General features: G+C 46.8%; 2 protein-coding genes across 4 annotated transcripts in view; both read left to right on the top strand.

Moving 5' to 3' along the window:
* Positions 1-5,976, top strand: part of LOC148043446 (cytochrome P450 2C8-like) — a 20,011-nt gene extending 14,035 nt beyond the window's left edge. The window contains exons 8-10 of the mRNA XM_087725080.1: positions 4,064-4,251; positions 4,660-4,801; positions 5,652-5,976. Coding sequence (XP_087581206.1) covers positions 4,064-4,251; positions 4,660-4,801; positions 5,652-5,830 — 509 coding nt within the window. The 3' untranslated portion in view covers positions 5,831-5,976. The remainder of the gene's footprint in view (positions 1-4,063; positions 4,252-4,659; positions 4,802-5,651) is intronic.
* Positions 5,977-16,534: 10,558 nt separating this feature from the next.
* EIF4E2 (eukaryotic translation initiation factor 4E family member 2) lies at positions 16,535-61,707 on the top strand. 3 transcript variants are annotated; one of them, XM_087725077.1, is made up of 9 exons: positions 16,535-16,665; positions 21,531-21,569; positions 22,548-22,662; positions 24,860-24,994; positions 34,099-34,203; positions 35,732-35,884; positions 37,051-37,187; positions 52,142-52,221; positions 61,283-61,707. In XM_087725077.1, the coding sequence occupies exons 1-8, from the start codon at positions 16,646-16,648 to the stop codon at positions 52,185-52,187; spliced, it is 750 nt and encodes a 249-aa protein (XP_087581203.1). In that variant the 5' UTR covers positions 16,535-16,645; the 3' UTR covers positions 52,188-52,221; positions 61,283-61,707. The 3 variants fall into 3 exon arrangements, with proteins under 3 accessions (XP_087581203.1, XP_087581204.1, XP_087581205.1); XM_087725078.1 differs by lacking the exon at positions 52,142-52,221; XM_087725079.1 differs by lacking the exon at positions 21,531-21,569 and having other exon boundaries at positions 16,545-16,665.
* Positions 61,708-71,072: the final 9,365 nt, after the last annotated feature.

Raw genomic sequence — 71,072 nt, 5'->3', positions numbered from 1 at the left:
CCGTACCGGAACGGTACCCAGTGCTCCGTGCAGGCTCCAGTATGCCCATACCGGGGCGTTCTGCCTGCAACCCACCACTGATCAGCAATAGCAAATTGCTGGTAAAATTTTCTGCTGATTCAAGGATTGTTCAGCACTTAGTTGAAGGGAACGGCCTTCGGAATATCATGGCTGAGAACTAACTCTTCTTTAGTTTGGTCTAGTGCAGGGGATGGCAATCTTAAACACTCAAAGAGCCACAAAGGTCCTAACCGGAAGCCCCTCATTCAATTCTGGAGCCGACCGGAAGTCCGATTCCCCCACCATAGAGCCTCCTCCTAGTGCAGCATCCTTTTTACTCTACCTGTCCTAACCGAAAGCTCATCAATTGTGGAGCTGACCAGCGACAGGGAGCCACAGCAGAGAGATGAAAGAGCCACATGCGGCTCCAGAGCTGCAGGTTGATGACCCCTAGTCTAGTGGTTAAGACCAAACTAATGAATAGTTCAATGGTTAAAGATGCTGAGCTTGTCAGCTGGAGAGGTTCAACACCTGAGTTCTGTGGGATGGGTGAACTCCCATCCTTTACCTCAGCTCCTGCCCAGCTAGCAGTTCCAAAGCATACAAGTGCGAGTAGATAAATAAGTACCACTTCAATTGGGAAGGTAACCATGTTTTGCGCACCTTCGGCATATAGTCATGCTGGCCACATGGAAATTCTCTCCAGACAATGCTGGCTCCTTTGGCCAAGAAACAGAAGTGAGTAACATGCCCTAAAATCAGATATGACTCACTGGGAATCCCAGGGTTATGGTTGTGGGGAAAATAAAAATAGAATGAATAGAATAGAATAGAATAGAATAGAATAGAATAGAATCAGGGGTGGGTTACGGCAGGTACTGCTACGGGCATAGCAGAATTGTTCTGCGTATGCGCAGTACACTAAAAATGGAGTAAAAACCATGCCAGCAACATCATGGGCGACCGGGGAACCAGTTTGGGGGTGTGGCCAGCCTGCTGTCCCTACCAGTTCAACATTCAGTCACAATTTTCACTACCAGTTCATCCGAACTGGTGCGAACCGTTAGCAACCCACCTCAATAGCATAGGCTAGGGGAAGGCGGGGCTTAGCAGTGAGAAGATGGAGTTTTAGGCTACTCCTGAAATTCCTCTATACCAAAGGACTTTTTGGACGGGTTCTTTGAACCCCAACTGTCCCGAAGACGACAGTGGAGGTGGGGAGGGACCCAGGACCCCAGAGATAATCGCAAATCTCTGGGGGAGGGTATTAACTCCCCGTGCCAATTCCTTTTGGATTAGCCGTGTGCTAACTGAAACTGCAGGTCGCCCCTAAGAATGGAAGAAGTGATATCATCTGGTAAGCTGATTTTATTATCCAAGAGAGATTGTTCCTGTTAAAAATTAAGCTAATTGGAAACCAAACAATAAGAAGATCAGCGGCGAATTAGCTTTTCTAATGGTTTTATGACTGGTGGTTACTTTACCTCTTAAATGCTTCAAGAAACTCCGCGATATCCTCCCCCCTCTGAATCTCCTTAAGTGGATCGTAAAACTTAATTCCTACTAACTAGCCCGTCACGATTCGACATTTTTATTACTTTACTATCCAGCTCTGTTTACAATCAGATAAGATTGACAGCCGGTAAGAGACTATATAAAAAAAAAAGAGTGCTTCGAAGCCTCTGGGGAAAAAAAAAGAGAACTTTTTATTTTAACTACGACACATCATGGCGTCCCAAGATACCCCCAAGACTTCATTTCAGACTCTTTTCTCTGCGTGTAGAGAACTTTTTCATTCTTATCAAAGATTGGAACGAAAACTGGATCAATTTATTCTAAAATATGAAGCTAAAACTGAGAACGTTGAATGCTTAAATGTCCCTGAAACACAAACGGAAAATGTGAGAAATGGTGTCTGGTCTATCTCAGAGGAAGAGAAGAAGGGGGAAGCCATAAAGACGTCTCATTTAAAGAGACAGTGTGCAGAAGGAATGAAGAATCCACCCTTGAGAATTAAAGTTAAATTGGGAAGATTTATAAACCAAGAACAACTTTATTACTTCATCACTGACATTCAGAATCCAAAGGTGCCGAAATATCTTTGTTTGGACTTGCTTATGGAAACATTTGGTAAATCTATTCAACGAATGGCTACTGGACGGAGGAAACCTTGTGGCTGGAGGGACACAGGCTGACAAAAAATTTAAAATTAGCTAGATCGGATTACTTTAATATGTAATAGATATAGCTGAATAATGACTGATATGGATAGCAATATATATAATCTGGAACTGGCTGATAGATTGTTGAATACAATTGAAAACTAGTTAAATTTAATTGCTTTTCTGTGTAACAAATATTGTTGAATAATAATTGATATTGATAGCAATGTATATAATGTGGAGTTGACATGATAATTAACAATTGGATATGAGAAAATACTTTTAGATTACACATAAAGAGTATTAACTATAATAATTAGCACTATTAAAAAACTAAATAGAATCCATACAATCAAAAGTTAATTAATACTGGGAAAATGTTATGATATATGATATAATTGAATATTATGGATGTTTAGCTAAAATATCTAGATCGGATTACTTCAATTTGTAATAGATATAGCTGAACAATGATTGATATAGATAGCAATATATATAATTTGGAATTGGTTGATAGATTGATGAATATAACTGAAAATTAGCTAAATCTAATTGCTTTTTTGTGTAACAGATATAGTTGAATAATAATTGATATTAATAGTAATGTATATAATGTGGAGTCGATAGGATAACTAACAATTGGATATGAGAAAACACCTTTAGGGTATACATAAAGAGTATTAACTATAATAATTAGCACTATTAAAAAATTAAATAAAATCCATATAATTAAATGTTAATCAATATTGGGGAAATGTTAGGATATATGATATAACTGAATATTATGGATGTTTAGTTAAAATAGAATATGAGGATTTGATGATAATAGAGGATTTTACAAATAAGTAAATGAACTGCCAGCATGTGTCATGGACTAATTCCTTAGCATAACTAAGGATGAAGGATGTTTAAATAATTATAATAATTAAAACCGGAGGTATAATGATGTTGATATGGCAAATATTTGAGTTAAGATACTTGAATTATTAGGAGTCAATCGAAGAGAAGCACCAAAACATGTTGTAACCAGTTGATATACTTCTTATTTTTTCATAATAGACACCTGTGTTTTGTTTTGTTTTTCTGATTGTTGTCTTTGTTTTTTTTTCTGTATTATCTGTAATTGATTGATATATTAAGAAAGATGTTGTACCAGTTTTAAACTAAAACTTAAAAAACATTTAATAAAAAAAAAAAAAATAGCATAGGCTAGGCTAGGCTAGGCTAGGCTAGGCTAGGCTAGGCTAGGCTAGGCTAGGCTAGAATAGAATAGAATAGAATAGAATAGAATAGAATAGAATCAGGGGTGGGTTACGGCAGGTGCTGCTACGGGCATAGCAGAATTGTTCTGCGTATGCGCAGTACACTAAAAATGGAGTAAAAACCATGCCAGCAACATCATGGGCGACCGGGGAACCAGTTTGGGGGTGTGGCCAGCCTGCTGTCCCTACCAGTTCAACATTCAGTCACAATTTTCACTACCAGTTCATCCGAACTGGTGCAAACCGTTAGCAACCCACCTCAATAGCATAGCATAGCATAGCATAGACTAGCATAGACTAGACTAGACTAGACTAGACTAGACTAGACTAGACTAGACTAGACTAGACTAGAATAGAATAGAATAGAATAGAATAGAATAGAATAGAAGGTTGGACACCCCTGCCAACTTGTGGAACTCAACTCCCAGAATTCCTTGGCCAACAAGGCTGTCAGGGGAATTCTGGGAGTTGAAGTCCACTAAACGTAAAGTTGCCAAGATTGAATACCCCTGGTCTAGATAATTCCCTCCTGGTAGGTTGAGCTTCTGCTATTAATTGATCATGGACAGCTGGGGCCACCCCTGGACACTTATGAAATCTTAGCTCTAGTTAATGTGAAAAACCTTTCTTTCTCCACAGCCAAAGTCCAGCAGGAAATAGATACAGTTCTACCACCGGGCCACTCGATCTGTTACGAGGATCGCAAGAAACTTCCGTACACCAATGCTGTGGTGCACGAAATCCAGCGCTTTAGCAACATCATTTGTATTGGAGTGCCCAGATTCTGCATAAGAGACACAAAGATCCAGAACTTTCTCGTTAGAAAGGTAACTGCATTTCTCTGTGTTGCCAAACACATGAACCACGATTAGTCCTTCCACTGATTCATTGTTCTAACTATCACAAAATTCCTCCTTAGTTCTAGGTTGCTTCTCTCCTTGATCAGTTTCCACCAATTGTTCCTTGTCCTGCTTTCAGGGGCTGTGGAGGATAGGTGGACCCCCTCTTCTTTGTGGCAGCCCCCCCAAATATTGGAAGACTGCTATCATTAAGAGCTGGGGTGGCACAGTGGTTAGAGTGCAGTACTGCAGGCTACTTCTGCTGACAGGCCCGTTCCAATTGTACCGGTTGGAACTTGATCTGGAACCCACCACTGTTGCTAGGAAATATAACCATTTTTTTCCCTTCCCTCAGGGTGAAAGGCAAAACTGACGTCCTCCTTCTCTTTTTGACAGGGCTCGACCTTTTTCCCGAACATGGCTTCGGCCTTGTATGATGCCAACGAATGGGAGACGCCCCTCACGTTCAACCCAAACCATTTCCTTGACAAGGACGGGAATTTCACCTGCCCAGAAGCATTCATCCCGTTTTCTTTAGGTGCTCTTTCAGCTTCTTAATATTTTCATCTATTCTTTCATGAAGTGCATCAGAGACACAGTGGCGCAGTGGTTAGAATGTAGGCTAATTCTGCCGACTGCCGACTTCCAGCAGTTCGATCCTGACCAGCTCAAAGTTAACTCGGCCTTCCATCCTTCCAAGGCCGATAAAATGAGGAGCCAGATTGTTGCGGGGCGAAATGCTGATTCTGTAAACTGCTTAGAGAGGGCTGTAAAGCGGTATATAAGATTTAAGTCCTAGTGCTATGGACTGCTCCTGTTTTGCCCCTCAGACACTGCTATATATATGTATTTAGCGATGGACATGCCTTCTGATTATGGGGAGTGTGAAAGAAAGAGCTCTTCTCAACATTCCTCAATGAACAGCAATCTGTACCAAGAATGTTTTAAATAAGAAAAAAAGCACTTTGGGGTGGATTATCAACAGGGATGTCTGTAGATTGTGGTAAAAAAAATATCATGGTGGCATCCATGATGATGCAGTCCAAGTACCACCTAGTTTGCATATTCTTCAATCGTACAGCTGTGGTCATCAAGATAGTTGGCCATCCCTGGGGGTTGAAATTATGTAATTCAACTCCCAGAATTCCTGAGACAGCCATGAGGGACTTCAACTCCCAGAATTCATGAGACAGCTGTGAGGGACTTCAACTCCCAGAATTCCTGAGATGGCGGTGAGGGACCTCAGCTCCCAGAATTCCTGAAGCAGCCATCCTGGCTCAGGAATTCTGGGAGTTGAAGTCCACTGGTCATAAAGGGCCATGGGTTCCCATTTCTTCCCTAATAAGTCACTGCCAGCACTGATTTTCTGTTTTCTTCTCCATTCCTAGGTCATCGAGCATGCTTGGGAGAAAATTTAGCAAAGACTGAGATCTTCCTGTTCTTTAGCAAACTTTTACAAATGTTCCATTTGCACTTGGCCGAAGGATCAAAAGATATAAAACTTGAGCCAGTCTTCGGAGCCACTATGAAGCCTCATGACTTCGACATCTGTGCAATTCCTCGATAGGCCCATATGTAAGGTGACCAGACGTCCCGCATCTGGCGGGACAGGCACGTCTTCTCAGGACTTTTCCCGTGTCCCCGGGCCATTCTAGAAAAACCCCGCTTTATTTTGGGGCTCGCTCGCTCATCAGCTGCCGCTAGCTCGCTCGTTCGTTCCCCCATCTATTTCTAAAAATCTAAGCCAGCCCAGCCTGGACTCCAGCCAATCAGTGAGCTGGCTGGGATGGAAAACTTTAAGCACGCACGTGGCGTGCTTAAGTTTTCCATCCCAGCCAGCTCACTGATTGGCTGGAGTCCGCTTAGCACGCCACGTGAGTCGCAGGAGTCTCCATTTCATTTCGCCTTCGTGGCCATTTGCTTTGTTTTGCTGCTTCACTGGTGAGTAACCAGTGGGAATTAGTAACCTGCCCGGGGTTAGTGAAACAGAGTCCACCGCCCTCCTCCCCTTCCCTGTACGCGAGAAAGGCGCCCGCTTGCCAGCCCACCCACCCTTGGGCTCCGGGGGCAGCACCTTCTCAGCGTCACCGCTGCTGCGCTGGTTCCTTCGCGCCCCTCCCACCCCCTGCCCTCCTCAGACCTCCACGCAAGAGCGGTGGAGCGAACGAGCGGCCACGGCCGTCGCTGCTTTTAAACAAGGCTCCACTCGCTGCTCAAACTGTTTAAACTTTAAAGTAAACTTTTAATGTTTTCCAAAAAGGGAGAGAAAAAACACAAAACACTAGAAATGAATATTGGAGCGCGTGTATATATATTGTATTGTATATTTGTGCTGATAAATAAATAAAGTAAAATAAATAAATACATAAATATATATGTATGTATATGTATGTGTGTGTGTGTATATATATATATATATATATATATATATATATATATATATATATATATATATATATATATATGTGAGTGTGTGTGTGTGTGTGTGTGTGTGTGTGTGTGTGTGTGTGCCTATATATACCTGTCAACAACTATTTCAGCTTCAACCGCAAGAATACACAGGCACAAAATAGGTACAAACTTAACGTAAACCGTTCCAAACTTGATTGCAGAAAATGCGACTTCAGTAACAGAATGGGCAACACCTGGAATGCTCTACCTGACTCTGTAGTTTCATCCCCAAACCCCCAAAACTTCAACCTTAGACTGTCAACCTCACCCCGTTCCTAAGAGCTCTGTAAGGGGCATGCATAAGCTCACCAACATGTCTACCATCTCTGCCCTACTGTCCCGATTTATTCATACCCATTTCCTGGGTTCACAATCATGTTTATACTTATATCTGTTATCTTATATGTTGTGGCCCAGCAGGAGCCGTTGGAGCTGCCACCAGACTCTGACAGCGGGTGGCCCTCTGAGTCGGCTCTGGAAGATGTGGGGGACCCTGGACAGGGTTCCGACTCTGAGCAGGGATCAGAGAGGCTGGTTGGTCACCAGGAGGTGCCTGAGGCCTGGAGCCGCGGTGAAAGCCAAAGGGAGCGTGCTCCCGAAGTCAAGCCTTGGAGCAGTGGGGAGGAGACAAGGGAGTGTGATCCTGACGTCATGCATTGGAGCAGTGGGGAGGAGACTAGGGAGTTGGTCCTGGATGCCAGGCAACGGAGGGCTAATAGGTGTAAAGAACAGTTACGCAATTACAGGAGATAATTGAACTCAGATAATTAGGCTCCTCTCAAGACTATAAAACGAATGACTTTCCACACGCTCGTCGCAGGAATCAACATGTTTACTAGAGCTGGAGAAGCTATCGGGGCTGTCTTGGCAGGCTGGATTGCTGCCAAGGTCTGGTCGGTGCTAGATTGCTGCCAAGGTCTCGTCTGTGTATTAATAAATCCTTGCAGTATCTTTGTCTTGGTGTGCTTTGGTGTACGGAGAGGGGGGTCAGAACACTTATACATGCTTGACAAATTAAATTAAATTCCTAATAAACAATTCCGAACAGTAGCAAAATAGCACAACTAATTCTTAACAGAAGCAAATAGCAAAGGTGAGATTGATTCCTGTCACTAGGTCCCTTCAGATGGAAACTAATCAAGCAACCTAGAACTAAGGAGAAATTTCCTAACTGTGAGAACAATTAACCAGTGGAACGCTTTCCTCCAGAAGTTAGGGGTGCTACATCACTGGAGACTTTTAAGGAGAGACTGGACAGCCACTTGTCTGGAATGACATAGGGTCTCCTGCTTGAGCAGGGGGTTGGACTAGAAGACCTCCAAGGTCCCTTTCCAACTCTGTTATGCTGCCCTATCTTGTTTATTTAAATCCAGACTTGAGAGCTTCCTGATGTAATATCCATGCCTAACACCAGATGTCACAACATACTGCTTTTTAAACTTTTCTAAAGTTTAAACTTCTAAAACTTTGTGTTTAGGTACGTTCTCAAATTCTCCTTTACGCAGGTTTTCATACAACAGTTAAGCAACTGAGAAGTTTCTGCTAGGTTTAACGAATGCCTCTTCCCTTCAACCTTCTCCCATCATCTCAGAAATGTGCAGGAATCCTGTAAATACATGGAAAATCTCTCTCTCTCTCCCTCTCCCTCTCTCTCTTTCTCTCTTTCTCTTTCTCTCTCTCTCTCTCTCTCTCTCTCTCTCACACACACACACACACACACACACACACACACACACACACACCCTCTCAGTGGTGAAATTCAAATTTTTTTACTACCAGTTCTGGGTGTGTGGCTTGGTGGGCATGGTATGGCTTGGTGGGTGTGACTTGATAGACATAGCAGGGGAAGGATACTGCAAAATCTCCATTCCACCCCACTCTAGGGCCAGCAGGAGGTGGCATTTGCCAGTTCTCTGAACTACTCAAAATTTCCGCTACCGGTTCTCCATAACCTGTCAGAACCTGCTGGATTTCACCCCTGATATAGGGTGTGTTTATACACACACACACAGGTGGGCTGCTATGGGAGAACATTTACATGAAGCCGCTGGGAGAGATCATCCGACGGCACGGGATAGGATACCACCAATATGCGGACGATACTCAATTGTATCTGTCCGCCCCGTGCCAGCTCAGTGAAGCAGTTGACGTGATGTGTCAGTACCTGGAGGATGTGAGTGTCTGGATGGGGGTGAACAGACTGGCTCTCAATCCTGACAAGACCGAGTGGCTTGTGTTTTTTCCTCCCACAAATTGGCTTAGTATTCCATCTCTTAGGCTGGGGGGTGAAATTATACGCCCCTCAGACAGGGTTCGCAATTTGGGAGTCCTCTTGGACCCACAGCTGACTTTAGATCACCATTTGTCGGCTGTGACCAGGGGGGCGTTTGCCCAGGTTCGCCTGGTGCACCACTTGCGTCCCTACCTGAACCAGGAGGATCTTACAACAGTCACTCATGCCCTCGTGACCTCAAGACTGGACTACTGCAATGCGCTCTACATGGGGCAGCCCTTGAAGAGTATTCGGAGTCTCCAGCTGGTCCAGAATGCAACCGCGCGAGCGATTGTGGGTGCACCCCGGTACACCCACGTTACACCTATCCTCCGCGAGCTGCACTGGCTACCGATTGGTCTCCGGATATGCTTCAGGGTGCTAGTTATTACTTATAAAGCCCTACATGGTATTGGACCTGGGTACTTGAGAGACCGCCTTCTGCCGATTACCTCCCACAGACCCATTCGATCCCACAGATTAGGCCTCCTCCGTATTCCATCTGCCAGCCAATGTCGGCTGGCGACTACTCGGAGGAGGGCCTTCTCTGTGGCTGCCCCGGCCCTTTGGAACGAGCTCCCTGTGGAGATTCGGACCCTCTCCACCCTTCAGGCCTTCCGGACGGCCGTGAAGACCTGGCTGTCCCAGCAAGCCTGGGGTTGAGTTCCCCCCCCCTACTTGAATTTGCTGTGTCTGTTGTGCTTTTAAATTGTTTGTATTGTCTGTTTGTCTTTGTCTTAGTTTTGTAATTTCCCCTCCCTTGGCTTTGTTCAGCCGCCCTGAGTCCCTTTGGGGAATAGGGCGGCCTACAAATTGAATAAAATCCAAATCCAAATCCAATAGCCAAAATTATGGCCAATTTGGAGAACCTCCAAATCCCACCCTGGCTGCCCCACCCCTGAAGAATAGGGACCACCCTTGCCTGGGAATGTAACATCGTTCCATGCACCTTCGCCATTTAATTATGTCAGCCACATGACCACAGAGACGTCTTTGGACAGCGCTGGCTCTTTGGCTTTGAAACGGTGATGAGCGTCACCCCCTAGAGTCGGGAACGACTAACACATATGCATGAGAGGAGCCTTTACCTTTATCAAGTTTACCTAGAAGGCAAGGGCTGGGCAGCCCAAGCAAATGACAGCTGATGACTTAAAAGCCAGCCAACATCTAAAAAGCCACATACACCAGGAACTTTATAAACACAACACACAAAACGGCACGCACTCTGCTAGAGAGATATTCCCTGAAGAGTCCCAGCAGGAAGGAGTCTGAAAACTCGAAAACTCTGGTCCCAGTGACTGGCCCGGATTGGATCCTATAACATTATCCTGGGACATGAGGAATTTCCTGACAGTGAGAATAATTAATCAGTGGAACATAGCAATAGCAATAGCAGTTAGACTTATATACCGCTTCATGGGGCTTTCAGCCCTCTCTAAGCGGTTTACAGAGTCAGCATATCGCCCCCCACACAGTCTGGGTCCTCATTTCACCCACCTCGGAAGGATGGAAGGCTGAGTCAACCCTGAGCCGGTGAGATTTGAACCGCTGACCTGCTGATCTAGCAGTAGCCTGCAGTGCTGCATTTAACCACTGCGCCACCTTGGTAGATAGATAGATAGATAGATAGATAGACAGACAGACAGATGATAGATAGATGATAGATAATTGATTGATTGATCGATCGATAAATGATAGATAGATGAGATAGATAGATAGATAGATAGATAGACAGATGATAGATAGATCGATAGATGATAGATAAATTGATTGATTGATCGATCGATCGATAAATGATAGATAGATGAGATAGATAGATGATAGATGATAGATGATAGATAGATAGATGAGATGATCGATGATCGATAGATCGATAGATAGATTGATTGATCGATAGATAGATTGATGATAGATAGATAGATGATAGATAGATAGATAGATAGATAGATAGATAGATAGATAGATAGATAGATAGATAGATAGATGATAGATAGAGCAATATTCCAGTATTTGCGAGGCTGCCACAAAGAGGAGGAGGTCAATTTATTTTCCAAAGCACATGAAGACAGGACAAGAAACAATGGATGGAAACTAATCAAAGAGAGAAGCAACCTGGAATTAGGGAGGAATTTCCTGATGGTTAACTTGCTCCCGGAAGTTGTGAATGCTCCAACATTGGAGGCCTTTAAAGAAGAGATTGGACTGCCATTTGTCTGGAACGGTAGAGGGCTCCCTGCTTGAGCAGGGGGTTGGACTAGAAGACCTCCAAGGTCCCTTCCAACTCTGTTCTTCTGTTATGGGTGGATTTGTTGCACAACCTCATCCCAGGGAGTAGCCCCCCCCCCCCCGCACGCTTTATTCTTTGATGGATTGTGGGATGTTCTGCCTGAAGGTTTGAAACGGGGACATTCCTTGGGGCAGGAGAACCATCTGCTGCTACTTCTCTTGCTGATGCGGCACTCTTAAATGTCACAAGATTTGCTGACGAATGGTGGATGAGCGTGAGAGTGTGCTGAAACTTGTTTTAGGGGTTCCTTAGCTCCAGATGTATTCATAAGTCTCCTACCGAACGGCAATTCCACTGTAAAGGAATAACCTCTCATCCATGGAAGATATTCCCTGCATGTGTGCTGGTAGTGCTCTGTTGGAAGAAACGTCCTTCTGGGTTCAGTTCCAAGTGTGTGTGGGGGGGGAAGACCCTGGAAAGACGGAGGCTGCTTGGAAAGATGGTTTAATGGTGGACAGAACCACATGGCAGGCAGGCAGAGAGAGGGGGGAGGGGGAGGGAGGGACAAAGAGAGAGAGAGAGAGAAGGGGAGAGGGACAAAGAAAGAGAGCAAGAAAGAAAAAGAGGGAGAAAGAAAGAAAGAGGGAGAAAGAAAAAGAGCGGGAGAAAGAAAGAAAGAAAGAAAGAAAGAAAGAAAGAAAGAAAGAAAGAAAGAGAGGGGGGAGAAAGAGGGAGGGAGGGAGGGAGGGAGGGAGAAAGAAAGAAAGAAAGAAAGAAAGAAAGAAAGAAAGAAAGAAAGAAAGAAAGAGAAGTAAGTCTCATTCTGGGTTCAGTTCCAAGTGGGGAAAAAGACCCTGGAAACACGGAGGCTGCTTGGAAAGATGGTTTAATGGTGGACAGGACCACATGGCAGGCAGGCAGGCAGCGAGAGAGAAGGAGGGAGAGAGAGAGAGAGGGAGGGAGAAAGAAAGAGAGAGAGAAGGGGAGAGGGAGAAAGGAAGAAATAGAGGGAGAAAGAAAAAGAGAAAGGGAGAAAGAAAGAGAGGGGGGAAAGAAAGAAAGAAAGAAAGAAAGAAAGAAAGAAAGAAAGAAAAGTCTCATTCTAGGTTCAGTTCCAAGTGGGGATAAAGACCCCAGAAACACGGAGGCTGCTTGGAAAGATGGTTTAATGGTGGACAGGACCACATGGCAGGCAGGCAGGCAGAGAGGGGGGGGGGAGGGAGGAAGAAAGAAAGAGAGAGAGGGGGGGGGAGAGGGAGAAAGAAAGAAATAGAGGGAGAAAGAAAAAGAGAGAGGGAGAAAGAAAGAGGGGGGAAAGAAAGAGAGAGGGAGAAAGAAAGAAAGAAAGAAAGAAAGAAAGAAAGAAAGAAAGAAAGAAAGAAAGAAAGAAAGAAAGAAAGAAAGAAAGAAAAGTCTCATTCTAGGTTCAGTTCCAAGTGGGGAAAAAGACCCTGGAAACACGGAGGCTGCTTGGAAAGATGGTTTTAATGGTGGACAGGACCACATGGCTTGAACTCCTGAACAGAAAAGGGGGATCCCATCCTTCCAGATGTTGGGTGAAGAAGAAAAAGAGAGCGAGATGCTGAAAGACCCTGGTTTTATACCCTCTCTGGGCTTTGATCTTGAGCTTGCATTCTGATTGGTTGTCAGACTCCCATGGGGCAACTCTCTAGGCTGTGCTTTGAGTCCAAGTTTGGTTGAGGGTTGCTTCTTCCCAAGTGCCCTGTGGGGAGACGGGTAAAGGGCTAAGACTATCATGCCTTAATCTCATCACCCTGGGGCTAAAGGGGGAGACCTTTGTAAATTGTAAATTTAATGAATTTATAAGCAAATATCCAGGTTAAGTAATTGTCTAATTGCACAGGTAATTAAGATAGGCAAGGGTATTGTAGTGGTTAGTGGAGGAATCCAATTATTAAGCCAATCTATTTCCCAAAGGTTGCTGGGATGAATCAAGATAGGGTTAATAATACGCTTTAAAAACTGTTTCCCGAAGGACTCCGGGCGGCTTACATAAAAACAGCTCAAAAAGAATGCAAAGAAGAAAGAATAAGATAGAGAAGAAAGCAGGTTAAAAAACACATCATGCACTCAGTCTTAGTGGGGCTGGACCTCATTCAAGAGGTCAACAGCCCCAGGCCCGCCGGAATAGCCAGGTCTTAGTAGACTTTCGGAAGGCCGAGAGAGTGGGGAGGGTCCGGATCTCTGGGGGTAGATCGTTCCATAGGGCCGGGGCAGCTACAGAGAAGGCCCTCCCCCGAGGGGACGCCAGACGACATTGTCTAGTCGGCGGCACCTGGAGAAGGCCCAGCCTGTGTGATCTTATCGGACGCTGGGAGGTATGTGGCAGAAGACGGTCTGGTAGATATCCGGGTCCTAAGCCATGTAGGGCTTTAAAGGTGATAACTAGCACCTTTGTTATGTAGAATAGACTAGCCCAGGCCTTTTAACGGCCCATTGACAAAGGGGGTGGCTATTAACAGTGAGTCTGCTTCCTGCCTAAAAACATGTTTCTCCATTTCTGATCCAGGGAAAATATAATATTCTGCCTTTTCAATATTTCCCAGGATATTTCATTTTTTTTCTAGGAGAGGGGTGGGTTTTAACCTCGAATTACAACAGTTCATTTAATAACCGTTTTGACAGAATTGTAAGCCACCCAGAGTCATTGACTGAGATGAGTAGCTATGGGAATTGATGGATGAATGGATGGATGGATGGATGGATGGATGGATGGAAACATCCATTCCTAAGAATGGATTCACTTAACAACCCCATGATTTACTTAATGACCACATGATTTGACTTTTGACCATGATGATTCACTTTACAATAGTCACAGAAAGAGTTGTAAAATAGAGTCCAGCCACACGGCACCTCATCTTACGACTATAAGGGTTTACAACAGAAATTCCAGGCTCCACTGTGGCCTTAAATCAAGGACTTCCTGCAGGTGCCTGGGGAATTCTGGGAGCTGAAGTCCACTTACCTTAAAGGTGCCAAAGTTGAGAACGCTGGCTTAGAGATAGCCTAATGCAGATAGTCCTCGACTGACGACAATTCACTTAGTGACCGTTTGAAGTTACGCCGGCACTGAAAAAAGTGACTTACGACTGTTTTTTCCACACTTGCCACTTCAGCATCCACACCGTCACATGGTCAAAATTCAGATGGCTGATTCGTAATAGTTACAGCATCCCGGGGTGACGTGATCCCCTTTTGCGACCTCCTGACAAAGTCAACGAGGAAGCCAGATTCCCTTAACAACCTTGTATCTAACATTAACAATTGCAGTGATTCACTTAACAACCGCATGAAAGGTCATAAAACGGGGCAAAGCTCTCTTTGACAAATGTTTCACTTAACAACAGAAATCTGGGGCTCAAGGACTACTGGTATCTGCCAGCAAGAAAGCTTTATTTGTATTTATTTTCTTTTCTTTTTTAGTTTTTATTTTAAACACATAAACACATCAACAAAAACAAACACATGACTTAAAACAGCATAGGAACAAGAAGTTCCATCGTATATCATACAGCAGTTCCGTATCGGTTTCTTTGCAGTTAGTGTTTTCCCTTCTATACATTTCTATCTTGCATTCATGGTCCCCTTATTCGTTATCCATTTTTATGTACAATTCTTTATTTATTTATACTTAGCTATTTATAACCAAATATTGTTTACCTATATTGTGCTATATATTCTTACTGTCATTTATTCTCTTACATACAATTATAGGTATACATTCACATAGTTATTCTTTTTCTTTGCCATTGTTATACCTTTGTTATTCCATTTAAAAGGTTATAATATACAGTTTGGGTTGCTTTGTTTACCATCCCTAGCGCCTGTTGTAACACCACCTTATTTTCCCTTTCTTTTCTCCCTCCCTTCCTTCTCTACTTCCTTCCTTCCTCCTCTCCTTCCCCTTCCTTCTTCCCTTACCTCTCCCCTACTCCTAGGTATTTATTTTCTAAGTCCCTCAGGGAAAGCCCTGTCAAATGTCCCAAAGAGGCACCAGTGATGCTATCTATCCAGCAAATATCAAAACATCTGCAGGAAGAACACCAAGAATCCAACTAGCAGGTGCATTTGTACAGAATGCCACGCTTGGTTACTCTCTTGTGTGAATTCTGCCCCTCTGATTATCCTCAAGTGTATTCTGTTTGCTCAGGTAAACCTAAAGGTAAAAGTTCCCCTCGCACATCTGTGCTAATCGTTCCCGACTCTAGGGGGCGGTGCTCATCTCCGTTTCAAAGCCGAAGAGCCAGCGCTATCCGAAGATGTCTCCGTGGTCATGTGGCCGACATGACTAAACGCCAAAGGTGCACGGAACGCTGTTACCTTCCCACCAAAGGTGGTTCCTATTTTTCTACTTGCATTTTTTACCTGCTTTCAAACTGCTAGGTCAGCAGAAGCTGGGATAAGTAACGGGAGCTCACTCCATTACGCAGCGCCAGGGATTCGAACCGCTGAGCTGCCGACCTTTCTGATTGGCTTAATTATTGACAAGCTCACTGACAAGCTCAGTGTCTTAGCCATCGCATCCCGTGCTCATTCTGTGCTCAGAATGTGAGTTAATTTCAGGGGTTGGACTAGAACAGTGTTTCTCAACCTTGTCAACTTGAAGATGTCTGGACTTCAACTCCCAGAATTCCCCAGCCAGCATTCGCTGGCTGGGGAATTCTGGGAGTTGAAGTCCAGACATCTTCAAGTTGACAAGGTTGAGAAACACTGGACTAGAAGACCTCCAAAGTCCCTTCCAACTCTGATATTTAATGTTCTATCTATAGTCTAATTCAGGAACCAGATCAACTGGGTGTGTGGTCCAATGCCCGCAAGGACAGGTTAGCTGTCTGAGCCACGTAGAATATAGAATCACAGAGTTCGAAGGTACCTCGGAGGTCATCTAGTCTAACCCCCTGCTCGAACAGTAGATCCTATACCATTTCAAGACAAATGGCCATCCAGTCTCTTTTGGAAAGCCAGCAACTTCTGAAGACACACTTAAGCCTTTTAGGTTTACAAGCCCTTCCCACGTAGCGCAAAACCTGGTTTAAAGAGTTGCGCATTGCCGTGATTCCTATGGGGGGTTCTCAGGTTTTCAAATAACGCGAGCCCGGAAACAGCCTATCCGCTCAACGGAGGCGGCTCCTCTTATTTCTCTGCTCTACGAGACTTCGCAGCCAGAGGGACGACAAGAGGTAGAAGCAAATCATCATAGAGTGCCGCAGTCAAGAAAGTCTTTCGCAGTCAGCCGGAGTGCTACCGCTTTCCTCAGGCCGGGCAGAACCCGCCGCCTTAAGGACAAAGGTTCCGATGGGCCGGAAGTGAGGGGGGGGAGGATGGCGAATGGAAGAGAGGCAGGCCGCTGAACGGAAGTCGTGCGGCTGAGGGGAAACGAAGCGGCTTCGAGTGACGGAGCGAGGAGGATGAACAACAAATTCGACGCGTGAGTGAATCGGGACCGCCGCGGCATTGCGGGACAGGGCCGCGGGGGAGGCTGTCGCGTCGGCCTCCCGGTCGGAGCGGGGGGGGGCACGGCGCGTGCGCAGTTGGTCCCCAGAGCGGGGGGGTGGAGGGGAAAGCGGGGTTCACCGAAATACCTCCGGCCTCCCAAAGACTCTAAAACCCTTTTTTTTCGAGCCGATGACAGGTTTCGGCTTCCTCAAGCCAGAGCCAAGATTCTAGTCCTCATTGTCATAAGTAAAATCCGGAAGCCAGGCAGGAATGTCAAAGCAGCTGTTAACGAAATGTGGGGGAGGGTACAGCTAGTCCTCGACTTACACCCTAAATTTCCGTTGTTGAGGCCTTGCCTCATGTTACGACCTTTTTTGCCACGGTTGTTAAGTGAATCACTGCCGTTGGTAAGTTAGTCACCGGGTTGTTGAGTAAATCTGGCTTCCCCCGTTGACTTTACTTAGCGGAAAGTCACACGTGACACAACATGTGTCATAAATATGACGATGACAACGGTCGTAAGTACGGGGCAGTTGCCAAGGACCTCAATTCTGATCACATGACCGTGGGGATGCTGCAAAGGTCGTAAGTGTGAAAAATCGATCATAAGTCACCTTTTTTCAGTGCTGTTGTAACTTTGAACGGCCGTTAAAGGAACTGATGTAAGGTGAGGACTTACCTGTACGGATGCCAAAGAGGCAGACCTATCCCAGGCAGGGGATGATGGATCGTAGCTCCTCCCCAGGAGCCGTTGAAAGGGAGACCAGCAGGAAATCCTAGCGGGGCACTCGAACCTCACCCCAAGGAAAGGCAGCCGCGGAGGGGGGGTGGGGGGCTTCTCTCTCATTGCTGATGGCTGAAGGCAGCCTTGACTTTCTCCATGAACATACAGGGAATCCTCAACGTATGACCACAATGGAGCTCCAAATTTAGGTTGCTAAGTGAGAAATTTGTTGTAAGAAATGCCCACGACTTTCCTTGCCACGGTTGTTAAGTGAATCGCTGCAATTGTTGCATTTGTCACACGGTTGTTAACTGGAATCTGGCTTTGCTTGTCGGAAGGATCATAATACAGGTAGTCCTCAACTTACAACTGTTCACTTAGTGACCATTCAAAGTCACAACGTCACTGAAATAAGGCACTTATGTTTCACAGTTATGGCCTTTGGGGCCTCCCCAGGGTGATGTGATCAAAATTCAGACGCTTAGCAATTGACTCATATTTATGGCCGTTCCTGTCTCTCAAAGTCACGGGATTCCCCCCTTTGCAACCTTTTGAGAAGCAAAGTCAAGGGGGAAGCCAGATTCACTTAACAACCTTGCTGCTAACTTAATGGCTGTGATTCACTTACCAACCGCTGCAAGAAAGGTCGTACAATGGGGCAAGGTCTCACTTAACAAGAGACATTTTGTGCTCAATTGGGGTCGTACGTTGAGGACTATCTGTATCCCGGGACATTGCAACCCTCATAAACGTGAGTCCCTTGTCAAGCGTCCAAATGTGAATCGCACAACCATGGGGGAATGCTGCAACGGTCATAAGTGTGAAAAATAGTCATTGGTGGCTTTTTTCAGCCCCATGGTAAGTTCAGACAGTCTCTAAGCGAACAGTTTCAAGTCAAGGACTGTGAATGTGGCTGGGGCTCATGGCAGCTTTGGAGTCCCCGGAGGTGGACGGCTGCCAGAGGGTCTGGAGGGATCAATTTTCCCGAGCCTGGGGCAGCTTTTATTCATTTATTTTTTAATCATTAAATTTATATTGCCGCCTATTCGTCCAGGGCGACTCATGGCGGCTTACAGAATATTAAAAAAAACACACATCTAAAAACAGTAAAACTAATAAAACAATCAAATAAATGGATGTAATAAAATCACCTCCTGCCCCAGCGACAGCAGATCGCACGAGGCATTGAGTGGACTCCATCTTGCTCTGGGTTCCCCAGGCTTGCTGGGAGAACCAGATCTTCAGCGCCTTTCGGAAGAGTATTAGTGTGGGGACTGTTCTAATCTCCAGGAAGATGATGTTCCAGAGACAGGGAGCCACCATGGAGAAGGCCCTTCCGCGGGGTCCCACCAGGGGTATCTCCTTTGGAAATGGGACCTGCAGCATTCCCTGCCTCCCCGCTCTGGTGGGTCGGGTAGATGTGACCGGCAAGAGACAGTCCCTCAGATCACCTGGTCCCCAAACCATTTAGGCAGGGAGTGTTGCCAGAAGGCCTGGGTTCAAGTCCTGGATCTCTGCAGCTCCTTCCTGCCCCTGAGCAGCCTTCAAGAGCTCCCTTCAAGGACCTTCCTGTCATTTTCTTGGCCATAAAGAGCGTCTTGGGCAGGGGTGAAATCCAACAGGTTCTGACAGGTTCTGGAGAAGCGGTAGTGGAAATTTTGAGTAGTTTAGAGAACCGGCAAATGCCACCTCTGGCTGGCCTCAGAGTGGGGAGGGAATGAGATTTCACAGTATCCTTCCCCTACCATGCCCACAGAACCTGTAGTAAAAAAAAATTGAATTTTACCACTGACCTGGAGGTCATCTAGTCCAACCCCCATCTCCAGCAAGACATTGTTAAAGTGATTTTCTGTCTTTTGAGCCCCCAGTCACATGACTAGCCATGCCCACCCAGTTATGTGATCCCCACCAAGCCACACACCCACAGAACTGGTGGGAATTATTTTTTAGATTTCACCACTGGTCTTGGGTGAATCTACAGCCCTGCTGTCTATGGGGATTCTCAGACACCCAAATCAGGCTTCTCTCAAAGGTTGCTTTATTTCAAAGTGACTCGCTTAATTAACAATATTTATGTTGGCTGGCATTAACCCAGCTCCTTTCTTCCAGGTCCTTGTTAAATACCTTAAGGCTGGGGTGTGAAACTCAAAGGCCCATGGTGCCTCTGCCAGCAAAAATGGGGCATGGGGGGCTGTGCGTGCCCCCCCCTCTTGCACGCTATTTTTGCTGGCAGAGGGCATGCAAAACAAACTAAAAACAAAACAAATGGAGAATTGTTTTCCCTATTTGCATTTGAGCATACAAGCATGGACAGGAAAGGGAGAAAGGGAAAGAGGGAAGACAAAGAAAAAGAAGGGAAGATGGGAAGAGAGCAAGGAAGGAAAAAGAAGGAAAGGGGAAGGAAGAAGAAAGGAAAAGGAAGAGAAGGAAGGAGAATGAAGAGGGAAGAAAAAAGAAGAGAAGGAAGGAATAAAAGAGAAAGGAAAATGAAGAGGGGAGGAAAAGGAAGAGAAGGGAGAAAGGAGAAGTAAGGGGAGGAAAAAAGAAGGAAGGAAGGAGAAAGGAAAATGAAGAGGGAAGGAAAAAGAAGAGAAGGAAGGAAGGAGAATGAAGAGGGAAAGAAAAAGGAAGAAGAATGAAGAGGGGAGGAAAAAGAAGAGAAGGAAGGGAGAAAGGAGAATGAAGAGGGAACGAAAAAGAAGAGAAGGAAGAGAAGAAAAAAGAGAAGGAAGGAAGGAGAAAGGAAAATGAAGAGGGGAGGAAAAGAGAAGAAGGAAGGAGAAGGAAGGAATAAAAGAGAAAGGAAAATAAAGAGGGGAGGAAAAAGAAGAGAAGGAAAGGAGAAAGGAAAATGAAGAGGGAATGAAAAAGAAGAGAAGGAAGAAATAAAGGAGAAGGAAGGGAAGGAAGGAAGGAGAACGAAGAGGGAAGGAAAAAAGAAGAAAGAAAGAAAGAAAGAAAGAAAGAAAGAATGAAGAGGGAAGGAAAAAGAAGAGGAAGGAAGGACATTATAATGAGAATGAGTGAGGAGCTGAGGGAAGTCCTGCCTTAGCAGTTGGCCACCACAGGTGCCCCCCCCCAATATCCAGTGCCATGACTGCCATAGCCACACCCACCCCTTACCACGCCCATCATGCAGCCCTCAGTGAAATCGAGTTTGACACCCCTGCCTTTAGGGGTAACAGCTGCTAAGGAATCTTTTCTTCTTAATAACTATTGTGCATCAAAGAGATTTTTTATAGCTCTGTCTGTTGAAACTACAACTTCCACATAATAATTAAGCCAACTACGGTATTCTTTGCAGGTGTTGCCCTATTTTAAAGTCCTTTCTATTACTCCCAATTGACTTAAGTCTGAAGGGAGTTTTCTTTCTTTCTTTTCCTGGCAAAGTATATGCCAGGCAAAATATTCAACAGCCATAATGTTGATAGAAACCAGAGGTCTTCAAACTTGGCAACTTTAAGATTTGTGGACTTCAACTCCCAGCTCTAAGTCCATAAGCAAAGCTGGCTGAGGAACTCTGGGAGTTCAAGTCCATAAGAAGCTGGCTGAGGAACTCTGGGAGTTCAAGTCCATAAGCAAAGCTGGCTGAGGAACTCTAGGAGTTCAAGTCCATAAGAAGCTGGCTGAGGAACTCTGGGAGTTGAAGTCCATAAGCAAAGCTGACTGAGGAACTCTGGGAGTTGAAGTCCATAAGCAAAGCTGGCTGAGGAACTCTGGGAGTTGAAGTCCATAAGCAAAGCTGGCTGAGGAACTCTGGGAGTTGAAGTCCACAACTCTTAAAGTTGCCAAGGTTGGAGACCCCTGTTTTAGAATAAAAGGAGAAGCTTGTTGATTAAAAAAAAAACCTAACTTAATCATTATCTTAATAATTTATAATCAGCAGCTAGCCCAGTTTGCATTCTCAGGTCCAGCCATAAGAGTCATGTGAAGAAGAGTGGAGTTGGGGGTTGGGGTGGAAGAGGCTTAGATGGAATATTTTGTCTCCCAATGAAGGCCAATCTCTAAATTTAACTCCACTTGTTAGGATTGTGGGAACAAATTAGTGTACCTCTCGGACAGTGACTGTGAACAAACTCTTCTTTGGCGGAAGTTATTATTGTCATTCACTCTTCTTGTTTTTCTCAATACAGGACATATAGTCCCCCTTGTCATTCTCAAAGTCCTGTTAGGTAAGTTACGAAGGTCAGTGAAAAAAGCTTTCACTGAGTAGAGATTCCACTGAGTAGAGCTGTTCCCCCCCCCCCCCCTTTCACTCCACCGGACTTCCCAGTTGGGCATGTAATTGTCACCTGTGTGAAATTAACATCTTGCAAAGAATGCCTTGGCCCACGCTTTTTTTTTTTTTAAAAAGGAATTATGCTAAAACAATCTCTCCTTCCTCTCCCTTCCACCTCTTCCCTCACGGTGATGGGTATTTTCTTGCCTTGGAGAAACTAAAAATGCTGCTTGATATAACCAGGGGAGAGAAACCATTCGGCTTGGTCCAAGGAAAAAGGTTTCTCAAAAAAACCATGATTGTATCTCTGTGCTTCACATTCATCTCTCTCTTCCGCACTTAAAAATAAATAAATAAAAAGTTTGGATAAAGTTGAGACAGATAGCTAAATTATTACTTAGAGCAGGGGTCTCCAAACTTGGCAGCTTTAAGACTTGTGGATTTCAACTTCCAGAATTCCCCAGCTGGATTCCACAAGTCTTAAAGCTGCCAGGTTTGGAGACCCCCTGGCTTAGAGGCTTGTGAATTTGACTCTCTCTGCCTTGAGAAGAGAACGTTCGCAGTTTCTCCCCGCAGTAGCATTGGCATTTGGGAAATAATTTGACATGAAAGTTTGAAGAAGTTTGAAGGAGAAGCAGGACTTGGTGCTTTCCCTCTTACTCAGGAATCCTGATTTTTTTTAAAAAAAAAATATCTGAGGCCATCAGACAAAATTATTATTTTTTGGCTTCGACTCCGTGTATCACCGGAACACACATATTTATTCAATATTTTTTTTTTAGCCAAATAAGTGACATTGGGTAGCTTATTCAATCATCCCTGATCTGAACTCAAAGTCACAAAGGCTTTTTTTTTTCAACCTCGAAGCAGAAGCAGGACTTCTCTCTTTCAAGCTACTTTTTTTTTTTTCTTTTCTCTTCTCTTTTGGTAGTTTGAAGGATGACGACAGTGGCGATCATGACCAGAATGAAGAGAACAGCACACAGAAAGATGGTGAGAAGGAAAAAAACGATAAGGACAAATCCCAAAACAGCACCAAGAGAAAGGTAGGTCCCTGTCTTTTCTCTAGTCCAGAGACTAGATCAGAGCACCCGCTCCAGTGGTTTTCAGAGTGGATTACAGTGCTCAGGAGGTGATCCTTCTTACCCAAACTGGTGCTCCCCCAAATCATAGGATATTGCAACCCTGAGCCCTTCTAACCAGCTCCCGGATCATAGTCTGATAGATTTGCAGGAGCTTCAGCGAAAGATTAGAAGGGCATGCATCAGAGGTGGGTATTCAGCCGGTTCTGATTGGTTCTCATGAATCGGTAGTGGAAATTTGGAGAATCGGCAAATACCACCTCTGGCTGGCCCCACCCCCATCTATTCTCTGCCTCCTGAGTCCCAGTTGATTGGGAGGAAATGGGGATTTTACAGTATCCTTTCCCTAGAGTGGAGTGGGGAATGGAGATTTTGCAGTATCCTTCCCCTGGGAATGAAGATTTTGCAGTATCCTTCCCTTGGAGTGGGGAGGGAATGGAGATTTTGCAGTATCCTTCTCCTGGAATAGGGTGGGAATAGAGATTTGCAGTATCCTTCCCCTGGGAATGGAGATTTTGCAGTATCCTTCCCCTGGAGTGGGGAGGGAATGGAGATTTTGCAGTATCCTTCCCCTGGAGTGGGGTGGGAATAGAGATTTGCAGTATTCTTCCCCTGGGAATGGAGTGGCTGAGACGCTGAGCATGTCGATCAGAAAGGTCGGCAGTTCGGCGGCTCGAATCCCTAGCGCCATGTAATGGAGTGAGCTCCCATTACTTGTCCCAGCTTCTACCAACCTAACAGTTCGAAAGCACGTAAAAAATGCAAGTAAAAAAATAGGGACCGAACTTTGGTGGGAAGGGAATAGCGTTCCATGTGCCTTCGGCATTTACTCATACCGGCCACATAACCGCGGAGACGTCTTCGGACAGCGCTGACTTTCAGCTTTGAAACGGAGATGACTACCTCCCCCTAGAGTCAGGAACCACTAGCACATATGTGCGAGGGGAACCTTTACATTTACCTTAGTACGCTTTCGAAAAGAATTTAAAGCAGATCTTGAGCCGTGGTGGTGCAGTGGTTAGAATGCAGCAGGGCAAGCTGACTCTGCCCACTGCCAGGAGTTCGATCCTGACTGGCTTAAGGTTGACTCAGCCTTCCTATTCTTCTGAGGTCGGTAAAATGAGGACCCAGATTGTTGGGGACAAGCGGCTGATTCGGCAAACTGCTTAGAGAGAGCTGTAAAAGCACCGGGAAGCGGTATATAAGTCTAAGTCCTATTGCTATTGCAGGGTAACTCTGTTCACTGTCAGAAGTTCAGCCCTGACCAGCTCAGGCTTAACTCAGCCATCCATCCTTTCAAGGTCGGTAAAATGGGGACCCAGATTGTTGGGGTCAGTATGCTGATTCCATAAACCGCTTAGGGCTGTGAAACACTATGAAGCGGTATATAAGTCTTAAGTGCGATTGCATGCTAACTCTGCCCACTGCCAGGAGTTCGATTCTGACCGGCTCAAGGTTGGCTTAGCCTTCCATCCTTCTGAAGTCGGTAAAATGGGGATCCAGATCGTTGGGGTCAGTATGCTGACTCTGTCAACTGCTTAGAGACGGCTGTAAAAGCACTGTGAAGCGGTATATAAATCTTCAGCGCTACTCCTATTGCTATTTGTGATTCCCCATTTATTAGGTGGGAGTTGTACTTCCGACATTCAGGAAATCTAAAAACCGAGCCGCGTGTTTAACCGTGGTTTGCTTAAAAAAAACAAAAACCTGTGGGGTTTGTTAGAGCCACTCACTTCCATCTGCTCCCTGTGCCAAGACAGGGATACAAACTCCTTGCTGCCTCCTCCTCGCAAGGTTGTTTTCATTTAAGAGCTGTTCCCCTCCGACCAGAGGCACATAAAGGCTTGTAAGCAGAGTTCGCGAACTGGCCCTGTGCAACGAGGCACTTTGAAAGAACGCAAAAGACCTCTCAGGAATCCCCGCCTGTTGCCAATTTGGAGAACCTCCAGCAAAGCCCCTAATCTCCGACTTGAAATATAGTCAATTTCTGGCAGACTAATGGCCTGTTTCAAGCTATTAAGAGAGAGAGGGAATTTGAGGAGGAAAATGAAGCTAAAACTGTTGCAGGAGCCAGGCAGGTTGCTAATGCTGCGAAAATGTCTCTCTCTCGAGAGAGAAAAGGCGTCAGGATAAAAATGAGGGTTTGAATTTCACCCCGCAGGCTGCAGTTCCAGGACCGGCTGAGCACCCTCTGCAGTATAACTATACCTTTTGGTACTCCAGACGGACACCGGGGAGACCCACCAGCTCTCAGAGCTACGAACAGAACATCAAGCAAATCGGCACCTTTGCCTCTGTGAGTGCATTTGGGGTCGGGTGGTTCCGGCGAATGGGTGGGATAGCCGCACCAAGGAAAAAAGTAAGGGATATGTTGTGATTGTTTGGGTGGCCACGATGTAGAAAAGATGCGAAGACTCTAGAAAGAGTGCAGAGAAGAGCAACAAAGAGGATTAGGGGACTGGAGGCTAAAACATATGAAGAACAGTTGCAGGAACTGGGTAGGTCTTGTTGAATGAAAAGAAGAACCAAGGGAGACATGATAGCAGTCTTCCAATATCCCAGGGGCTGCCACAAAGAAGAGGGAGTCAAACTATTCTCCAAAGCACCTGAGGGCAGAACAAGAAGCGATGGGTGGAAACTAATCAAGGAGAGAAGCAACTTAGAACTGAGGAGAAATTTCCTGACAGTTAGAACAATCAGTCAGTGGAACAGAAATTGCCTCCAGAAGTTGTGAATGACACAACACTGGAAGTCTTTAAGAAGATGTTGGATAGCCATTTTCCTGAAACGGTATGGGGTTTCCTGCCTAGGCAGGGGGTTGGACTAGAAGACCTCCAAGGTCCCTTCCATCTCTTATTCTATACCAGCCCTAGATATAAAGCATTTTCTTCCAAGATGAGACTCCAGTGAGCCATTACTGGTTAGAAGGGAAAGTCAGACCCTGGAGACAATTTATATATTGTATTCCCAGGCTAGGTCAGATTGCTTATATCTCACAGTCTCCTTTTATGATACAGGCAGTCCTCGACTTACAACTGTTAATTTAGTGAGCATTCTAAGTTACAACAACAGGAGGGAAAGCAACGTATGGCCGTTTTTCATACACACCACCATTGCAGCATCCTCATGGTTGCCCCAAAAGGTCCTTTTTTTCAAGTGGCAACTGGACTGTTTATCTTTGAAGACGTTTCTCTTCTCATCCAAGAAGCTTCTTCCGCTCTGACTGGACGGTGGAGAATAGAAGACAGCAAAGTCCACATTCTGGACACAGAGCGGGTCAAAGAGGCCATCTATCTCCAAATTGGACGGCCCTCTCTCAACCGGGGGCGGGGGGACACACAACATCATCTAGCAGAAGGGACAACACAGTCCTTTCAGCAGTTCCAAGAAGGCCCATTTGCACCACTCTGGTGACCCTGAGGACACAGATAAACCTCCAAGTGGCCTCAATGACTCTCTAAAAAGGATGCAACTGACCAGCTGTCTGCAAGGAATATGAATCCTGAGGGTCACCCGAGGACACAGATAAACCTCCAAGTGGCCTCAAGGACCCTCTAAAAGGATGCAAATGACCAGCTGTCTGCAAGGAATATGAATCCTGAGGGTCACCTGAGGACACAGATAAACCTCCAAGTGGCCTCAACGACCCTCTAAAAGGATGCAAATGACCAGCTGTCTGCAAGGAATATGAATCCTGAGGGTCACCCGAGGAGACAGACAAACCTCCAAGTGGCCTCAACGACCCTCTAAAAGGATGCAAATGACCAGCTGTCTGCAAGGAGTATCAATCCTTCCATTCCCTACTATCCATTCAGAGCAGAAGAAGCTTCTTGGATGAGAAGTGAAACGTCTTCAAAAGAAAAACCAGAAACTCCAGTTGCCTCTTGACAAAAGCACCATTGGGACAACCATGACATGGAGGACCGAGCATCTCCATAGATATTCACCATCTCCTGGTTTCTACACTAGTGTTTTAACCACAAAGCCAAACTGGCTCTCACATATAAAGCACTACATAACCTAACCTAAGGTGGCTCAGTGGCTAAGACGTTGAGCTTGTCGGTCAGAAAGGTCAGCGGTTCGAATCCCTAGCGCTGTGTAGCAGAGTGAGCTCCCGTGACTTGTCCCAGCTTCTGCCAACCTAGCAGTTCGAAAGCAGGTGAAAAATGCAAGTAGAAAAATAGGAACCACCTTTGGTGGGAAGGGAACAGTATTCCATGCGCCTTTGGCGTTGAGTCATGCCGGCCACATGACCATGGAGACATCTTTGGACAGCGCTGTAACTTTGGCTTTGAAATGGAGATGAGCACTGCCCTCTAGAGTCAGGAACAACTAGCACAGATGTTACGAGGGGAACCTTTACCTTTAACCCAACTTACATAGCTGACCAACTTATCTAATTAACCTTGCTTCTAATTGCAAAAGGGGTTCTCTTACAGAGATATAGAAGAGCTCTATTAGTCTGCAATAATAATAATAATAATCAGGAGTCTGGCAGCATCTTTTCAGCCAAACTAATTTTTATTAAAAGGTACTTCTTCAGTGTTTTTCCTTTGTCTGTCATTTTTATGGAGTTTTATCTGTGCAAGATGCTCCATTTTATTTTATAAATGAATGTTAAATTGATGGGTAAAACGTGCTCTCATCCAAGTTCTATTTGTTGCGTTACCATTTTTATTTAAATTGTAAATTTTTATTTTAGCTGACAAAGAAATGTTTCTGCGGCGAGCCCAGGCAATTTGTGCTTTTGTGTTGATCAACTCCACAGCCTCTCAGCCCTAGCTTTATATAATCACCCTATACAGATCCCATCAGACATGATGGGTTCTGTAGTCCAACAACTTTTGTTTCTTTTGATGTGTCGCTAACATGATAATTTTTAGAGGAGATTGGTTTGATCAATTCAGGTTTCTCTTGTGTAGATGTAAGTATAAATATATATTAATGTATTTTGATACACGATACAGATAGTCCTTGACTTACACAAGGGAGCCCAAATTTTCTGTTGTTAAGTGAGACATCCCCCTCCCCCACTTTACAACCTTTCTTCCTGCGGTTGTTAAGTGAATCACTGCAGTTGATGTTAGTAACCCAGTTGTTCAGTGAAGCTGGCTTCCCCATTGACTTTGCTCGTCAAAAAGTCGTAAAAGGGGATCACGCGACCCCCGGGACGCAGTAACGGTCATAAATACGAAGCAGTTGCCAAACATCCGAATTCTGATCACATGAGTTCAAAAGTAGGTCGTAAGTATGAAAATCAGTCCTAAGTCACCTTTGTCCGTGCCGTTGTAACTTTGATCGGTCACTAATCGAACTTGTAATTTGAGGTTGGTAGTTTGTATTATGGGCGAGATGAGAGTTTGAATCAGCAAGATGAGGAAAAAGAAAGAAAAGAAAGAGAGAGAGAGAAAGAAAGAAAGAAAGAAAGAAAGAAAGAAAGAAAGAAAGAAAGAAAGAAAGAAAGAAAGAAAGAAAGAAAGAATCTTGCCAAATCAGTTTGATTCACCGAAATGCCACGTTAGACAGTAGAAGTAGAAGGTTATGTAACTACTTTACAGGTTTAGCTGGCAACCTTCTAAAGATTTAATCAGAAATAAGATTTGGTCCCTAGAGGGCAGCAGGACTCTCCTGGACGGCCAGCAGATACTGACTGTGTCTTTCTGTTCACAAGAGAAAGCTGAATTGATCACATCAATCTCTCCTGAAAATTCACATCCTATTTGTGACACAAAACTCTTCTGGCTATTTCACAAGCCTAAACCTTAAGAAACTCACACTTAGCAACAGGAATTTGGGGCTCAATTGTGATCGTAACTCGAGGACCTATACTTACAACCCAACAATCTCGGTGGGTGGTATTCTGACCCAGCTCCCCAGATATGACAAACCCTCTGTATTTAATTCAAAGAATTCCTTTATTAGGAGCGGCGACAGCCTTGGCAAAAAGTTTCTCTCTCACCGCAGGCTAACAAGTATCTCCAGCCAGGAGATGAATAGTTGCCTGCCACATCTATCCATCTCCGCCCCCTGCCTTTTATCCCCAGAGCTAGGGTGGGGCTAGCAGTGGTGGCTCTTCCATCCCAAGAACCGGCCCATAGATTTCCACTGTTCTCCTCTCCTTTGCCTTCTGCACATCCACACATCAGGCACTGGACCCAGCTGTTCCTCCTCTTCCTGATCAGCCACCTCCAGACCTGGGGGCTGTTGACTCTCTATCTGAGGGCTGATGGACGGCCCAGGTGTCAGGATGCCAAGTAAGATGCCCCTCAACGAAAGAAGACTCCGAGGCTTGAAGTTCCTCTAAGTTCCATTTTATTAGAGATGTCAAATTGGCACACCTGGGAAAACCCGAATCTGAAAGCTTCCAGGTTTTCACCACCCAAACGAAAGTTCAAGCCCCTTCCCGGCACCCTCATATCCATCCCATGGTCCAATCCAAACCAGGAGATGCCTCCCAGTCACCTCATCGCAGCTGTAGGGCAAGGTGGCCTTGACTTTATGAGAAAGAATGTTGTTATGGCTACATGTCAACCACACCCTGAAAAAAAAAACCCTCCCATTTCCCCACAGTAGAAAATGTAGCAGGCCTGAAGTCCAAAAGGTAAAAGATGGCTTCCAGGCCTGACATCAGACTCCCCCCCCCCTTCTCTCCCTCTCTCTCTGCCCCGCTCCATTCCCTCTCCCCCCTCAGAGATCTCAGGTTGCCTTGATGCTGGCCCTGACTCCCACACCTCCTCCCTCTCCTCTGATTCGGCTGCTGAATGTATGTCCTTTTTAGAATGCTCAGGATTGAACAGTGGACACCTTGATGCCCTCGGAGCTTGATTGTTTTCTCAGAGATTGTTTTCTAATAACATTTGCTTATCTCGTTGGGTAATGAAGCCTCTGCAGATGACTCAGTGAATCATCTTGTGGGTCTTTGGAGCCTCGTGTTCCTCTCCTCGTGGCTCCTAAACCTTTTCAAAACGTGACTTCTTTCCACAAGCAAAAGATAGGAAAATGTTGGCATAGCAGATTATTTGGAGAAGGTGCCTGTTAAAATCTGAATTTGCTTCCGTTTCTGTTCGCTGCTGATGTGGAAAAACCACAAAGACAGACAGACTGTTGATTTGATGGACTTCAGTCCCTTGAGTGGAGAGAGTCCACCCCCAAAAATATTGTCCGTTGGATCCCACATGCTCACATGATGGCAAGACACTGCAACTATTCATGAACCAGCTGTCAAGCACCCAAAATACAATAGAATAGCAGTTGGAAGGGACCTTGGAGGTCTTCTAGTCCAACCCCCTGCCTAGGCAGGAAACCCTATATCACTTCAGACAAATGGTTATCCAACATCTTCTTAAAGACTTCCAGTGTTGGGGCATTGACAACTTCTGGAGGCAATTTCTTTTCCACTGATTAACTGTTCTAAGTGTCAGGAAATTTCTCCTTAGTTCTAAATTGCTTCTCTCCTTGATTAGTTTTTCACCCATTGCTTCTTATCGTGCCTTCTGGTGCTTTGGAAAATAGCTGGATTCCCTCTTGTTCGTGGCAGCCCCGGAGATATTGCTATCATGCATGGCACTAGGGATTCTGGGGTTTGAATCCCTAGCACCGTGCAACAGAGTGAGCTCCCGTTACTTGTCCCAGCTTCTGCCAGTTCGAAAGCACGTAAAAAATGCAAGTAGAAAAATAGGAACCATCTTCGGTGGGAAGGGAACAGCATTGAGTCATGCCGGCCATATGACCACGGAGACTTCTTTGGACAGCGCTGGCTCTTCGGCTTTGAAACGGAGAGGAGCACCGCCTCCTAGAGTCGGGAACGACTGGCACATATGTTCAAGGGGAACCTTTATTTTTTACCTTTTACATCTTTCAGGAATGCTCAAAGTTTATTAGAAGTGGTCCTGTGCTTTCCTTCCTTCCCTATTCTGTAATCCATCTGGATATGTTCATTTCAATTAACCCTTATCCTCTCCTCACCGCTCCTACATCTCCTTTCTGAGAGAAGACAGACATAAAATATGATTTAAGCAGTTCTTTCCTTTTCACCGATTTGCCTTTTCTCCTTGCAGTGGATCTACGCAGTCTCTTATCCTGAACATATCCAAAGTAATCTTTTATATTGGTTTTGTATCCCTTGCAAACCTCAGCATTTTTTTAGAGCTTTACCTTTCTTGACGGGATTTCTATACTTTCTGAAGATTTATCTCATAGGTGTTTTTTTTATTATTTTTTATGATGCATATCCTAGTCACGTTTCATTTTTCTCTTCATTTTGGAGAGCTCAGTATATATCCCTTCTGGACTCTTTAGATTCTCCCATTTTTCCTCCTTTGGGGAATTGATTGGGATTCAGACTAATGGAATAACACAGTGGGAAGAGACCTTGGTGGTCTTTCAGTCCAACCCCCTGCACAAGCAGGAAACTCTACCATTTTAGACAAATGGTTGTCCAACATTTTCTTTAAATCTCCAGTGTTGGAGCCCTCACAACTCCTGGAGAGAAACCATTCCACTAGTTTATTGTTCTTGCTATCAGACAATTTCTCCTTAGTTCTAAGTTGCTTCTCTCCTTGAATAGTTTCCACCCATTGCTTCTTGTTCTACCCTCAGGTGCCTTGGAGAATAGTTTGACTCCCTCTTCTTTGTGGCAACCCCTGAGATATTGGAAGGCTGCTATCCTGTCTCCCTGGTCCTTCTTTTCATTAAACGAGACATACCCAGTTCCTGCAACCGTTCTTCATATGTTTTAGTCTCCAGTCCCCTAATCCTCTTTGTTGCTCTTCTCTGCACTCTTTCCAGAGTCTCAACATTTTTTACATTGTGGCGACCAAAACTGGATGTGTGTATTCCAGATGTGGCCTTACTAAAGTTTTATAGAGCAGTAGTAACATGTAGAATGGAATAGAATAGAATAGAAAACAGAATAGAATAGAATAGAATTACAGCATTGGAAGGGACCTTCGAGGTCTTCTAGTCCAACCCTCTCAGGAAACCCTATACCGTTTCAGACAAATGGCTATTCAACATCTGAAAGACTTCCAGTGTTGGGGCATTCAAACTTCTGGAGGCAATTTCTGTTCCACTGGTTAATTGTTCTGTCAGGAAATTTCTCCTCAGTTCTAAGTTGCTTCTCTCCTTGATTAGTTTCCACCCATTGCGTCTTGTTCTGCCCTCAGGTGCCTTGGAGAATAGTTTGACTCCCTCTTCTTTGTGGCAACCCCTGAGATATTGGAAGGCTGCTATCATGTCTCCCCTGGTCCTTCTTTCTGTTAAACTAGACATAACCAGTTCCTGCAACTGTTCTTCATATGTTTTAGCCTCCAGTCCTCTAATTCTCTTTGTGGCTCTTCTTTGCATATGTGCATCTGGAACAGGCCCCAGCTGTTCTTCCTCCTCACTCATAGCTCCAAAGGCAGCTGCCTCTCTGCTGGCTGGGAAATGTTGAATGGCCCTGGCTCTCTTTCTCTCTCTGTGTCCGATGCTGAGCATCCATCAGAACCTTCCCCAGGCCCCGGAAATCCAGTTCCGGAGGGCAGATCCAGGAAGGTTGTGTAGATACTTACAGAACCAAAATCTTGTGGCCCTAAACTGTTCAGTCATTTGCTCCTACCCAGCCGTATTGTGATTTTTATGGAGATTCTAATCATAGATTGATGGTGATGCTTACAAAAACCAGATGAATTCTGCATCTGTTACCGTTTTGCCTGATTGGGGTAACAGAATGGTTGTTTTAATGCAGCCAGATTTTCTGTGATAGTTTGTCGAATGGGACTGCAATTAACAGCTGATTAATTTCCAGTGTTTTATGTGGGTTGTATAATAATAATAATGTTGATTTGTTCCCTTTTTCTTGGGCTGTTTTTAGTCCAAATTATGGAGGAGATTGTACTGTTCCTTGGTGCTTGGTGTAATCTTTAAACTCAGTAAAATAAAATAAAAGATAAAGATAAACTAAGATAAAATCTATCTACATATTAATGGCTCTGTGTGTGTGTATATATATGTTCCAGCATAACTCTGGAACGCCTCCAGCAATTTCAACCAAACTTGGTACACAGATGACTTACTCTCTGGAAAAAAATACTGAGGGGTAAGACACCTCTAACACCCCTCAGTGTGTGTCTTCTGTTAAGATACAGCCTGTTGTGCCTTAAAATGGCTTCTACCGTACTGCCTTAAAATGGTTTCTACTGTGCAGCTCAGTGGAGTTGCCATGGTAACGGCTCCACAAGGGGGCTCCCTCTGGTAAGAGGGAAAATCCAACATTAGAAATTACGTTTGGTCGGGACATTTCCCCCCTATAAATAAATACCCGGATAATCAGCACTAGTAAGATAATAAAATAAAATATAAAATAAAATAAATAGTAATAAACATTTCCTCTTTGATTATCTTAAGTCAGTAACTTATGGTCATGATATGAGTTGTGCATATTGGCTTTTTTAAGTTTCTCCGACCATGGAAACTGATTAGATTTATTTTTTTGAAATCGTTGCTGATGACAAAAGTGAAGACAAATAAATAAGAGCATCATTTGCCCCTACAGTGAACCCAATCCAGGTAGTCCTCAACTTACGACCCACAAATGAACCCAAAATTTCTGTTGCTAAGTGAGACCTTTGTTAAGTGAGCCTTGCCCCAATGTACGACCTTTCTAGCCGCCATTGTTAAGTGAATCATTGCCGTTGCTAAGTTAATAACACAGTTGTTAAGTGAACCTGGCTCTCCCATTGACTTTGATTCTCAGGAGGTCGCAAAAGGGGATCACGGGACCCCAGGACACTGCGACAGTCAGAAATATGAGTCAGTTGCCAAGCGTCTGAATTTGGATCCCATAACCTTAGGATGCTTCAATGGTCGTAAGTGTGAAAAATGGTCACACGTCGCCATTTTTCAGCGCCGTTGTACCTTGGAATGGTCGCTAAACAAAATGTTGTAAGTCAAGAACTACCTGTATTAACTTACCAGCTGCAGCGATTCGCGTAACAACTGTGGCAAGAAAGGTCGTAAAATGGGGCTAAAACCCACTCAACCGCTGTCTCGCTTAGCATTAGAAATCTTGGGCTCAATTGTGGTCGTATGTCGAGGACTTCTTGTATCTATTGCAAGTCCATATGTATACTATCATCATCTTTTAACGATCCCATAATCCCTTGCGGGGTGGAATCTGGGCAACGGAATGGAGCTGGCAGAGTATTTCCTGGCCAGATGCCTTCCTGTCGCCAATGTGGAGTTTTGTTCAGCAGATAGATTCTCATTGTGCCCAGAGAGAGAAATAGCTGCCTCTATTTAGGAAGAAACTCACAGCCTCCTGATTTTGAGGCTAGAGCTCCACCTACAGGCTGCCGCACCACTCCTCCATATCTATGCTATGCCGTGTGCTAAATAAACATATCAATGCATGTCTTTCAGGTGGAACAGTTCTGGCGGTTTTACAGCCACATGGTCCGTCCTGGGGACCTGACAGGCCACAGCGACTTCCATCTTTTCAAAGAAGGAATTAAACCCATGTGGGAGGTAAGCCTGAGGTTTCAAGATTGGCTTAAGTAAGGCCGTCCTGGGACTGACATCTCTACCGGGTTTAAACCCAGCTTTAACATTCTGTAGTCTGTCGGGATGCTCTCGCTGTTCCCGTTGTTCATCCTTTTTTCACCCATTTCTTTGGTGGGAAGGGGGAGCCTTTGGCCTATAAATTGTTTATTTGTTAGATTTTTCATCTACCTTTATTACTTTATCAGGAACTCAAGGTGGCGGACATAGCTAATACTCTTTTCTCCTCCTGTTTTCCCCACACCAGTAAGGGGGGTCGAGCTGAGAGAGAAAGACTGACCCAAAGTCACCCAGCCAGCTTTCATATATCCAAGACAGGACTAGAATTCACCACCTCCTAGTGATTGGCCCAAAGTCACTCAGCCGGTTTTCATTCTGAAGGCGGGACTAGAATTCACCACCTCCTGATGATTGGGCCATAGTCACCCTGCCAGTTTTCGTACTAAAGGCGGGACTAGAATTCACCACCTCCTAGTGATTGGCCCAAAGTCACCCAGCTGGCTTTCATTCTAAAGGCGGGACTAGAATTCACCATCTCCTAGTGATTAGCCCAAAGTCACTCAGCCGGTTTTCATTCTGAAGGCGGGACTAGAATTCACCACCTCCTGATGATTGGGCCATAGTCACCCTGGCAGTTTTCGTACTAAAGTGGGACTAGAATTCACCACCTCCTAGTGATTGGCCCAAAGTCACTCAGTCAGTTTTCATTCTGAAGGCGGGACTAGAATTCACCATCTCCTAGTGATTGGCCCAAAGTCACTCAGACGGCTTTCGTGCTTAAGGCGGGACTAGAACTCACCATCTCCTAGCAACTGGCCCATGGGGATCCCGTCGGCTGTTAGGCTTGAGGTAGGACTAGAACTCACCATCTCCTGGTGATCGGCTCAGTATCACCCAGCTGGGTTTCATACCTAAGGCAGGACTAGAACTCATCCTCTCTGAATGATTGGCCCACAGTCACACCGCTGGTTTTTGTGCCTAAAGCAAGACTAGAACTCATTTCCTGGCTTCTCAGCCAGCACCTTAACCACTACACCAAATTGATGCAACTTATTGGAACTGGCGCCCTCTTTCATGTGTCAAGTTTCCAAATGAGGGAATAGGCACTTCTTCTGCTGAAGAAGTGAATGAGCTGGAAGGGACCTTAGAGGTTTCTAGTCCAGCCCCCTGTTCAAGCAGGAGACCCTCTACAAGTGGACATCCAGTCTCTTCTTAAAACCTCCAGTGACAAAGACCTACAGTTTCCGGTGGCAAGCTGTTCCACTGGTTAATTGTCCTCACTGTTAGGAAGTTTCTCCTTAATTCCAGGTTGCTTCTCTCTTTGATTAGTTTCCAACCATTGTTTCTTGTCCTGCCCCCTGTCAGAAGAATTGTCTTGTTTTGTCACAGACATCCCCCCCCCCCCAAATCAGTGCGGCATCTGGGCTCTCTGCAGCCTTAACTCTCATGTCCGTACTAGGTTGACCCTTAATTTTCTTCCTCCTCCTCTTCCCAGGACGATGCCAACAAGAATGGGGGCAAGTGGATTATCCGCCTGCGGAAGGGCCTGGCGTCTCGGTGCTGGGAGAACCTCATTCTAGCAATGCTGGGAGAACAATTTATGGTGGGGGAAGAAATCTGCGGGGCCGTCGTCTCTGTCCGTTTCCAGGTGAGTCAGTTAACGGGAAGCGGTTGCCAATCTGAGCACAGGGCTGTCCTGTCCCGAAGGTGCTTTTTCAGAGGCAAGTGGACTGTTCTGGTTTTTTCTTTTGAAGACGTTTCTCTTCTCATCCAAGAAGCTTCTTCAGCTCTGACCGGATGGTGGGGAGCGGAAGGATTTATTTTCCTTGCAGACAAAGCAGGTCATTTGCATCCTTTTAGAGTGTCGTTCAGGCCACTTGGAGTCCCAAAAGTGCTTTTTTCAAGAGGCAACTAGATTTTCTGGTTTTTCTTTTGAAGACGTTTCTCTTCTCATCCAAGAAGCTTCTTCCATTCTGACTGGATGGTGGGGAATGGAAGGATTGATACTCCTTGCAGGCAGCTGGTCATTTGCATCCTTTTAGAGAGCGTTGAGGCCACCTGGAGGTTTATCCATGCCCTCAGGGTCACCCGAGTGGTGGTCCTGGTTCCTTGAGTCTGCACTTTCTTTCCTCTGAAAATCCATTCCTACTCCCACACCATTTGAAGGCCGTTCATAGCAATAGCAATAGCAGTAGACTTATATACCGCTTCATAGGGCTTTCAGCCCTCTCTAAGCGGTTTACAGAGAGTCAGCATATCGCCCCCACAGTCTGGGTCCTGGTTTCACCCACCTCGGAAGGATGGAAGGCTGAGTCAACCCTGAGCCGGTGAGATTTGAACCGCTGAACTGCTGATCTAGCAGTAGCCTGCAGTGCTGCATTTAACCACTACGCCACCTTGGTTCATCCCAAAATGTATTAGCTAAACGTCTGTAGAGATCAGTGGTGGGTTGCAGGCAGTACCCCCTGGTACGGGCATACCGGAGGCTGCCCGGAGTACCGGATACCATTCCGGTTTGGTGCTCCGGAGGGCACACGCGAGCTCCTACCGGTCTTTTAAGGCTTCCGTGCTTCTGTGCACGTTCATGGTGCATACAGTGCCTGTGTGACGCTCCGTGGAGCAGCTGGAGAGTCGCAGAGGCGCTAAGACGCATGTGCGTGCGCGCTGGCGTGTTCATGTGGACGCCGCCAGGCCCGTTCCAATGGCTGACACGGCATCCGGAACCCACCACTGGTGGAGATCCTCAGTCATCCAGGGCCCACTTGTCCCAAAGGCAACCGTTTTAATCGTCTCCTGACTGTTTCCCCCCTGCAGGAGGACATCATCTCCATATGGAACAAGACGGCCAGCGACCAAGCCACCACGGCCCGGATCAGGGACACCTTACGACGCGTACTCAACCTTCCCCCCAACACCATCATGGAGTACAAAACGCACACGGACAGCATCAAGTACGTGCCGCGGTGAGGGGAGGGCGAGCGGTTGCTGGAATGCGCTTGTTCTGTGTCCGTACAGGCCAAATGCTGCTTAGATACGAAGACATAATGTGTGCATGTTCTGTTGGGGGGGGGGGGAATCAGGATTGTGAACCCCTTTAGCTGAGCAATTTGCAAGCTCTCCATTCTGGAGAGCAACCCCCCCCCCCACCTCCACCCTCCCCATGAACTGCTACTGCTCCCCTCAGGAATCTGCTCTGCCCCAGAGATCCTACGAGAGGGGTGTCAAACTCAAGGCCCGCGGGGCCAGATCTGGCCTGCTGTAGGGTGCTTAGATCTGGCGCATTGGGACCAGCTTGGAAACCGCTAAAGCCTGGCCCGCGGTGCCTCTGCCAGCAAAAATGGAGCACCGTTTTCGTTGGCAGGCGGTTGCAGGAAGCTGTCGCAGCTGAAAACGGAGCTCATGAGACCGTTTTTGCCGGCAGAGCGCTCGCAGAACTATAGGTGCCACCAACATGAGTGACATTGGTCCACACTGGCCACGCCCATCCCGACACACACACACACACACACACACACACACACACACACACTGTGATATCAAACACAACCCTGATGCGGCCCTCAATGCAATTGAGGTTGACACCCCTTGTCCTAGGACAACTTTCTTTGAGTTCTCCTTCACTTCTTTCCGACCGACAGGCAGGAATCGGGTATGGCCTTGATGCCATCAGGAAGTCAACGTGTATAGCCGGTAGTCCTGGACTTACGACCACAATGGAGGCCAACATTTGTGTTGCTAAGCGAGACAGTTGTTAAATTGCCCCATTTTGCCATCTTCCTTGCCACAGTGGTTAAGTGAATCATTGCAGTTAAGTGAGTAACACGGTTGTTAAGGGAAGCTGGCTTCCCTGTCAACTTGGCTTGTCAGAAGGTCGCAACTCCTGGACACTGTGACCGTCATAAATATGAGCGGCTTGCTAAGGGTCTGGATTTTGACCATGTGACCCTGAGGATGCTGCAGCAGTCGTAAGTGCGAAAAATTGTCATTAGTCACTTTTTTCAGTGTCGTAACTTCAGTCACTAAATGAACTGTTATAGGTCGAGGTCTATCTGCATTAGGCATTATCTCTAAGCCAGCGCCTCCCACTTTAAGTGAGCTCCAATGTTTTAATTTTTTTTCAGTGTGTGCGGAAAGGTATCGTGTTTGAGCGGCACATTTTCATGCCTGAGCACCTGAATTTTTTTCACAGATGTTTCACAGAGTAATTGATTTATAGGATCCGAATTTGAATGGAGAAAAAATGGTTTTGCGTGTGTGTTTGAGTGAGTGAGGGATCCGGTAAGGGAACTGCACTTATTTAGAAAAGGTAAATTATTGCAAACATAATCAGTAGAAGATAAGTATGGGGACAGGTTGGGCGTTAGAGAGAAAGTGATAAAAGAGTGGGAGAGAGGAAGAAAAAAAAGGGAAGAGAGACAGAAAGAGACAGAGAAGGAGAGAGAAAGTGACAGAAGAGTGGGAAAGAAGGAGAGAGAAAGAGAGACAAAGAAAGAGGGTGAGAGACAGAGACAAAGGAGAGAGAAGGGATTGCCTATCAATCTAACTGTATGGCGATTGACAATCTCTTTATATTTCAACTCTAACTCTTTCAGTCTTAAAGGTTTGGTGAGGAGAAATCCCAAAATTATTTTAAAGAGGAAAAAAATGCTTCCACAATTGCATCTATGGATTCATGTATATATACACAACACACAGAGAAACAAACTTAACAAAGTGCTAAGTCTGCCCTCCAACACACACTCACACCCTCCCTCCCTCCCTCTCTCTCTTTTAATGCTAGAGAGAGAGAGAATATCCCTCCTTCCTTCAGCCCTACACTCTCGCTGGCATACTGGCCAGATGAGAGGGACTGCAGAGAGTCTCCTAGAGTCTAGGGCAGCGAGTCATTCAATGGGAAAGTTGCCTCTTGGAAGGAATGACCCTGCTTGGCTCCACCTTCCGGCCAACGACCGAACGGAGAAGCGAAGAGGCAGGAGAGATGAGGCAGGAGAGACGAAGTGGGAGCCAAACCGAGTCATTCCTTCCAAGAGGCAAATTTCCCATCGAATGACTTGCTGCCCTAGACTTGAGGAGACCCTCTGCAGTCCCTCTTGTCTGGCCGGGATGCCAGCGAGAGTATTGGGCTGAAGGAAGGAGGGATACACACGCTCATGCTCTCCCTCCCCCCCCCTCTCAAATGGCAAATCCGAGCAGCCGCTGCTGCGAGCCCGTCCCACGCCTTCTCCAAACCCCCACACCGCTTCTCTCAGCTACTTTCTGCCTTGTGGACTAGAACTGATTGCTGTCTCCAGACTGGCTCTCCTCTCCTATTATTGTGGAAGGCGTCTCACAAAAACCAATGTGCGGCAGTTGGAAACCGCTGCGCGGTGTTTTGTTGCCACCTGCGCGGCCGCGCACCCGTGCAGCTTAGCGGAAACATTGTTCAGCTCCCATAATTCCCCAGCCACCTGAGGGTCGAAGTTGACCTGCATGAAGTCCTCGACTTAAAACCACAACGGAGCCTGGGATTTCAGATGCAAGCTGTTACCGTCATAAATTGAGGTGCCACATCACTGGATTCGGCTTTATGACTGTTTTTAAGACTGGTAAAGCGAGTCAGCACAGTTGAAACTCAAATCATGGGGTCATTAAGCAAATGGAAGGGACCTTGGAGGTCTTCTAGTCCAGCCCCCTGCTCATATCAGACAAGTGATTGTGCGGTCTCTTTTTAACAACCTCCAGTAATTCACTTAACAGCGGCGGTGGCAAGAAAAGGCATACAATGGGGAAAGCTCACTTAGCAAATTTCTCCCTTAGCAACAGAAACTTTGGGCTCGTTTGTGATTATAAATTGAGGACTGTATTTGCTCTCCTTTTTTTTTTAAAAAAAAGGTTTTATTTCTTAGTTTTCTACAAGCATATTGTGGTGTGAACAGTGCGATTACATTTTAGTACAAATAAAACAATACTCTTCATATTTAACACAATTAACGATCTTGTAGATTTTTAGTGGCGCGTTTCCCCGAAAATAAGACAGGGCCTTATTTTCTTTTGAACCCCCCCAAAAATAAGTGCTTGTCCTTATTTTCGGGGAGGTTTAATTATTTTTGAGGTGTAGGAGACGGTGAACGTGGTCACCTCATGGCCTGCTTCCGTGTTGCAATATTTTCAGGGAGGGCTTATTTTAGCGCATGCACACAAAAGCCCGATTGGGCTTATTCTCCGGGGAAGCCTTATTTTCAGGGAAACAAGGTAGTAATACCCATATTTCATTGAATTACAATCTATCTTTAATCATTCAATATTTCAATGTATTATTTTTTATGCCAATCTCCATTTGCTCGATATTGCATCCCAATGTAAACGGAGCAAGGAGCAGCAGCCTGGCCCCCAAACCTGCTTCCCAAACTCAAACGCCCCGTAGTTACCACGGTGGCAACTTTAAAATTGTTTGCGTTTGTGAGACAAAACGGCCAGAGGGACGAAGAAGAAAAAAAAAGGCTGCATTCCTGGGGAAATGAAACACAAACTAGCGAGGATTTATAAGCCCTTTAGATTTATAAATGCTCTCAAGAAGGCACTATGTAAATTGACTTGCGCGGCACAAATGATTTCTGATCGTTATAAATGCCGTATATTAAATTTCCCCCGCTCCTTCAGTTGACGAGGGCTCTTTAAGCCGGACGGAGGATAGTAATATATGGAGGAGACGGGGGTATTTTAGAGAAGCCTGCTCTGCTTTACCAGAGCAGACGGTTTCACGGTGACGTTTATTTTCACGCAAAATGATAAAAGATTGCCACTTATTTAAGAGCGTGGAGTGAAGAATGTGAAAAGGACGTCAGTGTTCTGTAAGCAAAGAGGCCCGTCGGATCATGAGGACTGACATTAAAAAAAAAAAACAACTAATCCAAGTGAAAGAGACAAACAGGACAGAAAACAGAATTCAGCCCTGAGGAGAGTAAAATGGGGTAGAATCTTCTCCCTGCTGTTTCCCACATGCGACCAAAAAGAATTTTCTGGTAGGGTCGGATCAAAAGCCCTCGACTTACCGTAACCGGATTCTTGGTAGTCCTCGGCTTATGGCCACACAGTGGAGGCCAAAATTTACGCTGCTAAGTGGAACATTCGTTAAGGGAGTTCTGCCCCAGTTTACGACTTTTCTTGCCATCGTTGTTAAGTGAATCGCCTTTAAGTTAGTGGTGAAGGGAAGCTGGCTTCCCCGTTGATTTTGCTTGTCAGAAGGTTGCGAAAGGGGATTATGTGACACTGCGACCGTCATAAATATGAACCGGTTGCCCAGAATCTGAATTTTGATCAGGTGATCACGGGGAAGGCTGCGACGGTCGAAAAGGGTGAAAAATGGTCCTTTTTCCCACTGCCGTTGTAACTTTGAATGGTCACTAAATGGTACTACATGTACTAACTTAACTCCGGCAGCAATTTGTATAATAACGGTGGCAAGAAAAGTTGTAAAACGGGTCAAAATTCACTTAACAACGTTCTGGCTTAGCAATGGAAATTTTGGGGCTCAAAATGTCTGTGGAGATTCTCAGTCATGGTTGTCCCCAAAATGCTTTCTTTTCCCCCCAAAAGACAACTGGACTTTGTTTTTTTTTCTTGAAGACATTTCGCTTCTCATCCAAGAAGCTTCTTCAGTTCTGACCGGACTCTGGGGTCGTATGTCGAGGACTACCTGTAATTATATTGATTGAGTGACTAATCACCAAGTCATTTTGGACACTTGGCAACCACATAGATAGATTTCCTCCATGACTCTCTGTCCCTCACCTGATCTACCATCACTGGGTCCATCCACCTTTTCTCTTTCCTTCGACGGGAGAGGAAAACGCCGGAGAAGTCTGGGACATTGGGTTGGATTTCCACCTGGAGGTTTGGCACTCTAGCTGAACCCCCAAACTCCAGTGAGGGGAATTCTTTCCTTCCTTCCTTCCTTCCTTCCTTCCTTCCTTCCTTCCTTCCTTCCTTCCTTCCTTCCTTCATCTCCCTCCCGTCCTTCCTAACGGATGCCTTCCTTCCCCTATCTTCCACCCTTCCCTCCTTCCCTATCCCGCCCTTCCTTCCTTCACCGTCCCACCCTTCCTTCTTAACTCCTTCCCTCCCACCATTCCTTCCATCTCCCTCCCTCCCTTCCTAATTCCTTCCTTCTTTCCTCCATCTCCGTCCCTCCCTCCCTCCTCCATTCCCCCCTTCCTAAGTCTTTCCATCCTTCCCCACTCTCCCTCCCTTCCTAAACTCTTTCCCTCCCTCTCTTTCATCTCCCTCCCTTCCTTCCTAACTCCTTCCCTCCCTTCCTAAGTCCTTCCATCCTTCTTCCATCTCTCTTCCTTCCTAACTCCTTCCCTCCCTTCCATATCCTTCCCTTCCTTCCTAACGCCTTCTCTCCCTCCCTCCTTCCTCTCTCCCTCCCTCCCTCCTTCTCTCTCCCCTCCCTTCTTTCTTTCCCCATCTCCCTTCCTCTTTCCTCCCTCCCTCCCTCCTTTCTTCCTTTCTCCCACCTCCCTCCCTCCCTCTCTTCCATCTCCCTCCCTTCCTAACTCCTTCCTTCTTTCCCCCATCTCCCTCCCTCCCTTCCTTCTCCATCCCCTACTTCCTAAGTCCTTCCATCCTTCTCCCAGCTCCCTTCGTTCCTAACGCCTTCCCTTCCTCTTTCCTTCCTTCCTTCCTTCCCCCTTTCTCCTTCCCTTCTTTCTTTCCCCCATCTCCCTTCCTCCTTCCTTCCTTCCTTCCTTCCTTCCTTCCTTCCTTCCTTCCTTCCTTCCCCCTTTCTCCCTCCCTTCTTTCTTTCCTCCATCTCCCTTCCTCTTTCCTTCCTTCCTTCCTCCCTCCCTCCCTTGCAATAACTCACCAGCAGAGATTAGGTGGAGGAAGGGGTCGGTCCCTCTCGGTTCTCTCCATCCGCTCCACTAGAGATGGTGTTTAAGCCAGCTAATGATGATGACACCCCCCCTCCCCCGGAGGTCGCTTAGAGCAGTTGCAGTGGGGTGTTCCCTCCCCCCCCAGACTGAGGAAGCTTGTGCAGACAAAGCAGGAATCCCGTCAACATTTGGGGTTTTATGGTTTTATACTTTTTACGATTCTCTCTGCTGCAATCCAGCATCCAGTCCCAAATTTTGCAGCCTAGTTTATTCACAGAGAGGGGCATAAGTGTTGCACAAAGGTATTTATTATTTTAGAGGGGGACGTGGTGTTGCAAACTTGGGGTGACCAGCCAAAGGGAGACCGTTGGAAGGGAGGCTCGTCAGAGGCCGAACTGAAGCTTCCTTCGTTTCTTCCCTTCCCTGGGCTTTTTTAGATCAGTGATGAAATGCACGCGCACACACACACACACACACAATATTTCCCGCTTTCAATGCAGCCGCAGGCTCTTTGCAGCCTCCCCTTGCGCCAGGAAAACAGATTGAAAATGGAGCAAATCTTCCCCTCCCCATAATACTTCATAAATAACCTAGGCTTAGCTGCAGGCTTCTGGTTGTCTGAAGGGAGATTTGAGAGGGAGGCTCAAGAAACAGGGAAACTGCCTACTTAACCAGAAAGGAGATTGACGAACGGATCTGCCAGCTCGGTTACTGGCAGCTCAGAACATTTGGGTGCTCGGGCACCCACTCCGCTGGCGCTCACACTGTTCAGGCCTTCCCCAGCCGCGCGCGGTCCTTGAACGCCTGCAGGTGGCTGAAGCCATCCTGCCTGCATAGGCTGCTCATCGCTTTCTAGCACACCCCAGCCGACACGTGTTCCGAAGGCCATCAAGTAAATAACTGGCGCGGAAACAGAGGACACCGGGGAGGCTCACCGCTTGGAAAGCGAATTTGGCGGTGCAGCTGGCTGTGCCAGAGATATCCCCCCCCCCCATGGCTGATTATAATTGTCAGTCTCCTTTGCCCCCCCAAAAAAGGAAACACCAAAGGAATAAAAAGAGCACCAGAACAAGAATGTGGTCAATTGCTTCTTGCTTCGTTTTTTGCTCTGCAGAGTCTCTGGAATTTCCTCAGAAAAAAAAAAACCAATTTCCGTGGTTAATTCGGGAGGAAAAATTGGCTGGATGGGTAGAAAATGCTCCGGAGATCATTTTAATGGGCTCTCCAGCTGCCTGCTTCCCAATCCCCAGCCCTACCGTCATGTCCTGAGTGATGCTTTGAATACAGGGGAGTCCTCGACCTACGACCACAGTGATGAGGCCAACATTTCTCTTGCGAAGCGAGAAATTTTGTGAAGTGAACTTTGCCCCCATTTTACGACCTTTCTTGCCACCGTTGTTAAGCGAATCACCGCAGTAGTTAAGTCAGTCACACGGTCCTTAAGGGAATCTGGCTTCCCCCGTTGACTTTGCTTGTCAGAAGGTCGCAAAAGGGGATCACAGGATCCCTGGACGTTGCCACCGTCATAAATGTGAGCCAAGCGTCTGAATGCAAATTACGTGACCATGGGGATGCTACCACGGACGTAAGCGTGAAAAATGGCCATGATTCACTTCTTCCAGTGCCGCCATAACTTTGAACGGTCCCTAAATGAACCCGCGCTCGAGGACTCCCTATCAAGTGAATCACCCCAGTTGTTAACTTAGTCACACAGTTGTTGAGTGAATCTGAACTTCTCAGTTGGCTGGGCTTGTCAGAAGGTCGCTAGAGGGGAATCACACGAAACCCACAACCGTCGTAAATACGAGACAGTCACGAATTTTGATCACATGACCCCGGGGATGCTACAGTGGTTCGCAGGTGTGAATAAAGCTCCTTGGTTATTTTTTTTCAGCGCAATCGTAACGGCCACTAAACAAACTGCTTTAAGTCGAGGACTGCTGGGCCCATAGCTGCTGTGTGTCTCAGGAATTCCCCGCCTCTACGCCCACCCCACCCCAAGTGGCTTTCCAATCGTTTCTGCTCTGCTCAGAGACAAGGAATCTGTGGGACTTCCCCTGTGGCAGGCCAGGCTCCCCATGCGCTTATGGGGTTTGTAGTCCACCTTCGACTGCCAATGGCGCCTCTGCAAAATCCAAATTAAAGCGGTTATTGCCATCTTAAAAACCAACGGCCCGGGCAGGACAGATGGACGCCCGATTTGTATGGCCAGGCTGCCAGTCTATGCCAAGTCACCGACAGCTTTACAACCCAGACATTATGTCTGTAGTGGAAAGTTAAGTTTTTCTTTTTTTTTAAAAGATTTTTATTAGCAAACATGTAAAATACACACAAAAATTAGACATAACGCCACATTTATACAATACAATACGAACAGGAACTTCCTGTTCTTTATAATAGCAATCATCAATCGATACTGCTCACCTTATATTATTTCCCCTTCTATTGTATTTCATTCGGATTTCACCATTCTTAACCCTCTTATTTTACTCATAACTATTATTTTTTCAGTTTTTGTTATATTCTTTTATTGATTCTTGGTTCTTTCCTCCATCCACCTATACCATTTATCCTGTATCTGGTAGAATTCTGATTCTTCTTTTCCCTGGATTTCTTTAATTAGTTTGTCCATTTCAGCACAATCCATAACCTTTCTTATTATTTCATCTTCGCTTGGGATTAATTTGTTTTTCCATTTCTGGGCAAAGGCAATCCTTGCCGCGGAGAGTTAGTTTTTCATTGGCCCTCCTCCCCACCCCTCTTCTTTTCCCCATCTCCCCCTTCCCCCCCCCCTGGCAAATTGTCCAATGGATTTGTGCCGCTAACTTAACAACAACAATTGTGGTCGTACGCCGAGGACTCCCGGTACAGCGAGGGGAGCTCTGATGCTGTTGCAAGCGAGGTCAGCCATGGGTCTGTGAGAACTCAGCGAGGGGACAAGGGTTACACTAATCTCAGGGAAATGTTGGAATCGAATCGTGAAAGAAAAGATACAGAAGGAAGGACAGGAGGAAACGTGGATGACAACAATTCAAATAGGGTTTTTAAAAATTCTTTTAATTCTTTAAACTAATTTAAAAACTATTTTCATTTTTGACATTCACGTGTCATTGTGTGTCCATTCCATTTAATTGAAATTGTTGGATTTAGTTGGCCATGGTTAGTGGTGCGATTCCACTCCAGGGGACTGGAGGCTAAAACATATGAAGAACGGTTGCAGGAACTGGGTAGGTCTAGTTTAATGAAAAGAAGGACCAGGGGAGACATGATAGCAGCCTTCCAATATCTCAGGGGTTGCCACAAAGAAGAGGGAGTCAAGCTATTCTCCAAAGCACCTGAGGGCAAAACAAGAAGCAATGGGTGGAAACTAATCAAGGAGAGAAGCGACTTAGGAGAAACTTCCTGACAATGAGAAAAATTAATCAGTAGAACATCAGTGGAAGTTGTGAATGCCCCAACACTGAATGTCTTTAAGAAGATGTTGGATAGCCATTTGTCTGAAACGGTATAGGGTCTCTTGCTTAAGCAGGGGGTTGGACTAGAAGACCTCCAAGGTCCCTTCTAACTCTGTTATTCTATTCTAAATATCAAGTATCACATGTTTATGAAGCATGAGAACAGAAGTAAGAACGCCCAATTGCTAGCACCAAGGCATTTTCGTCTGAAATTTGCTAAGTTGAATATTTTCATCTATTGGAGATGAATGCAGAATGCATATGAATGCAGGACTTGGGTATGTCTAATCTAGTGAAAAGAAGGACTAGGGGAGACATGATAGCAGCCTTCCAATATCTCAGGGGTTGCCACAAAGAAGAGGGAGTCAAGCTATTCTCCAAGGCACCTGAGGGCAGGACAAGAAGCAATGGGTGGAAACTAATCAAGGAGAGAAGCAACTTAGAATTGAGGAGGAATTTCCTGACAGTTAGACCAATTAATCGGTGGAAGCATGGGCCAGTCCTGGAGTCTGGGGAAGGCTCGGAGGAGGGCTCTGTGTCGGAGGCAGAGAGGGGTCCAGGGCCATATGCCAGTTATCAGCTGCCTTCAGAATCAGAGATCAGTGGGGCCGAAGAACAGCTGGAGCCTGTTCCCAGTGTGCGCATGCACAGAGTTGCCAGACGAAGGGAACAGCTAAAAAACGGGTCGACTTGGGAGTAAGGCCACAGGGGGACGGTGAATGGCACCGAGGAAATAAAAGAGCAGCGGAAGGGGAGTGGAGTTTGCAGGAGACAATTAGTTCACTTAATTGGTTTGTGACTCTCTGAGGCTCCTTGCCAAGTTCTGCAGATATCAGCCTGGCAACTCTCCAAGCCAGATAAGGTCTGTGACCGTAAATCCTCCCTGGAAAGACTTTGCTGGATGTGAAGGAGCAGAATTCACAGTCAATTAATAAAAGGGTTTTTTTTGTCGTGATAAGGAGCCTGCTTCAGGCTCTTGGGCAGCCTTAGTCAGAACAAGCAGGGGGTTGGACTAGAAGACCTCCAAAGTTCCCCCCAACTTTATTATTCCATTCCATTCATTCCGCAACCGGGAGAGACCGACGCAGGAGATTTAAGAAATTCAGCCTCGCCTGCCTCTGATGACCATGAGTGATCAGCCGAGGCCCTCTCCCATGCCTCCCTCTCCCATTTGTCTAGCTTTGCTAAGCAGGCAAGCTGGATCTCATCCCCCCCCCCAATTCCTTTTTCCCCCATCAGCAAGAAAAATGGCCCCAGCAGCCGCCCCATTAGACCCATTCCCCGAGATTTATCGGAAAGCACTTTGGCGGCGCATAGCCAGAGCGAGTTTTTATGTTTATTGTGGGTGTCATTAGCAAAGCAGATTTAAAGCCAGCCGTGACTGGTAGCAATTGGCTTTTTTTTTTTCCCCTCCCCTTCCCAATCAAAAAATAGCTCTATTAACGGATTCGTGTGCAGCTTGCGAAATGATGCATTGGCCTAAGTTGTGCCAAAGCCTTCGAGGTGTCAGAAAACATGGATTTTTGTCTGTGTCTCTCTCTGGTTAACTGTCTGCATGTTGCACCAGCCTAGGAAACATAAGGCCATCCGAGGGCCGTTTATATTCAGTCGGAATTGACAGTATTGGTCGAAGGGATGATGGGCAACCATTTTCCTTTTCCCCACCTTTGGAAAGTTGCAGGGGGGGGGGGTTCAGCCTATTTTCCAAAGTGCCAGAAGGCAGGACAAGAAGCAATGGGTGGAAACTAACGAGAGAAGCAATCTAGAACTAAGAAGAAAATCCCTGACAGTCAGAACAATTAGCCAGTGGAATGACTTGCCTCCAGAAGTTGTGAATGCCCCAACACTGGAAGTTTTCAAAGAAGAGATTGGACATCCATTTGTCTGAAATGGTATAGGGCCTCCTGCTTGAGCAGGAGGTTGGACTAGAAGACCTCCAAGGTCCCTTCCAACTCTGTTATTCTGAGACTCTAGAAGGGTTTCAGAGAAGAGCCACAAAGAGGATTAGGGGACTGGAGACTAAAACATATGAAGAACGGTTGCAGGAACTGGAGATGTCTAGTTTAATAGAAAGAAGGACTAGGGGAGACATGATAGCAGTCTTCCAATATCTCAGGGGTTGCCACAAAGAAGAGGGAGTCAAGCTATTCTCCAAGGCACCTGAGGGCAGAACAAGAAGCAATGGGTGGAAACTATTCAAGGAGAGAAGCAACTTAGAACTGAAGAGGAATTTCCTGACAGAACAATCAGTCAGTGGAACAGAAATTGCCTCCAGAAGTTGTGAATGCCCCAACACTGGAAGTCTTTAAGAAGATGTTGGATAGCCATTTGTCTGAAACGGTATAGGGTTTCCTGCCTAGGCAGGGGGTTGGACTAGAAGACCTCCAAGGTCCCTTCCAACTCTGCTATTGTATTGTATTGTGATTTAATGAAAAGAAGGACTAGGGGAGACATGATAGCAGTCTTCCAATATCTCAGGGCTTGCCACAAAGAAGAGGGAGTCAAACTATTCTCCAGGGCACCTGAGGGCAGAACAAGAAGCAATGGGTGGAAACTAATCAAGGAGAGAAACAACCTAGAACTGAGGAGGAATTTCCTGACAGTGAGAACAATGAATCAGTGGAACTCCTTGCCTCCCGAAGTTGTGGCTGCTCCATCACTGGAGGCTTTTAAGAAAAGATTGAACAGCCACTTGTCAAGGATGATAGAGGTAGTCCTCGACTTACAACCACAATTGAGCCCCAAATTGATGATGACGAGACATTTCTTAAGTGAGTTTTTGCCTTGTTTTGCAACCTTTCTTGCCTGTAGTGAATCCCTGTGGTTGATAAGTGAGTAGCCTGGTTATTAACTGAATCTAACTGAATCTGGCTTCCCACAAAAGGGGATCGCATGACCCTGGGACACAGCAACGGTCATAAATATGAACCAATCGCCCAGCCTCTGAATTTTGATGACGTGATCACAGGAAGGCTGCAACGGTCGTAATGGTGAAAAACTGTCATAAGTCACTTGTTTGGGCACCGTTGTAACTCTCAGTGGTCATTAAAGGAACTGTTGTGGTGTGTTGTGATGGACACCCTTTTCCAAGCACTGTGAAGCAAAGTGTGCTCAGGTCTAGTCTCCCCCCCCCCCCCGGGCGGGGTTGCTTATGTGTGCACCAGTTTACGCCATTTCGTTTGTGTGTGTGCCCCACACACATGGACAGTGCAATTTAAATGGTTCTGGTGCATGCAGAAATAAGATGGTGGCGGCTATGGCGCCACCCAGAGAACTGGTTTGGGAGCGTGGCAGGCCTGGGTGGCTGCCGGCTCCAGCGACTGGGGCTGCCAAACAATTACCGGTTCAGCCGAACCAGACTGAACCGGTAGGAACCCACCACTGGCCTAGTCCTGCCTTAGACACAAAGCTACTGGGTGATTAGAACAGAGAAGAGAAGAAATATTGGGATATAGAATGGAATGGAATAGCATAGAATAGGAATAGAATAGAATAAATATTGGAATAGAGAGTGGAATGGAATAGAATAGAATAGAATAAATATTGGAATAGAGAACGGAATAGAATAGAATAAATATTGGAATATGGAATGGAATAGAATAGAATAAAATAAATATTGGAATATGGAATAGAATAGAATAAATATTGGAATAGAGAATGGAATGGAATAGAATAGAATAAATATTGGAGAATAGAATACAATTGAATTGAATTGAATAAATATTGGAGAATAGAATACAATTGAATTGAATGAATATTGGAATATGGAATGGAATAGAATAGAAGAGCATAGAATAGAATAAATATTGGAATATAAAATATAATAAATATTGGAATATGGAATGGAGTGGAATGGAGTAACAGAACAGAATAGCGTAGCATAGAATAGAATAAATATTGGAATATAAAATAGAATAGAATATAATATTGGAATATGGAATGGAGTAGCATAGAATAGAAGAGAAGAGAATAAATATTGGAATAGAGAATGGAATGGAATAGATATTGGAGAATAGAATATTGGAAAATGGGACAGGACAGGACAACTTTATTGTCACTTTGAATGTACATTAATTGACATACATCACAATGAAATGTCACACAGGTCTCAAAGGGTCACCACCTCCAATCTACACTCCATGAATATGACAAACGTAATAAATAAATAAATCTCCATGTAATTACATATATTCTATGACTAGTTTGGATGTAGAAATGTTCATGGGGAGAAAAATGAATCCTGCTGTTTACCAGACGGATGGCATATCGGGAGCAAAGCTCTCCTGCCAGAAAGACTTGGAAACCTGATGAAACTTTTTCACACTTTACAACCGTTGAGGCCTTCCCATGGCCAGGTGATCAAAACCCAGGCGCTCGGCCACCGGCTCGTATTTATGACGGTTGCAGTGTCCCACGGTCCCTCGATCCCTCCTGACACAGGAAAGCCAAGGGGTGGGGGGAGCCCGATTCACTTTAACAACTGCCGTGATTCGTTTTAACAACCGCGGCAAGGGAGGCCGTTAAACGGGGGCCAAACTCGACAACTCGCCGGCTTAGCCACAGAAACGTTGGGCTCAATTTGTGGTCGTAAGTTGGAGGACCCCCTGTATCCCAAAGAGTCTCATTGGAACGGCCGGCCTTCGGTCTGTTCTTGAAGGCAAGCAGAGTTGAAGCTGTTTACCCCCTTGGGGGAGGAGGGGGGCAATGCCGTTGTATCAGTAGCAACAAAACAACTCTTGATTCAGCTTCTTGGTGGGATGAGGGTGGAGGGACACAGGGCCCTTCACAACCAGGTAAAAAGGTTGGTACTTTGCAGTCCGCTTCCTGGAGGGGGGGCTTTACGGGAATGGGGGGGGGCAGAGGAGAAGAGAGATGAGGGACTAAGAGGGTGGATGTGAGCCAGATCCCTTCTGCTTCCGTGGGAAGGGCAAGTGGGGGGGGGGGGGGGCATCCCAGCTGCCTTTCAGTCCCCAGCCTGGTGGGTCTGCATCTCAGCCCTCCCAAACACCCAACCTGGAGAACTTTGCCTCCCCCCAAAAATTGCTTTAAAACAGGGGTCTCCAATCTTGGCAACTTTAAGCCTGGTGGACTTCAACTCCCAGAATTCCCCAGCCAGCTTGTCCACAAATCTTCAAGGGAGGAAGGAGTTAGGAAGGGAGGGAGGGACAGAGAAGGGAGGGAGATGGAAGGGAGGAAGGAGTTAGGAAGGGGGGAAGGCAAGGATGGAGAAGGAAGGAAGGCAAGAACGGGGAAGGAAGGGACGGAGGGAGATGGGGGAAAGAAGGAAGGAGTTAAAAAGGAAGGAAGTCCTTCGAAAGCTTTCCAGCTTTGCTGGCTGGGGAATTCTGGGAGTTGAAGTCCGCCAGGCTTAAAGTTGCCAAGCTTGGAGACCCCCCCCCTACTTTGAAAAGCATCCGGGATTCTCTTTTCTCTTATCCGGAGTTAAACCTTTGGTTTTGAAGTGCTTGTGTTTTTCTTTTCTTTTGTGTGTATGTTTTCCTGCCCTCCCCCACACCCCACTTCTTCTTCCTCCTTCCCCCTCCCTCCCCATTGGTTTTCTTACCCCCCCCCCCCATCCCTCTGGCTTGCCAGGGCCTGGGAAGACTTTCATGGCCTGGTGAACATCAGCGGCCGCTGAAATGAGCATCCTCCCTCCCTCTCACAGGCCCAGGGTAGGGCATCATCTTTCTTCTTAAACCATTATGGGATGTACCTCTCAGCCAGAGGTTCTGCCCTCTCTCTCTCTCTTCCCCCCCCCCACCCACCGCACCATTCACGCTCCCTCCGAGGGAGCTGCAGATCCATTTCTAAATCCTGCAGCCTTGAGATACTCTAGGCTGGCTCGTTCTTTTCCCTTAATCCAGGACTTTTTAAAAATATATATATATGCCACTTTTCACCCTTACAGGGTCAAAGAGGCGTCTTTTAAATGCGACCAAGCCAAATTCTTTTGCTCCCGAGCACCTCTGAACCATCCTGGCAGAAAGAAACCAACCATGTTAAATCCCATCCTTAACCAAACGGAAGATATTTTATTCCTTTGCTTGGAAACCCGCAGGGGATGATCCTTTATGGGAAGGTCTCATGGAAGATGAGATTTTGGGGGACCCCAGGATAAACTCATGGGGCATCCAGGCCCCTTTAATCACACCTTACCTGACCCCTGTGAGAGAGCGCCTGGCTTCTTGCCGAAGCCCTTCCAAGGCTGAGAGGTACATCCCCCTCGCTTGCTTGTGTTGTGTGGATGTGGGACCATCGAGTGGGGAGGGTGGAAGGGCCCCAGTCCGGCCAGCTTACCACCTCACCTGCCAACAGAGGTGGCAAACCGAACAGTCCAGGCACAACCTGCCCGCTCCAAATTTCCCCTTTTCAAAACACAACAGACAAATCGGGAGGGTCTCCTGGCAGGTGTGACCACGTGGTCCCGGAGTCTTCCATCCAATTTGTCCGGTTGACTTGCTGCCACAAAAGTATTTCCACCTGAGCACTGAGGCTCAGCAAAAGAATAGCAATAGCACTTAAACTTATATACCGCTTTATAGGGTTTCACAGTCCTATCCAGAGGTGGTATTCAGCCGGTTCCAACCGGTTCATCCGATAGCAGTGGGAATCATGGGTGGTTTAGGATGGGTTAACCCAGCTCTATGCTGTCCTATTTAGGCACATTTTCAAGCCACGCAGATGCGTGCAAGCCACGCGTGCCATCAAAGCGGGATGCGCATTCACATTTGCAAACCGGTAGGGAAAGTAAGTGAATACCACCCATGGCTCTTTCTAAGCGGTTGACAGAATCAGCGTATTATCTCCCAACAATCTGGGTCCTCATTTGACGAACTTGGGAAGGCTGAGTCCACCTTGAGCCGGTCAAGATCGAACTGCTGGCAGTGAGCAGAGTCAGCCTTCAACGCTGCCTTCTATCCGCTACATCAGTGCGACTCAAAGAGGGAGGGAAGAAAAAAACAGTGGCACGGTGATTAGAAGGCCGGATTGCAGGCTGACTCTGCCCACTGCCATGAGTTTGATCCTGATTAGCTCAAGGTCGACTCAGCCTTCCGAAGTCAGTAAAATGAGGACGCACATTGTTGGGGGACAATATGCTGACTCCATAAACCACTTAACAGAGGGATGTAAAGCACTATGAAGTGTATAAGTCTGTTATTGCTATTAAATGACTATGCCCCGAAGACTGAGGGGGCCAGAGAGCATCGTCGGCACCCACTGAGGGTCACCTGATCGTGATCCTCCCCCCTCCTCAGGTTTTGGGAAGGAGAAGGACCAGGGGACCATCCCAAAACAAAATTAGCCAGCACAATCCTGGTGGCTGTTTCAGGGCTAACTTTTGGTTTCATGTTTTTTTTTTAATTTAAATGTTTTGTTCATTTCGTTTTGCTGCTTTTGCTGTTGTGAAAGTGCTACCTGTGGTGTCGCAGGGCGAGGTGGGACCGGGCTCATCCCTGATCCTGAGGAGCAAATTCCCAAGCTTGCTTTGATCTGCCTTCGTGGTTGGCTCAACTGCCAAGATCTTCCTCCCTGGCCTTTCCTTCCCTGTGGCCGCTACATGTGTTTCGTTTCTAAGTGTCCGGCCCGTCCTAATGGGAGGAATGGAAGACTCCCTTAGATACACTCCTGTATCAGGAGTGCCTACAATAGGGTTCAACCTTGGCAACTTGAAGACTTGTGGATGTTGTGACAGTGAGGAGGTTGGGGAGAAACATGGGTCAGTGCTGGGGGGCTGGGGAAAGCTCAGACGAGGGCTCTGCGTCAGAGGCAGAGAGGGAGCTAGACAGCAGCGAGGCAGAGGAACAGCTGGAGCCTGTTCCCAGTGTGCGCATGCACAGAGCTGCCAGAAGACAAGAACTAAGAAAGCAGGGTCACAAAGCCATACCTTGGAGGTGGTTTGCCCCTCCCAGAGGAAAGAAAAGAGGAGCGAAAGGGGAGGGGGCTTTTGCAGGAAACAATTCGTTCCTTCGGTCATTTCAAAAGTGGAAAGTTCTGTTTGTGACTATAAGAGACTCTGTGCCAAGTTTTGCCTTGCCCTGTGTTTGGAAACTAGTTATCTGGCAGCTCTCCAAGCGAGATAAGGTGCGTGTGGATAAACATTCCTTGTCTGCCAAAGCCTTGCTGACTGTGAATGAAAGGAATTCACAGTGGTGTAAATAAAAGAGGTTTTGCTGGGACTAAGACTCTGCTTCATGCTTTTTAAGGAAGCCTGGGTCAGAACAGTGGACTTCAACTCCCAGAATTCCCCAGCCAGCTGGGGAATTCTGGGAGTTGAAGTCCACAAGTCTTCAAGTTGCCAAAGTTGGACACCAGTGGCCTACATTTAGATGTTTGGCCAGGACAGCCCAATTTAAGCCCTTCTCTCTGGGTTTTATGCACATCACACATGAAGGTTGCACTGTTGTGACCACTGTCCGCTGTTGTGACCACTCTCTTGACTTTTCATGGGCCACGCCCTGTGGGCTCATCTGCTTTCCATTAACTAGTTAATCTCTGAACCTTAGATTGCCCGAGCAAGCAACTCGGCTTACAAAATGCCAAATTTTTGAGCAGGAAGTCGGGGGAGGGGGGAGGGGAATGCCTGGAACAACACACACACACACACACACACACACACACACACACACACACACAATAAAAGTCCAGGAAGAGCGCCTGGCCAGGTGTTGGTTTTATTACCGTCCATCAGTAGCAAGCTTTGTTGGCATTGTGCAACAATTACACAGGTACTCAAACCACCTCGATAGACTACAGATGATTGAAATGCTTGGTTGCACAAGTATCTGCTCCTTTTTTTTTTTTAGCAATCACAGTACAAAGCTGGGCTTGAGGTGGGCTCCAGCCTTACCTTTTTGTGAAATATTGATATAGAAATAGATATAGATAGATATAGATATACCGTATTTTTCACAGTATAAGACGCTCCAAAGTATAAGATGCACCTAGCTTTTGGGGAGGAAAACAAGGGGGGAGGAATATCTGCCTCTGCCTTCCAGCAATTTGCCTCCTTGCAGCAAACAGCAAACAGTACAGAAGATATACAGTGTTCGTGTTGTTACAGTTCTAACTACACTTGTACAGATGCTGTTAAAATTGATGTGGCTTTCTGGAAGTATACGTTATTCTCTGCTATTTAAAAGAAGATACAATAGCACTGGGCCTCTTCAGATCAAGCATTTGTTTTAAAAAGCTTCTTCATTTTGTTCAGCTGTCTAGAACGATAGTAAAGCAGCCTTTAAAAAATAAGAGTAATAATTTGAACATTCTATATAGGCATTTATAGTTATTGACTTGCCTCCTTACAGCAAACAGCCTGTTTCAGTTTAGCCTGATTAGAAGAAGAAGAAATCTCCCTCTGCCTCCCAACAATTTGTCTCCTTGCAGCAAACAGCCTGTTTCACTTTCAGTTTCAGCACTGGCCTCCCAATGATCAGCTGTTTCAGGCTGCAGGGATTGCCATAGCCCATTTGCTGCCTCTGCAAGCCCCATTTTCCCGTTTGCTGCAAGGAGCAAATTGCTGGGAGGCAGAGGCCAAAGGGTGGGGGCCAGTGGGTGGGTGGGGCTACATTCAGTGTATAAGACGCACCCAAATTTTCCCCTTCTTTGAGGGGGGGGAAGGTGCATCTTATATTCCAAAAAATACGGTAGATAGATAGATAGATAGATAGATAGAGAGAGAGAGAGAGAGAGAGAGAGAGAGAGAGAGAGAGAGAGAGAGAGATGATAGATAGATAGAGATAGATAGATAGATAGATAGATAGATAGAGATAGATAGTTAGAGAGAGAGAGAGAGAGAGATGATAGATAGATAGATAGATAGATAGATAGATAGATAGATAGATAGATAGATAGATAGATAGATAGATAGATAGAATTAGAATTAGAATTAGAATTGATTTTATTTGTAGGCCGCCCTTTTCCCTGAGGGGACTCAGGGCGGCTCACAGAAACCAGGGAAGGGGAAATACAGCACTAAGACAACAACACATAATAAAATAATAAGCAACATGCATACAACATTCGGGCGGGGTAATGGTCCTTATCCCCAGGCCTGACGGGCGAGCCAGTTCTTCAAGGCTATGCGGAAGGCCTGGACGGTGGAGAGGGTACGAATCTCTACGGGGAGCTCGTTCCAAAGGGTCGGGGCCGCTGCTGAGAAGGCCCTCCTCCTTGTAGTTGCCAGCCGACACTGGCTGGCCGATGGAGTACGGAGGAGGCCTAACCTATGAGATCTTATAGGTCGTAGGGAGGTAATTGGCAGAAGGCGGTCTCTCAAGTATCCAGATCCACTGCCATGTAGGGCTTTATGGGTGATCAGTAGCACCTTGAAGCGCATCCGGAGATCGACAGGTAGCCAGCGCAGCTCGCGGAGGATAGGTGTAATGCGGGTGAATCGGGGTGCACCCGCGATCACTCGCGCGGCTGCGTTCTGCACTAGCTGAAGTCGCCGGATGCACCTCAAGGGCAGCCCCATGTAGAGCACGTTGCAGTATTCCAGCCTAGAAATCACGAGGGCCCGAGTGACTGTTGTGAGGGCCTCCCGGTTCAGGTAGGGTCGCAACTGGCGCACCAGGCGTACCTGGGCGAATGCCCCCCTGGTCACAGCCGCTATATGATGGTCGAATGACAGCTGTGGATCCAGGAGGACTCCCAAGTTGCGAACCCTCTCTGAGGGGTGTAAAATTTGACCCCCCAGCCTGAGTGTTGGATTAATGGCCAAATTTTTGGGAGGGAAACACAACAGCCACTCGGTCTTTTCTGGGTTGAGCACAAGCTTGTTAATCCTCATCCAGTCCATGACGGCTTCAAGTCCCCGGTCCATCACGTCAACCGCTTCATTGATTTGGCACGGGGCGGACAGATACAATTGAGTATCGTCCGCGTATTGATGGTATCTAATCCCGTGCCTACGGATGATCTCTCCCAGCGGTTTCATGTAAATGTTAAATAGTAGGGGGGATAAGACCGAACCCTGCGGCACCCCATATTTCAGGGGCCTTGGGGACGATCTCTGCCCTCCCACTAACACCGACTGCGACCTGTCCGAGAGGTAGGAGGAGAACCACCGTAACACGGTGCCTCCCACTCCCACCTCCCGCAGTCTTCGCAGAAGGATACCATGGTCGATGGTATCGAAAGCCGCTGAGAGGTCAAGGAGGGCCAGGATGGAGGGATGTCCTTCATCTCTGGCTCTCCAAAGATCATCCATCAATGCGACCAAGGCGGTTTCAGTGCTGTAACCGGGTCTGAAGCCTGACTGGAAGGGGTCTAGGTAGTCTGCTTCCTCCAAGGACCGTTGGAGCTGGAAGGCCACCACCTTCTCAACAACCTTCCCCAGAAAGGGGAGGTTGGAGACCGGGCGGTAGTTGTTAAGGACAGCTGGATCTAGGGATGGCTTCTTCAGAAGGGGTCTCACCACCGCCGCTTTTAGTGTGGCGGGGAAGTTCCCCTCCCGAAGCGAGGCGGTTACAACCGCCTGGATCCAGCCTCGTGTCACCTCACTGCAGTTAGAAACCAGCCATGAGGGACACGGATCCAGAGCACAGGTGGAGGAACTCACAGCTCTCATGGCCTTGTCCACATCCCCGGGGGTAACCTCCTGAAACTCAACCCAGAGCTGTTGAACTTGATCCCCCTGAGTCTCGGCTGGAACTGCGGGTGTGGAGTCCAAGTCCGTCCGAAACCGAGCAATTTTGTCCGCTAAGAATTGGGCATATTCTTCAGCTCTGCCCTGCAAGGGTTCCCCCGCCTCCCTTTTGTTCAATAGGGAGCGGGTTATCCTAAACAGGGCGGCTGGACGGGACTCAGCGGATGCGACCAGGGAGGCTATGTGCGATCTTTTGGCTGCCCTAAGTGCCCTAGTATATTCCCTGGTGCAGGTGGTTACCATTGCTCGGTTCGCTGCGGACTTATCGGACCTCCAACGGTGCTCTAGGCATCTCCTCCGGCGCTTCATCTCCCGGAGCTCCTCGGTGAACCAAGGAGGTCTCCGGGATCCGCCGCCTCGGAGGGGCCGCAGTGGCGCAATCCGGTCGAGGGCCTCTGACGCTGCCGAATGCCACGCAGCAGCCAGAGTCTCTACCGGACTGTGGGCGAAAGTATCAGGAATAACCCCAAGCTCTGTCTGGAACCTTACTGGCTCCATAAGACGCCTGGGGCGGAACCATCTGGTCGGTTCCTCCTCCCTACAGTGGGGGTTTGGCCTCCGGAAGTCGAGCCTCAGTAGGCAATGGTCTGACCACGACAGGGGTATGATGTCACTCCCCCTCAGACCAAGATCACACATCCACTGCTCCGAGAGAAATACGAGGTCAAGCATGTGTCCCGCTGAATGGGTTGGGCCTCGGATTACTTGAGTCAAGCCCATGGCTGTCAGATAGATAGATAGAGATAGATAGATAGATAGATAGATAGATAGATAGATAGATAGATAGATAGAGATAGATAGATAGTTAGATAGATAGATAGATAGAGAGAGAGAGAGATAGAGAGATAGATAGATAGATAGATAGATAGATAGATAGATAGATAGATAGATAGATAGATAGATAGATAGATAGATAGATATTGTTTCCCTCCAGGTGTTCCCTCTTATCCAGCTGTTGCCTTTGAAGGCAGCTGAATGAGACAACTCACTCCCCAATAACTCGCTGCAGAGCAATTCAACAATTCAATTTTAATCATTTGAAATCATTTTAAAAATAATTTTAATTTTGGTCATTCCCATTTCATTTTGTCCTTCCTTTGGTTTCCTTTTTTTTAAATAACAATAACACTTTCACCTGCATGCCGCTTCATCGAGCTTTACAGCCCTCTCTAAGCAGTCTACAGCAGAGGTCCCTAACCTCTGGGCCACGGGCCACTACCTGCTCTGCTCTTTTCAGAGAGATGCTCTAGATCAGTGATGGCGAACCTTTTGTGGCTCGCATGCCAAAAGCAGGGGGAGCACAGGGGGTCGTGCGTAGGCGTGCCACACCCATAATGCTATGCGCAATACCCCAGCGTGCATGACTAGCACTCCCCCCCCATTTTTTGGGCATGGTTTTTTCGCCCTCCCCAGACTCCAGAAGCTTTATAGGAGCCTGGGGAGGGTGAAAACAGCCTCCCCCGTCCCAGCGGAGGCCCTCCGGAGGCTTCAGGAGCTTCCCTGAAGGCTCTGGCGTGCGAAAAACCAGCCTTACAAGCAAACCAGAAGTATAATCTCAAACTTCCGGTTTGCCCGTAGGGCCGGTTTTTCCCGCTCCGGAGTCTGCAAGGAGGCCCCCGGAGGGTGAAAAATGGCCTCAAAAGAAGGCTGAAGTCAGCTAGCGCACTGGCCAGCTGACTGGGCAACGCCTCATGGGCCCTGACAAATGGCTCCGCATGCCACAGGTTTGCCATCACAGCTCTCGATAGAAGTCACAAAGTAGGAATGGGCCAGGAACGGGTGGACGCGCATGAAAGGGAGGAGGATGAAACCAGAGGGAGGAAGGGGAGAGTAATTCCGTCCCGTGAAAGGAGAGTTTGCAGGCTGATGTGGTAGAGGCCTCCCAGATATCTTAACCCCGGAGTTCCCCCACATTTCTGAGTTTGTGGAACGGGGGGAAGGTGTGGGGAGGGGATTGGTTCCGTGTGAGCTACTGTCAAGAGCACACACGCGTGCAGCTCCATTGACTCAAACCGTGTGCACCCCGCTCACTTGAATGGAGCGCAGACGCTCGCCCGCTTCTCACACAAACGAGGACGGGGTGCATGCGGGGGGCACGGTCTTGCCAGCCGTTTCTGTGGCCCGGTTGCAAACCCGTCAATTGCCTACTAGTGGGGCTGTGGCCCACAGATTGGGGACCCCTGTCTTAAGACTCCCTCCCCCCCCCATTCCTCCAGCCTGCAGAGCCACAAGAAAGGTGCTCTGTGAGGTTTGGAGAGGGTCCAAATTGGGGGAAGAGTTCCCCCCTCCTTCCCGCCTCCCATGACGAGGGTTAACCAGAAGCCCTTTCGACACTCCATCATCTCCTTTGTGCTGGGACCTTCTTTATGATGCGAAAGGCCATCAAATCTTAACAAGCCGGCTGGCCAGGCGCTTTCCCTGCCCTTAATGGGCTGTTTAGCTGCATTCATGCGCCCTCAGGGCCCGAGCAGAAAGAGAGTCGCTTGGCAGTTTGTAACACAGCCACTGGAGGGGCCTTAATGGGTTCCAAGAATTATTTTGCTGCTTCTGCAAGGGAGAGAATCCCCCCCACTCCCAAGCTTAGCTCATGGCCATGTTTCCCCCAAAATAAGACAGGGTCTTATTTTCTTTTGACCACCGAAATAAGCGCTTGGCCTTATTTTTGGGGAAGTCTTATTATTTTTGAGGTGCAGGAGGTGGCGAGTGTGGTCACCTCATGGCTGCTGCTGTGTGGCAATATTTTTGGGGAGGGCTTATTTTTGGGGGGCGCAGGGATTATTTTAGCACATGCGCTCAAAAGCCCGATTGGCCTTTTTTTAAAAACCTGCCTATTCGCCCGAACCGGCAGGAAAAAAATACCTTAAAAAGTGAAAAACACTTGGCCACGCCCACCCAGTCCCGTGACCCTCCCACCACCAAGCCACGCCCACAGAACCAGTGGCCCAAAAATTGAGAGGTCACCATTGCCGGGGAGGTCTCATTTCCAGGGGAAACGGGGGAGCTTCCTGTCGCTCACAAACTCGTTACGGCTGCTACGACGTCTTGGCGGGAAGCCTCACGGTCTGTTTTGCTCCTTTGCGTTGCAGGGATAACTCCAGCTTCCGAAACACCAAGATCACATTGTGACAAGGAAGTGAGGAAGCGACTCCAACCAGCTCTTCCTCGGTGCGGCCCGGAGACGTGGGGGGAAGCGCCTCCCTCGACGCCCTGCAGTCAAAGTTTGCGGGACGGCCTGGACCTTTGACCCTCCAAGACGGCCTTTACACCCATGTCAAAGACTGACCTTTCGGAAGACCTGGGACCCGCCAGGCCGAGCAGGGGAAAACTGTCCTTGGCAGTTCCTCGGGGACCCTTCCCCACCCGGCTTCCCTCCGGGCAGCTCCTCTCGTTCAGGGCCCACGTCTGCCTGGAGGGTTTCCAGTATTATGACGGTCTCGTTTGCGGCAGAGGCTGTCGGAGAATTGGCACCCCTTCCTCTGCCAATAAACCATTCGGCTCCTAGTTGATCCTCCTCCTCCTCCCCCTTGCGTCTCGTTTGTGAAATGGGGGGATGCGGGGATCTGGTTGAGAAAGCCGGCCGAGCTCCCGTGGGAAGCCCCTTCTTGGATTGGCAGCAGATCAGACGGGCGAATGCAAGCGAGAGGCCAGGCAGCATTAATTTGGAATTAATTGTCAAGAGCCCTGGTGGCTCAGTGGTTAGTGGGCAGCATTTCAGGCAAGTTCTGTCCACAGCCAGAAGTTTGATCTTGAGCAACTCAAGGTCGACTCAGCCTTCCGTCCTTCCGAGGTGGGTAAAATGAGGACCCAGATCATTGAAGGCAAATATGCTGACTGTGTAAACCGCTTAGAGAGGGCTATAAAGCACTGTGAAGTGGTATATAAGTCTAAGTACTATTGCTACTGCCCTTCCCTCCATCCTTCCTTCCTTCCCTCCCTTCTTCCTTCCTTCCTTCCGGTTAACTCAGCCTTCCATCCTTCCAAGGTGGGTAAAATGAAAAGCCAGATTGTTGGGGGCAAATATGCTGACTCTGTAAACTGCTTAGAGAGGGCTGTGAAGCACTGTGAAGCAGGATATAAGTGCTATTGCTCTGCCTGCCTGCCTGCCTATCTCCCTTCTTGTTTACATCCTTCCTTCTACCCTCCTTCCTCTCTCTCTCCTTCCCTTCTGCCTCCTTCCCTCCCTCCCTCCCTTCTCTCCTTCCCTTCCTTCCTTCCATCCTTCCTTGCGCAGTGGTCAGAATGCACTATTGCAAGCAAACTCTGCCTGCAGTCTGGAGTTCGAGCCTGATCAGCTCAAGATCGACACAGCCTTCCGTCCTTCTGAGGTGCGTAAAATGAGGACCCAGATTTTGGGGTCGCAAGAGGCTGATGCTGTAAACCGCTTAGAGAAGGACGGTAAAGCACTGTGAAGCGGTCTATAAGTCTAAGGGGTTGGGCTCTTCCTGTCTGCCTGCCTATCTGTTTGCCTCCCTTCTTCTTTACATCCTTCCTCCTACCCTCCTTCCTCTCTCCCTCCTTCCTTTCTGCCTCCTTCCCTTCCTTCCTTCCTTCCTTCCTTCCTTCCTTCCTTCCTTCCTTCCTTCCTTCCTTCCTTGCGCAGTAGTTAGAATGCACTATTGCAAGCAAACTCTGCCCACTGCCAAGAGTTCAATCCAGCTCAAGGTCGACTCAGCCTTCCGTCCTTCCGAGGTTGGTAAAATCGGGAGCCAGATTGTTGGGGGCAAATATGCTGACTCTGTAAACCACTTAGAGAGGACTGTGAAGCGGTATATAAGTCTAAGGGCTAGTGTTAATTGGTCTCAGTTGGAAGCTACAATGAACCCCTCTGAAAGATACTCATATCCCAGTTTTGAACTTCCAATGGCTTCCCTTGTAATCCCGTAATCGTATTTTGGGAGATTGACAACCTTCCCTCATTTTCAATCATTTACAGCATGCTGAGTCCCACGGCCACAATTTATGACATTTTGGGGCAGAAACCCAACATTTACTTCCGCTTTCCAGCAACAAACACCCATTGGCTGAAGTGGGTTCGTTTAACGACCGCCATGTTCGCTTGATGACCGCGGAATTCAGTTAGCAACCATGGTGTTTGCTTAATGGCCGTGCAACAACAGTCAGGAAAATCCGGCAGAGTGGCACGGTCACCCACTTAACGACTGGCGTGACTTAAACTGTAATTGCGGGTTCATTTTCCACTCATAAATCGAGGACGACTTCTAACAGTAAGAATCCAGATGTTCCTCCAATCCATTAACCAACAAAGGGGATTTGACAGCAACATTGCCCAAATGTAAAGTACAACCGACAGGTGTGTAGGACCACAAGGCCCATAATTCCCTATCAGCTGACTGGCTGGGAGATAAGTCGGTTCCAAGCTTTAAATTCCTCTTTGGGGAAGCACTTCCTGCAAACCAGAGATGAGAGTTGGAGACCAACTATCGTCTTAAATCTGCTTTCACTCAGCTTGGGCTACGTCCTGTCCCCAGCCAAGACCCATGAAAAAGAAGAGGAGGAAGAGAAGAAGAGGAGGAGGAGGAGAAGAGGAAGAGGAAGAAAGGCAGGGGAGAAGAAGAGAAAAGAAGAAAAGGAAAAGAGGAGAAGAAGAATAGAAAAGAAGACTGAGACGAATGAGGGAGGCCGGTGCTAAGACTGCATTTCAAAAGCCATTTTGTTGGCAGAGTCCATGACCAGGACATCCTCATAACTCCACGTGCCTCAAATTGCCTCCAGCCAAATGATGTTGTGCGATGTTCCACAACATCTGATGGAAACAACTGATGATGCCAACAGGCCCAAGTCCAGAGGCTGGGGAATTCTGGCAGTTGAAGTCCATATATTTTAGAATGAATGAATGAGCTGGAAGGGACCTCGGAGGTCTTCTAGTCCAGCTCAAGCAGGAGACCCTCTACCATCTCAGACAAGTGGCTGTCCAGTCTCTTCTTAAAAACCTCCAGTATTGAGACATTCACAACTTCTGGAGCTAAGCTGTTCCACTGATTAATTGTTCCCGCTGTTAGGAAATTCCTCCTTAGTTTCAGATTGCTTCTCTCTCTCTCTGATTAGTTTCCATCCCTTGTTTCTTGTCCTGCCCTCCGGGACTTTGGACAATTATTCGACTTCCTCTTCTTTGTGGCAGCCCCTCAGATACTGGAGTACTGCTATCATGTCACCCCTGGTTCTTCTTTTCTTTAGACTAGCCAGATCCAAAACCTCTGGAGCCGTTCTTCCTATGTTTTAGTCTCCAGGCCTTTGATCATCTTAGTTATAAAGTTGCCAAAGTTGAGAAACGGGGCTCCGGTGTCCCTTACTAAGAGGATCCATTGTCGGAGTAGGAAGAACTCCCTGCCTGTAGGCTGAGCTCAAGCCGGCAAGCCTTGACCGAATTTCCTTCCTGTAATTTAAATGTGTCAAGCGTCTTAAAGGCGTTCAAGAGCAAAGCAAAACATCATTGATTTTTTCCTTTCCTCTTTTTTTTTATAGCTTATCTATTTGGTGGGATGCGTCTGCCCGCAGAATCGCAGGATCATTACGCAATTGCAATTGTGTGTGTGTGATTTCTTTGCCGTTATTCCCCTGCTCGGTGCCTTTTTCTGTGACTCGGGCTCACTCAGTGCCTGATGGAAGGAAGGAAAGTGAAGCTTGATAGTTTGTTAACCATGACAAGGATGGAAGGAGCAGACAAGGAGCTGGGAAAGAGTGGGAAAGAAGGGGGGGGTTGCAGGAGTTGGGGGGGGCAGGCAACCAGCAGTGGGCCAGGTGCCACTGTAAGCCACAAGAGAAGGAAGGAAAGGGAAAGGGATGAAGGGAAGGAAACAAAGGAAAAAGTAAGGAAGACCAATTTAAGAAGACGTAGGAAAGGTATTGTAAGGTTATATGATTGCTGGGTAAGAGAGACAAAGAGAAGGAAAGGAAGGGAGAGTAAAAGAAAGGAAAGAAAAAAAGGAAAGAAGGAAGAAAAGCCCATTTAGAAGATGCAGGAATGGTTTTGTAAGGTTATATGATTGCTGGGTAAGAGAGAAAGAAAGAAAAAAGGAAAGGAAAAGAAAGGAGCCGAGGTGGCGTAGTGGGTAGAGTGCAGTACTGCAGCCACTTCAGTTGACTGCTAGTTCAGCAGTCCGGCTGTTCAAATCTCACTGGCTCAAGGTTGACTCAGCCTTCCATCCTTCCGAGGTGGGTGAAATGAGGACCCGGATTGTTGTTGGGGGCGATATGCTGACTCTGTAAACCGCTTAGAGAGGGCTGAAAGCCCTATGAAGCGGTATATAAGTCTAACTGCTATTGCTGTTGCTATTTAGAAGATGGAGGAATGATATTTAAGATTATATGATTACTGGATAAGAGAGAAAGAATGAGAGAGAAGGAAAGAGGAAGATAGTGAAAGAAAAAAGAAAGATTCCCCCCCACTGAATCTCCCTCCCTCCCTCCTGCTCTCTCCAATACAAGCAACCAAATTAAAAGCACACTTGAGTCAAACACCCATCTCTGAAATAAAGTTGCAGAAAAACCTCAGAAACGGCTTTGATTAAGGGAGACGCAGAGCTCTTCAGCCCTCCTGCTCTTGGGATCAAAGGGACCATCGCCTTGCCCACCCCGAGACTTTTATCTCTGCTTCAATGGTGGTTCTCCTCTTTGTGGTGAAATCATCTCACGAACCAGGAATAGCTGAATGAAGTAATGAGGGAGCTGAAGACTGAGGGTTTTTCATCATTTGTATACAAACATCCTGGCCACTTTGATACGACATCCTGAGTTCGTTCATTGCAGTGTGCAAACATCAGTCAGTTTTGGACTAAAGTATCTTCCCCTGGATCAGCCCCGTGTCGTGTGGGGGCAGATTCGGAGTATGAAGAAGTTGGGGAGGAACATGGGCCAGCCCTGGAGTCTGGGGAAAGCTCTGATGTGGGCTCTGCATCGCAAGCAGAGAGAGAGCCAGGGCCCTCTGACATTTCCCAGCTGTCTTCGGAGTCGGAAATAAGTGGGGAAGAAGAACAGCTGGGGCCTGTTCCAGATGCACATATGTGCAGAGCTGCCAGGAGGGAAGAACAACAGGACAAGGAGTGAACTCAGGAAGAAAGGCATGCATGGATGCTGAATGCCCTTTCCTGGCTGGAGAATACAATACAATACAACAGTAGAGTTGGAAGGGACCTTGGAGGTCTTCTAGTCCAACCCCCTGCCTCGGCAGGAAATCCTATACCGTTCCAGACAAATGGCTATCCAACATCTTCTTAAAGACTTCCAATATTGGGGCATTCACAACTTCTGTTCCACTGATTAATTGTTCTCACTGTCAGGAAATTTCTCCTCAGTTCTAAGTTGCTTCTCTCCTTGATTAATTTCCACCCATTGCTTCTTGTTCTACCCTCAGGTGCTTTGGAGAATAGTTTGACTCCCTCTTCTTTGGGGCAGAACCTGAGATATTGGAAGACTGCTATCATGTCTCCCCTGGTCCTTCTTTTCATTCAACTAGACATACCCAGTTCCTGCAACCGTTCTTCATATATTTGATCATAAACAGAAGGAAAGGGGAGTGGTCGTTGTAGGAAGCAACCATTTGGATTTCTGTCCAAAGATTTGCCCATGGTGGTTCCTGCCTCACCTCAGAGACAGCTTGGCAGAATTTAATTTACAGCTTTGTGGCTGGCAGCTCCCAGCCTGGCAATTATCCAAGGACTGATAAGGTCTGTTATTGCAATTAACCCTTGGAAGGATTGTTGCCTGGACTTTTCTCTGTGTGAAGGCCATGAATTCACAGTAGTTAAATAAAGAGGGGTTGTTGTTTTTTCAGGACAAGGGGTTCTGTTTCTTGGTTCTGCTAAGGCTGGGTCAGGACACCCTGGATTGCTTTAGCATCCGTCGATTGGGACGCTCCCACAACCAAATATAACCCACATTAGGCCAATGAACCCATATGAGGGTAACAGTCAGTAAGCATCGCTTGGGTATACAGGTAGCTTGTCAGAAGATCCCAAAAAGGGGACCAAGTACAATGGTGGGTTTTGAATAATTCCACCACCGGTTCGCCACACGCTCACTTCATGACTCACTTCTACATGGGGCTGCCCTTGAAAAGCGTTCGGAGACTGCAGTTAGTCCAGAATGCAGCCACGCGAGCGATATTGGGTGCACCGAGGTACACCCACGTTACACCTGTCCTCCGCGAGCTGCACTGGCTACCAATTGGGCTCCGGATGCAATTCAAGGTGTTGGTTATTACCTTTAAAGCCCTACATGGCTTAGGGCCAGGGTACCTTCGAGACCGCCTACTGCCACATACCTCCCAGCGGCCGGTAAGATCCCACAGATTGGGCCTCCTTCAGATGCCGTCAGCCAGACAGTGTCAGCTGCCGGGCCCCCGGAGAACAGCCTTCTCTGTGGCAGCTCCGACTCTTTGGCATCAGCTACCCCCAGAGATCCGGACCTTACCCACTCTCATGGCCTTCAGGAAAGCTGTAAAAACCTGGCTGTTCCGGCAGGCCTGGGGGCTGTTGGCCTCATTGTTGAGGTCCAGCCCCGATTAGAATGAATGTATGAGGTGTTGCGATTTTAAACTGTTTTTTTTCGTTATGTGTCTTTTTTTTTCTTCTCTTTTTTGTAAGCCGCCCAGAGTCCTTCGGGATTGGGCGGCATATATATTTTATAAATAGATGATAGATAGATAGATAGATAGATAGATAGATAGATAGATAGATAGATAGATAGATAGATAGATAGATAGATGATAGATGGATGGATGGATGGATGGATGGATGATAGATAGATAGATAGATAGATAGATAGATAGATAGATAGATAGATAGATGATAGATAGATAGATAGATAGATAGATAGATAGATAGATAGATAGATAGATAGATGATGGATGGATGATAGATAGATAGATGATAGATAGATGATAGATAGATAGATAGATAGATGGATAGATAGATAGAAGATAGATAGATGATAGATAGATAGATAGATAGATAGATAGATAGATAGATAGATAGATGATAGATAGATAGATAGATAGATAGATAGATGATAGATGGATGGATGGATGGATGGATGATAGATAGATAGATAGATAGATAGATAGATAGATAGATAGATGATAGATAGATAGATAGATAGATGATGGATGGATGATAGATAGATGATAGATAGATAGAAGATAGATAGATAGATAGATGATAGATAGATAGATAGATAGATAGATAGATGGATAGATAGATAGAAGATAGATAGATAGATAGATAGATAGATAGATAGATAGATAGATAGATAGATAGATGATGGATGGATGATAGATAGATAGATAGATAGATAGATAGATGATAGATAGATAGATAGATAGATGATAGATAGATAGATAGATAGATAGATAGATAGATAGATAGATAGATAGATAGATAGATAGATAGATAGATAGATAGATAGATAAATGTGGCTCCAGAGGTTGTAGATACTCCTCCATCACTTTTAAGAAGAATTTGGAGAGTGATAGGTAACCTTTTCTGGACCGAGTGCCCAAAGCGTGTACATGTGTGCTCCCAAACTCCCAAAATGCAATGCGTGCATACCCCTGTCTATGCCCCCCGCTCCCCGTGCATGCACACACACACCCCTGCATGCTCAAGCATCCCCGCACATGCCCCGCTACCTGCGTGTGCATGTGCATTCCTGCACATCCCCCCCCCCAATGCAGGCGCAGAGACCAGCTGTTATACGTATATGCATGGCAGAACTGAACTGGGGCGACGGCTCGCGTGCCCACAGAGTGGGCACTGCATGCCACCTCTGGCACTCATGCCGTAGGTTCACCATCGCAAGTATAGGATCTCCTGCTTGTGCAGGGGGTTGGGATAGAAGACCTCCCCGGCCCCTTCCAACTCTGCTATTCCGTATTCCTCCTGCACCCTTAACTGCACCCCTTGCCCCGTCCCGATGCAGTCGGTGGTGGTGGTGGTTTTTCCAACCCCCCGCCCCATGCTCTGCGCCACTGCAGCATTTCGACATTTATTATTCAGCTAAACACATGACCCCTGCTGTCTCCAATATCGGTTATGGTGAGATTTGCGTTCTGCTTATAATAGCGCTCCGGTGCTGTAAGCCGACAAAATGCCCATGTAGAAGCGGCCTGACGCTGCCAGCTGTGCTCTCCTATCCGCCACTGTTGCATTAATTGTTTTGCAAATGATGGCACTTAAGGCTTTAGTCTCGCTCCCGAGCCCAGCTGTGCGCAGAACAAGTTTGCTGCTGCTTCATTTGCTCCCTCGCGCCAACGCGGCGCACCAGCTCATCCCAAGCTCAACACGAGAAACCCACCCCACCCCCCTCCTGCTGAGCTTGAAAAGAAAGAGGAGGGCTTGTCTCCATTCGCTCCTGGCTCTCCGCCGCTTGTCTGAGTCCCTTGTAGGCTTTAGGCCGGCTGCATTTTAATTTCCCCTTTTTAAAAAAGAAAAAAGAAAAAGAAAGAAAGAGAGAAAATGATTTTGTTTCTAACATCAAATCTGGCATTGAAGGAGGCTGGAGTCCTTTGGTGCTGTCTGAGCTGGGTTGTTTTCGTGCAAACGTTTCGTGACCCAACTAGGTAACCTCATCAGGGCTAAAAGGGAGGAGGAGGAATGAGAAGGGGGGGGGAGAGGGGTCTGTGTTCTGACCAAGGCTTCCCCAGAGCATGAAGCAAATTCCTTGTCCTGACAAAAAATCCTTTTATTAATTGACTGTGAATTCTGCTCCTTCACATCCAGCAAAGTCTTTCCAGGGAGGATTTACGGTCACAGACCTTCTCTGGCTTGGAGAGCTGCCAGGCCGAGATCTGCAGAACTTGGCAAGGAGCCTCGGAGAGTCACGAATCAATTAATCTAATTGCCTCCTGCAAACTCCACTCCCCTTTTGCGCCTCTTTTATTCCCTATGGGAGGGTCCATTCATCGTCCACCTGTGGCCTTACTCCCAAGTTGACTCCTGTTCTTTAGCTGTTCCCTTCGTCTGGCCACTCTGCACATGCGCACACTGGGAACAGGCTCCAGCTGTTCTTCTGCCTCACTGATGTCTGACTCTGAAGGCAGCTGATAACTATCGGATGGCCCTGGCCCCCTCTCTGCCTCCGACACAGAGCCCTCATCAGAGCCTTCCCCAGACTCCAGAACTGGCCCATCTTCCTCCCCAACCTCCCCACTGTTCGAATCTGCTGCCAACTCCGCTGGCAGGCCACAGCAGGGGGAGGAGGAGGAAGAGGAAGGAAAGGACGAACAGTGGGGCCCTTGGTGTTCTCTGAGCTTAATTATTTTCTTGCAGATATTTCATTGACCCACTAGACAACACCAGTGCTAGAAGGGAGTGGAGTTTGCAGAGTGGAGAAGGAAGATGATGACTATGGGATCTTTGGTGCTGCTTGGCTGAAGACGTTTGTTTACCCAACTAGGTAATATCATCAGTGCTGCAAGGGTTTGCAAAAAGGAGGGGGAGGAGGACTGTGGCGTCCTTGGTGCTCTCCGAGCTCGGTTGTTTCCTTGCAGATATTTCATTACACAACTAGATAACACCATCAGTCTTAGAAGGAGGAGGGACAGTCTAGTACATACGTCTATCCTCTTTTGCTCAAATTCTGAGGAACTCAAGAACTGGTTTAGTTCAGCTAGAAGCTTTGCAGGTAACCCTTTGCATGGCCAAGGATTAGGCCTAGCTGAAGGTGCAGAGGCCAATCTGGGCTTGACCAGACTTTAGGTTAATACATGAGAGTTGAAGTCCACGCATCTTAAAATTCCCACGGTTGGGAAACGCTGGGATAGTGGTTTAAAGCAATGGTCTCCAACCTTGGCAACTTTAAGACCTGTGGACTTCAACTCCCAGAGTTCCTCAGCAAACATATGAAGAACGGTTGCAGGAA

The sequence above is a fragment of the Thamnophis sirtalis genome, unplaced genomic scaffold (assembly GCF_051295495.1).
Source record: "Thamnophis sirtalis isolate CommonGarterSnake01/CBP01778 unplaced genomic scaffold, rThaSir2_p1.2 scaffold_11, whole genome shotgun sequence".
NCBI lineage: Eukaryota > Metazoa > Chordata > Lepidosauria > Squamata > Natricidae > Thamnophis > Thamnophis sirtalis.
This window is presented reverse-complemented; position numbering and strand designations above follow the sequence as displayed.

Coding starts and splice junctions, on each gene's coding strand:
- EIF4E2 (XM_087725077.1), top strand. CDS start 16,646: ATGAACAACAAATTCGACGC. Junction 16,666..21,530: donor ATGAACAACAAATTCGACGC/GTGAGTGAATCG, acceptor TTCTCAATACAG/GACATATAGTCCCCCTTGTC. Junction 34,204..35,731: donor GAATTAAACCCATGTGGGAG/GTAAGCCTGAGG, acceptor TCCTCTTCCCAG/GACGATGCCAACAAGAATGG.